At 43.2% G+C, this 71,589-nt stretch overlaps 3 protein-coding genes and 1 long non-coding RNA gene across 6 annotated transcripts in view; 3 read left to right on the top strand and 1 right to left on the bottom strand.

Annotated features, from left to right (window-relative positions):
* Positions 1-5,005, top strand: part of txnrd2.2 (thioredoxin reductase 2, tandem duplicate 2) — a 31,601-nt gene extending 26,596 nt beyond the window's left edge. Inside the window, exons 14-17 of the mRNA XM_061037327.1 lie at positions 485-577; positions 1,783-1,854; positions 2,018-2,115; positions 2,666-5,005. Of these exons, the coding sequence (XP_060893310.1) occupies positions 485-577; positions 1,783-1,854; positions 2,018-2,115; positions 2,666-2,789 (387 nt within the window). The 3' untranslated portion in view covers positions 2,790-5,005. The remainder of the gene's footprint in view (positions 1-484; positions 578-1,782; positions 1,855-2,017; positions 2,116-2,665) is intronic.
* Positions 5,006-20,112: 15,107 nt separating this feature from the next.
* Positions 20,113-51,971, top strand: gnb1l (guanine nucleotide binding protein (G protein), beta polypeptide 1-like). 2 transcript variants are annotated; one of them, XM_061037329.1, is made up of 7 exons: positions 20,113-20,239; positions 30,420-30,591; positions 30,940-31,065; positions 31,309-31,471; positions 35,807-35,899; positions 43,790-44,005; positions 50,542-51,971. In XM_061037329.1, the coding sequence occupies exons 2-7, from the start codon at positions 30,482-30,484 to the stop codon at positions 50,818-50,820; spliced, it is 987 nt and encodes a 328-aa protein (XP_060893312.1). In that variant the 5' UTR covers positions 20,113-20,239; positions 30,420-30,481; the 3' UTR covers positions 50,821-51,971. The 2 variants fall into 2 exon arrangements, with proteins under 2 accessions (XP_060893312.1, XP_060893313.1); XM_061037330.1 differs by having other exon boundaries at positions 20,173-20,326.
* Positions 40,173-42,062, top strand: LOC132973752 (uncharacterized). Its single transcript, XR_009673069.1, has 2 exons — positions 40,173-41,709; positions 41,759-42,062. It is a non-coding gene; the product is annotated as an uncharacterized LOC132973752 (long non-coding RNA).
* Positions 51,972-60,287: 8,316 nt separating the features above from the next.
* On the bottom strand, positions 60,288-70,800 carry tbx1 (T-box transcription factor 1). Of its 2 annotated transcripts, none has more exons than XM_061037285.1 (8): positions 70,193-70,800; positions 68,673-69,063; positions 66,302-66,403; positions 65,686-65,857; positions 64,686-64,841; positions 63,566-63,633; positions 62,782-62,882; positions 60,288-61,344 (listed from the first exon to the last, which is right to left on the bottom strand). In XM_061037285.1, the coding sequence occupies exons 1-8, from the start codon at positions 70,374-70,376 to the stop codon at positions 60,959-60,961; spliced, it is 1,560 nt and encodes a 519-aa protein (XP_060893268.1). In that variant the 5' UTR covers positions 70,377-70,800; the 3' UTR covers positions 60,288-60,958. The 2 variants fall into 2 exon arrangements, with proteins under 2 accessions (XP_060893268.1, XP_060893269.1); XM_061037286.1 differs by having other exon boundaries at positions 68,673-69,012.
* Between the last annotated feature and the right edge of the window lie 789 nt (positions 70,801-71,589).

Raw genomic sequence — 71,589 nt, 5'->3', positions numbered from 1 at the left:
GAGCCTGATATTTTATTCTAAATATACATTTTCTAAATATTTTGGAGTTTTATGGTCGGAGTCTCTGATACATCTTCACCATTTCCTGTTCCTCCGGCTTCTAGTCCAGATGACTCATGGCATCAAGTTTCCTCTGTATATCTAGATTAGATTTTTTCTCAGGTTTTAACAGAAGAAGGTGTGACATGTTCCACATAAATAAATCATAAATCCAGTCTATCCTGTGTAAATGTGTCTCTGAGTCATGACTGTCTACAATGAGTGAGAAGCTTGAGTCCCTCTGGCTGTGTTGTTGTCAGAGCTGTGTTTACATGGATGGGACGTCCGGCTCCTCCCCTTGTGTATAAAAGCTGTTTTAGTCAAGAACTAGAGAGAAGAAGAAGAACATACTCACTGATTATTTAGATGTCATGTAAGTGTGTTTATTGCGATTTATTGATTAACCTCTGGATATAATGTGTGTGTGTGTGTGTGTGTGTCTCAGGTTGCCACCACAGTGTTCACCCCCCTGGAGTACGGTTGTGTGGGTCTCTCTGAGGAGGAGGCGGAAATGAGGCATGGAAAAGACGGCATAGAGGTAAGACAGGAGTGTGGTGGGATTTGATGTGGAGCATTAAACAGCTCTGGTAGGTTATAAATGCTCCTCATGTCGGGTACAATCAATTCTATCTGAACCACTTCTGTTACCTGCTTCCATCGCTGCAACACCTGTTTGTTTGACCTGATAACTGCTCTCATATCTGACAAACCGAGGGGCGTCCAAAACAGCCGTGTGGGGGGTCTTAAAAGCGCCTACCTTCTCTGGTCCAAACAAATCCAGAGCATTCAGGAGCAGAATCTAAAGTTAGAAGGAGGACATACTGGCTGCTGCATTGTTGTCAGAGAAGACAGCACTTCAACATAGCATGTTTCCTTATTGTCTGGAAGCTAAACAAAGAAAGTTACCCAAACAGTGTTAGTGTCTTCACTGCTATCGACCATTATAAAGAGATACACTGTCCCATAACCCCTCAACAAACATTGACACACACGCTCTGTATTTAACCTGCTTTCATACATGAGCAGTGTGCCAGATGCTCGCCAACACCTGCACCAGGCCTTTGGATAAATGGTTAAGGGGACAAGGTGGGGCCTTCTCGGCGTGAGTGACAGGCGAGCAGGAGGCCTGATTGAGGCGTGTATGTGGTGATGACAGGCGAGCGGAGATCTGAGGACTAGCAGACGAGCAGCGGCCTCCGACAGCTGCATGGCCCCCAACAACTTGTGTCGGCACGTTGGAACCTCGCTGAATAAAACCCAGTGCACACACGCTCTCTCTGTGAGGAGGTGGAAAATCAATCACTATCATGAACAAGCATACCTCCTTTTTACACGTCCTGTTTGAATGAGTGCTTTAAAAGCAGTTTTAGTTGTTGCAATAGCATCATCAGTATCAACCTCGTGAGGTCACATTGAGACGCTAGATGTCATGTTTCACGATGTCATGTCACTTTTGTAAAGTTAATGTGCAGTTTTAACATCAATGACGTTTTTATTGGCTTGTAATGTGTTTTGTTTTTAATTGCCACGCTGCCTTTATTCTGCCGAGCCATCCTTATGTTCTTTTAGTTCTTGCAGTAAATTGTCGGCTGATTTGAACTCATCAAATGTGCACAAGACGAGATCGTGGTCCTGCATGTTAGTCAGTTCTGACGTCTCTGTGAAGTATCCTGACGGCTCAGATTAGAAAAACTCATGTCTCCTGTTCATATGATCTGTCGTCTGTTTTTACTTCCTGTGCAGGTCTACCATGCGTTCTACAAGCCTCTGGAGTTCACTGTAGCCGAGCGCGATGCCAGCCAGTGTTACTTAAAGGTTTGTTGATGTGAGATTAAACATTTGTGTGTGCATACATTAAAGAACAGGAGGGAGTGGATCCTGCAGCAGGCTGCTGCTTAAAGGACTCAAAAACAAATATGTACCCATCCTGTATATAATCCGGACCCCCACTCATGGTTCACTTTTCATCCTCCTACAGGTGGTGTGTGAGCGGGCTGGAGACCAGAAAATCCTCGGCCTGCATTTCACCGGACCTAACGCTGGAGAGGTCACTCAGGGATTTGCTCTGGGCTTCCAGTAAGTTGAATGAATCCTCAAAGATTGAAGTAGATTGTTGTTGCTTTTTTATGTACCACGGGACAATGTGGATTCTTGGTTTGGGCATGTTTCTAATAAGCTCCATGAGCAGAAACGTGCTCAAACTAGGATCAATATTGGAGATGTTTTTGAAAAATGGAGAGAGGTTAGAACACAGAAAGGTTTACAGACCCATACAGAGCTGGATAAACACTGAAGCTTCAGTGTCCACCACATGGTGACCTGTGTGAGCATCGACTCTAGAGAGGTGGGGGGGGGGGGGGGGGGGGACAGCTCTCTACAATGTTCTGAATTTAGACTGCAGTACCCATTTTAAACACTAGGGGTCAGAGTTACATATTGCTCCTTTAAAGCATTTTTACTCACTAATATGTAGTACTGCAATTATTCAAATTCTATGTAAAGTAAAAACAAAAGTACCCACAACTGACTCGACTTATTAAAGGATATTAATCCCCAGCTGTCCATCATGAGGGATTGTGTTTAAATGCATCCTGAATGACGGTTCTTTGTATTTTTGTCGTCTCAGGTGCGGAGCAACATATTCCCACCTGTTGCAGACCGTAGGCATCCACCCAACCTGTGCTGAGGAGCTTACCAAGGTCCACATCACCAAGCGCTCCGGTTTGGATGCCATGGTAACCGGCTGCTGAGGTTAAGCACCTCGGCTTCTGAACAGGAAGTGAGCACACACGGGGTCCCTCTGTGTCGGTAGAGAGATAATATAAGCGTTGGTTTGATTTGCTCTTTCTTTTTGCCCCCTCTCCATCTAATTTGCCCCAAAATGGCCGCCAGTTTCAGTCTTGTGTAACCGGGTTTCTTCCCTGGCTGCCCAGGTTGTCATTTGATAACCAGCAACGACTATGATTGTAGCATATACAAGCCTGTTGTGAGTGTATGCACTAGCAGCCCGGGCTATAGATCAGGTCGGTGAGAACGCTGGGCGCAGAGCGAGCGTCTCTAAAATAAACAGGCTCATCAATCAGGATTAAAGTCTGCGCTCAGGGTTTTGTTGGACTCGCTACGAGAACCATGGTCAGAGCCTGAGCAGTTTTCTGAATATATATTCTACAAATATTGTTGTTTCTCCGGCTGTACTTCCTGTCCATTAGTCTTGGAGGTGACACATACCATACACCCCCCCCCCCCCCCATGACACTGATGGATAGCCCCAGGGCCCGCTGCCGCAGTGACACCTCCCCATTTCCCATGGACACACACAAACAGTGTGTTGGCTTGCCTGTCAGTCAGACAGCCAGGACCTGTCCATGGGAGCCGCGGCGAGGACCCTGCAGACCCCCGTCCTCCTCCTCCCATGCCCCTTCTTCAAGACAGTGGGGTCACAAACATGTGCTTTTTAAAAAAGCTGTGTGGATGCCACAGCCCAGAACAGAACAGGACGACCTAACCCATCCATTATAGTCCTGTAAGAGCTCTGCTTGAGCTGCACTACCCAGCCTCACCCAAAGGTGGCACTGTTGCCCTCCTATTCTCCCCTGTGTCTCACTGAGCCAGAAGTGGGAGATGGGATAAGGTAGTGAGTGGATAAAAAACGTGTGCCTGAATACATTCAGGTTGCACATTTAATCCCTTTAATCCCTATAAAAGATATGCACTTTTGGATGAAGTTTGCTAAGCAGAGTGGCTTTAAAGGGTGCCAGACTGATAAGGGTTATCTGTTGTGTATTTACATGGGTGGCAGGTTTGGCCTACAAGTCATCACCCTGGAAGATAAGGCAGGTTGTTTATATCAATAAAGCAGTAATAGACCCCCGCAGTTTGCCAGAGTGCTCAACCTGCTGCGCTGGACATCTTGGGTTTATTAACAAGAGGAGGAGGAGGGCTGTCAATAAAGAGGGTTTGCTCCAGAAACCTGGGGAACCATGAGGAGGCTGCTGGGCGTCGTTTATTTTCATGTGAAGTCTAATCTGCTGCGGCTGATTAATGGTTTCGATGAGGGGAATGACAGTGTGCCAGGAGATGGAGAGAGGAAAAGGAGAAAGAGAGAGGGGTACCAGGTTTATTTGGACCCTAGCCAGGAGGAGAGAGAGAGAGAGAGAGAGAGGGAGCCGAGTTTCAGGCCTGCTTTAGGGAGGGGAAGGGGGGGGGATTCCTGTGTGCTCTGTTCAGGGCCGAGGTGCTGACTGAAGGACCCTGACCTCCGCTCAGCAGGAACAGCTTGACTCTATCACACTCGGAGCACAGAGGGCTCACATGCTGCAGCGCTGCACGGCAGGGGCCTGGAGGGGGAGGGGGGCAGGGGGGTAAGGTTGGACGGGCAAGAGACGGACAGAATCAACCAGCCAACACAACATGGAGCAGGTAGCGTTGTGTTTGCCCAGAGTAATTGAGTCTATGTTCCTGTGCTTAACGATCCACTTCAGAGACCTCAGGGTGGGCTCCGAGGCACCGAGAGGGAAGTTATCGAGACCATCAGAGTAACTGTAATGTCTGTTTTGCTTTTTACCCTCTACTTCCCTTCTCTGTTTCCTCGTCTGCTCCGTTATCTTTTTTTTTTAACACAGTATGGCCGCTCACGCACAAAATTTAAAATATTTTTATTACTGATGTGTCTTATTTTGAAAAACGTCTACTCATATCGTCGTTGTTGAGGAGTCTCTCCAGGCCCCGAGTCCTGCCGCGTCAGCAGTGCCCAAGGGGGGTCAGGGTTCATCTTTCAGGTCGGCCAGCTAATGATGACCTGCACTAAAACCCAAAACGTGGGGAGTGCAGGCCTGATGTCACCTGGCTGCCAACTTTAGAACTTGTAAATAGAGACGTTTAATTTTCCATTTAAGCTTTGTTATGCATAATTTATATGTAAAGTAATAACGCACAATGTGAGCATTAAAGTAATGATGCTCACCGACTGAGTCTCCTGTCTTCTTCATAAATGACAGAGTTCCCATGGCACCTTCAATGACTTTACTAAAATGTAGGATCATATAATGTCTCAATAAGAGAGCGGTCTTTGACTGATACATTAATAAAATCACATGTCTAGTTTAAGTGTTACACATTTTTTTTGTTTTTCTTTATCATGACAATTCACTCCAATTTCAGCAGCATACTTACATACGCCTTAAAAAACTGGCAGCAGCATAGAGAAGGCGATGAGGATGAGAAACAACAATTTACGAGCCAAATTGCAAAAAAAGCAAAGAGCTTTGAGATTTGGGACGATGAGAATCAAAGCCGTCGAGTCCCACATGAAATCCAGAAATCACTGACACTGCACTGATGTGCCAAAATGATATTTTAAAAACTGATGTGCTACCCTGAAGGATTGCAGAGAAGCAAAGATCTATCCTGTTCATGTGTTGAAAAGAGAGATCAAGATTGATACCTCTGATTTCCTGACAGTAAATAAATTAAGGATTCTGCTCAGCTGAGCTCAATAAAACTACCAACAGCTTGCATTGATGTGTGCAGAGTTAACATTAAGACAGTGGTTCCCAAAGTGGGGAAGTGAGACACTGAGAGGGGGGATGCCTTTCAAAATAAAATAAAAATATTTGAAGTTGTATATTTTCCCCATTATTGTGAAATTACAAGTTCAATATAAAATAACACCACTGTCCTTAAGTGAGAGTTTTGCTGAAATAAAAAAAAATGTGCGTAAAAGACAGACACAAAGAGAGACAAAGTTTGAATTAAAAGAGTAAAAAAAAAATCTCTGAGGCAAATGTGGGAGTCAGTAGCTGAAGCAGTCGAGCTACAAACATCAACATTGTGTACAATCTGCTTCCAGGTCTTTCACTCTGCGACAGATTCCAGGCTGAGGGTTCAGAATACCCAAAAGCTGAAGAGGTTCAGAGAAAGATATCGAGCAACTTCTCTAAAAAATACCCTGTAAAATATTAAAAAAATAAGAGGGGAAAGTTTTGACCTCTGTCAGCTGTCAGTCGGAGATAAATCACAAGGACAGGCTGTGGATTCCAATCTGCACATTGCACTTTGACACCCTGGACACTTATTATGTATATTCAAATATTTCTTTTTTAATTTTACATTATATTTCTATATCACTGTATTTATGTGTATTAGTAATTTGAGTGTTTATTGCGTGGCCTTGTGGAACAGTCGTTACTTTGTGTCTTACTATGTGACAAATACAAATCTTGAATCTTGTGTGTCCCTCAGTGTGCTCGTGTCAAGGACAAAAACTAAGCAAACCTTCTTTCTTAGTTTTGTTTCAGTGAAGGAAACTGTTTTTGATCTTTTAGTTTTCTGTAACCATAGTAACCTCGCTCTGTTCCAGTGTGTCTTCCTATACGCTCTATGGATTTGTCTTAATATGGAGCAGTGTCTCAAGAGGTGGTCACACTTTGACCTGGACTCGTTTCTGCTGACAGGCAGCTCTGCTATGCGGCGCTGTCACTCAACCCTGTAGCACCAACAATGGCAGAAATTCCAGGTTGTTTGTTTGGTTAAGGACGGAGCTCTCTGAACCTCCTCAGGATCCACAGCAGCCTCACTCACCCTGAGAAAAGAAGGCCAGTGTCAGTCCTTATAACCCAGACAGAGGGAGTAAAGTTCACCCACCGTCCGCCCCCCATTTAGCAATTGTGTCTCTCCTGTCCCTCCACAATGGAGCAAACAGGCTAAATCCACCTTGAAATGCACTTAGTAGAACATGTCAACATGTCAGGGAGCGCTCGGTTTCTTCGCCCCGTCTTAATCCAGCACCATTGATCGCTGACAAGTTGTCTGTGAGTCAGACATTCACGGGGCCTTTTGTCATTTTAGGTCTTGAGCCCCTGCAGCCTCGCCTGGAAGAGCAGAGCCCTCAGACACACGTTCAAACAACACACATGCTGGGTATACAACTTCACAGCCAGGAGGAGGAGAAACCGATACAAAACCTTGTGTAAACATTCGCAAAAAAAATGATGCGAGGAACAGAAAAGGGCTCAGCCTATAGGTGAGGATTATCCCTGAGAAATGAATAGGGGGCCAATTATGAGCGCTGTGTTGTACTGGCTCAGGAGCTGTCAGCCTGAGATGCCTGCATGCCTCGAACGGGGCGCGGTGGCTTGGGGAGGGGGAGGGGGAGGGGGAGGGGGGGGCCCTCAGACTCATAACTAAAGTGAGTCCTCTAACACTGGATTTGTTGGTTTCTCTGGCCTCCCAAGTTCAAGACAATTAGCTCAAAGAACCCGCTGAAGCTAATGGTGGGCTCAACAAAAACCAGCATGTGAACACGGGGTGATTAGAGTGAGTCAAAGGCTTCTCCTGTCTCAGATTCACACTGTTCCTCTGCGGGGGCTCCAGCTCTCCAAAGACACCATTTTTAATCTTGAACACTTCCCATCAGGAATGTCAAGGCTGTCGGGTTTGTTTCAAATGTATCTGAACACTACATAGATGAGTTTGCCACAAACTGCAGCTTCGAGGAAGATTCCCTCCACACACAAAAAAAAAGAAAAAAAGTCACCTCCCTTGACTTTTCCTTCAACCACAAACACTGAAACAGAGTCAGCGAGGTCATCTTCTGACAGAGTGGGGTCCTGTTGGTAGCCCAGTAGAGGTGAGGGCCTGTGAAATGAGCTTATCTGACCCCCCTGATAAGAACAGGATACCCTCAGGAAGGTTCTAAATTCAATACACATGGCTTCTACAGCGACCTTATCTCAGGAGATGCCGGTGTTTGAAAAAAAAAAGAAAAAAAAAAGGAGCTAGTTTTGAGTTTTGATCCGCAGACTTCTCAGAGATCGAGCAGACCTGAGGACTCTTAAATCATTTAGTCAGGTCTTTTGCCACACAGGAAGCCGCCTTATTAGCTCTGGAAAGTGCTCAGAGATTTATTGAGCTGATATACTGGAAGATGTCTCACAACAGAGGGATTCTGTTTAAGTGTGCCAAAACATGCCATTTGGAGGAATAGCCCTGAACACGCTAATGTTTGTGTTACAACACGATGACTTTGGCACTCGTTGGTATTCTGACTTTGTTGTTGCACCTCTTTATCATTGTTTTTGTGATCACTTTAATGATGAATATCAGATGATGTTAGGTTTATTGTTCAATAATACAGATCAGCGCTGCAGGGCTCTGTAGTTATTATATGATTAACAAAGTAGAAGAATGACTCATTTTCCATTTAAACCAGCATTATTTTACATCTGCAGAGGACTGATTTTGAGGTTTGGTTTCTTCAAGTGCCATAAAAGTTTCCATCGCCATTGGAGGGGGGGGGGGGGGGGGGGGGGGTTGATTAATTTGGTTCAGATCAGCTGTTTGCAAGGCCGCCCATAAGGGGGGATGAGGGGAAAAAGCTTTCTGGGGCCCAGTCACATGAGGAGGGCCCATAAAGGTAAAAAAAACAAAAAAAAAAACATGGTCCATTCTAATTTAAAGCAACAATGACCACATTTAATTTAACACCTAAATACTCACCATTACCTCTTAAAGCAACAAAATCACACTTTTTATTTCTTGTTTCAGTAAAATGTAGCCTGTTTCAAAATGTTATGAGTCTCTTCTTTTGGTAATGTTAGCGATGTCAGCGGACTCAGTGAACTGCAATAACAGTTATGTCGTCATCAGTACAGCCATTTCAGTACCTGCACGATATATGGAGCAAAATCTTTTCTTTGCCCCCCTCATTGCCATTTCTCTTTGCTTTTTCGTACACTTTCTGTGTTGTGATAATCCAAGGGAGATAGACAATTCAATCTTTGTCTGCTGTCTTCTTCTCTCTTTTGATATGTACTGTCATAAGGGATTTTGTTTTTTTTTTTCCATACTGTAAATGACAATGTTAAACATCAATAAAAAATCTATCACAAAAAAAGAAAAGAAAGAAGAAGAAGAAAAGGAGGGAGCTGGCTGGAACATTTGACCCCAACAAGAACTTCTTAACAAACGTATTTTGGTCGTCTCCAAAAGGCTGATGGGAGCTAATGTTAGCCAGGAGGCTAGCGCTAACACTGCTGATCGAATGTGCACACAATGATTTAAATCAAATCCTGGCAGCGCCCATTGGTCTCTCACTCTCTCTCACTGGAGGCATGCTGCTGCTCACAGAAGTGGAGGGACAAGAAACTAAATCTTCATTTAATCATTGTTCCAATGTAAGTTTGTTAACGACTCCGCAGACTATAGCTAATGCTGTCTCAGGTAAAAAGCTGCGACGTGCATTGAGTGATATGGCAAAGGTCCTTGAAATGTGTTTTATGTGGGAGTTGTGGGACATATCCTGATCAAATAAAACTTCCAGATTGTGGCATATTTTCCAGTAATTTAAAGTCAAAACATTTCTTATAAATCAGCTTTTTATGTCTGAGTTTAAAGACATGCACAACCCCACCATGATCAAACTGCTAATGAAGGAGATCATTCACTTAACAAGCTCCTGCAGCGAACATAACAAATGACTTCATTACACTTCCTAAAGGTTTTCCCCGACACAAACAGATAGCAGGGAGAGCATCAGTATAAACACCATCTTGACAGTTTTTCCTCTCTGACTTGTGTCTGCTCCGGGGGCTCTGGTGTTATCAGTCTGAGTCACATCACATAAATCACAGAACCTATCCAGAGCCTCGATGGCTTCCCACTCTGCAGAAAAAAAATCCAACAAACATCTGGCTGCAACGTCAAGGCACTGCCTGAGCCTGAGCTGAGCATGTCGCTGGCACAAATTGCAATTCCTGCCAATGGCCCTGCACATAAATATGCTTGCAGAAAAAAAACCAAAGTCGCAGGCCGAGCTGCAGAGACGGATGTGCTATGTGACGGGGATGGAGAGCATGCTGGGCTCGCCCTCTGGCTGCTGTCGATGCCTCCCTGATTGATTCTGTCTTTCCTGTTTAGCCAATAAAAGCTCTGTGTGTAAGGATGAGCGGCTTGTTGTAAATGAACCAAACACACACACACACACACACATTCTGCATGCAGTGTGAATCGGCTAGCTTTGCTTCTGGAGCTCGCAGTTATGCTCTGCCTGTGTTTATTTGTTGGTCACCGAACTGATGAGATATGGCTTGCATGGTATGTTGTGTGTGTGTGTGTGTGTGTGTGTGTGTGTGTGTGTGCGTGTGTGTGTGTGTGTGTGTGTGTGTGTGTGTGTGTGTGTGTGTGTGTGTGTGTGTGCGGTTGATGTGGGGGCAGGTGGGAATGTGGGTGTGTTGGCAACATGAGCTTTCTTGTGTGCTTCTTATTTGAATGTCCACACATACTACATGTTTGAATGGCATGCTGAATACACAGTAAGGCTGCTTTCACTACTCATGATCATCTCCTAAAAATAAAGCGGGGGGGGGGGCTATAGCTACCCTCTCTCTCTCTTTGGAAAACACATTTCAGACAGCTCTATTACAGGAGCATCACGGTCAGGGTCACCACACATGCACAGAGACCAAATATAACCCACATGACAAATGAAGTAGCAGCAACATGCAGAGCGCTCATTACTGTATTCAGAGGAGACATGGCATGCCTCCTCAGTCACTGATTTGAGTTCTGTTCTGTCCCCTCAGTCACATCTTTAGACCCTCGTTATCCCTGTTGATTTGCTCATGGCAAAGAAAAGTCCTAGGTTACGGAAAAATTTAATTTTCTGGCACTTCACATAGACCTCGTGTCCACCTAGTGTTTTTTCCGGGTGCTTGGAGGCTCTTGTATGAAGCGTTTGTTCGCTGGAATAAAAGTGCTGCACATCCGTATATTAACAATGGCCGCTGTATGACCGACGCTGCTCTGTTACTTTTTACTGCATGTTTTTTTTATTTAAGATCATTTTTTACCCCAGCAGATAGGAAGCGAAGACGATGTGAGTACAAGACACGATCCATAGGAGGCAAGAATGAGGGTGGTGGGGTCAACAGCGACTTTCTGTAAAGTTGACTTTAAGATTTTCACATTGAAGTGCTCAGAGCGGCCGTGTAAAAAAGATGCTGGGCGCTGCGTTTTTCCTCTCCTGCTACATCTTCAGATTCTAAATGTCGCTCCTCTCTCCATCTCCTCACTGCTGCACACTTTCAAATCAGTTCCCTCCATATCACAGTGACATACACAAGTGCTTTTCAAAACCTCCAACCAAACCACACAGTTTCATTGTTTTTGGAGGAAACTCGTCTCAGTCTCGACTTGTAGAAGTTACAGTAAGAAGAGTTGTCGACGGACTCTGCAGAGATGTTGAGCTGCTGTTGCAGACATCTGAAGGTACGCAGCTGATCTGACTTTGACATTAAGAGGATGTGCACTTCATTTTATCAAAATGTTAATGTTAATCTCTTCACCTTTTTGCCTGTGAAACAACCGATCGTGTGTCCCTCATATGTAACCATGTCTACATTTACATTTTCTGAACAGAGAAAACGTCCACAGGAGGCGGAGCTTGGAGACACAGGTGGCTCCAGCCCACAGCAGAGGACAGATAATGCATCCTAAACACATCTTCTTCCTCTTAATGCTGTCTTCATATTCTGATTATTCATGGTTATTAAGCAACACAGATAGTCACACACAGTTTCTTATGATATTTATAAATCTCTACCAGGATACTGTAACAGACACAGAGGTCAGGTCAGGGCCAGCTCTAATTTACAATCTATATTAACAATATTATTTCATCTATAGCAGACTGTAATATTCATCTTTACCAGGACAATATTGTACTTCATTGTTCTGCTGACTCTGTACAGCTTGCTGTTTAATTCTCTTCAGGATGCATTTATCACTTTAAGACTTTATGACGCCAAACACCAAGTCCATGATCTTCACCAAATCCAGAGATATTGATTTGAACAGTGTACAGTTTTCCACGCTCGATGGCAGCCGTATTGAAAGGGTCAGAGTGTGTAAATATCTTGATGTTTGGCTGGACGAAGCTTTTGCATTAAAGCATCAGGTGGGAGATCTCTCTGTCAAACTTCATCAGAAACAGAGCTGACTTCCCTCCTGACTGAAGGAAACGTATCGATGAAGCTGTCTTTAAGTCGCTGCTTTGAATTTTCAATTTGAGGGAAATTCTGGTTTAATCTGTAATTGAGAGACACTCACACACACACACACACACACACACACACACACACACACACACACACACACACACACACACACACACACACACAGGACCTGTAGACATGTCAGAGTGGAGCTGCTACATACTGTTACTCGCACCAGAGCAGTTGTAGGTTCGGTGCCTTGCTCAAGAGCACCTTGGCAGTAGCCTACTCCAGAACCAACCTCCATATTATGGTCCACATCGGGACAGTCCCAAGTCACTACAGACTGAGCCACTGACGCCCCCTTGTTAATGCTGATACCATCTACAGACATGCCTCTGCTTCCACTCTTTAAACCCTCTGCTCTCAGATTCAGAACCAGAGACCCCTTTAACCCTCATCAGTGTATTCTCTAGAACAGAGTTGGTTGGTCTTCTCTGATAATCACATGTCTGTCTTTATCTATAAATCTCTTATTGGATGTACACCATCTTATAGAACATCTCTGCTGAACTGGACCTCCAGACCCTACCTCACTCGCTCCACTGACCGTCTATAGCTTCAAGTCCTGCAGGTTTACTCTGAACTTGAAAAGAGACAGAAAAGTCAGCACACTAAAGTCTGACTTTTCAGACGGACGTGTTTCAGCACTAGGCCTTCACCAGTTGTTGTTTTGTACTCTTACCCAGATAAAGGAAACTTGAAGGACATTTAGTGTGCTGACTCTTCTGTCTCTTTTTAAGTCTTTCTGCGGTCGTGAACCTGAAACTTTATTTACCGTCGAGTTTCCTCCTTTCCTTGCTTTGGAAAATCTGCATTTAGCTTTTCTGCTCCAAAAATTTGAGGAATAATTTACAACTCTCTCAAGATGGACACTCGTGTTTCTCTATGACAAATTAAGACAATGATCTCAAACCATTTTACCACAGTGTGGGATTATTTCTACCGAGAATCATGCTGACCCGTCTTTGTTCTTGGTCAGTGTATCTTTTGGTCATTCGATTTTCCTTTCAGAGTATTAAAAAACAAAAAATGAGTGCTTATTTGATTTTCGTTGTCCTTTCCTTTCTGTTTTCTAGTGATTTCATTTTTTTCTTATATGATATAGAAAATGAAAATCAAATTATTTTTTAAATTTCCCTCATCCCTTTTTGACCATGAAAAAGAAAAACGCCTTGTATTTCAATTTTAATTTTTGTATTTTAAATGAAAAAAAAAACAAAAAAACAATTGTTTTTTCTTTTTTAATACCCGTATCTGAAATGACCAAAGGATAAACTGACCATTCTTTTATTTGTGCTCTTTTTTTGTTTTGATTTTCATCTCCACATCATTGTAAATGAGGGAAACCTCCATGATTCTGGAGGCTTAAATAAAGGTTTGAAAATGAAATGTCCATTAAATTAATTGAAGGGCATTTTGACAGCAGGTCAGAGTAACATAATAATCACTGTATGTTCTCTGTGTTACCAGTGTCACTGCTGAGGACCCTGAAAACAACATCCAGGTCCCCTACAGTCTGTCGGCCTCTGCTCCCCCTGAACCTCCAAAGGAGAAGACTAAAAAGTCATGGCGCAGGTGGTTCAAGAAGATACGTTTATAACAGCTGAAAAGTGCAAATACAAACAGGAAGTGAGCAGTGGTGAACTCAGGTGTGTTTAAATGAGTTTCTGGAAGAAGAGAAGACCTTTGTGGCGCCGTGTCTTCTCTCGTAACAAGGTATGTTCACACAGACAGATTCTGTCCACAAACACAGACTGTTTAAAACATGACTCTAGATCTACAGTTTGAGGAGGACAGGCTCTGAAAACACTCACTGAATCAGAATGTGACTTCGTGGTCTTTTGGAGCATCAAGCTGATACTCAACAAGTGTTGTTTTTTCACTTCTGCATCGGCTTCATTTTTCAACTCTGGAGGTCGCTGCTTGATTTCTCATGTTAAAGTGACTGATGTTAATGTGCCAGTTTAGCAGTCGAGCTTGAAATAATTCATCATTTCAATCCACATTCTTTTCTCACATCTGTGCAAAGCCAACTGAATCTCATGTTGAATTTGAATATTAAAAATAACACACAGAGGAAAAATTAGCTGTAACCCTTTTGCCCCCAAGTACAATTTTATGTGTTGATTTGAAGCTGATCTGAAATTCTGGGCAATGTTAGCTGTAGTGTTGCACACTAATCGAGACCCAGACATACCGAGACCAGAATGTTCCGAGACCGAGACGCAGACCAGATATTTAGGGATGGAGACTGAGACAAGACCAAGGCAAGATGAGACTGAGACAAAGACCATAAATATCACTGAAAAATCATCATCTTGTCTGCAGGGGGCGAGTCACTCACTTAGACCAGAACAACGGGAAGGTTGAAGCTGTAACCGAGGGATACAAATCTAATTGAAGAATTAATTCAAAAGATTTGTTCTTTTAGAAAGAGCCCTTTTCCTTCTAATCACAGTAATGACATGAAAAAAAAACAGGTCTGTATGTTCCTGACATTTGGAGGTTGCATTAGTAGGATGTGTATACATGGGTCGGTTCATGACACACTTACACTCAGTTCATTGGACAAACAGGGATTTGCAGCAGCATTGTCACTGTACAGTTAGATATTGTGGTGAGCTGGTATGTTCATGAACAGGTCAGAGTCAAAGATCTCTGTTGAACTCACAGCTGCTGTGCTGACTGCAACAGGAGCGCAGCTTTATTCCACACAGAATAATAACACTAGCCAGAAGTCTAAAACACTCATGGTGTAACCAACATTAACATTCCCATGAGCCTTTGCTCCACAAACTGCCTGATCTCGCAGCGACTCTCCATTTGGGGTCGCTACAAAATCAATGCATTTACTGAAATATTCATTTTTAAGTTTTGTAATCAGACTGAAGGCTAGGAGTAGTGTAGAAGTACTCAAAATCTGTCTTGGTCTCAAGATCACTTTATGAAGGTCTCTGTCTTGTGTCAGAATCCAAAAAACATTTTTACTCGGTCTTGTCTCGGTCTCAGACTGGGCAGATCTCGGATTTTAAATCAAGACCGGTCAAGACCACTGACAGGCTATATCCACGTCATTACTTTGATTAGAAGGAAAACGCCTATTTCTTAAGACCAAATAACTTCAATTCATTTGTAGTTTGATTCTTATCCCCCGGTTAGGGCCGGTCTGAGTGAGTGACAGACCTGCTGCAGGCAAGATGATGATTTTTATTGATATTTATGGTCTTGTCTCTGTCTCGATCCCTAAATGTCTTGGTCTTGTCTCGGTCTCTAAGCTCTCTGGTCTCTATGTCTCAGTCTCGGTTAGTTTGGTTTTGATAACAACACTAGCTGGGAGACTGCAAGCTCATGTTGTCCCTGCTTCCTGACAGAGGATGGACTGTTTGCTATCTCTAGATACTTTTTGTAAAGGAATGCAATAAAAATGACCATCTCCAATTAAAATATGCAACATGGAATAAGAATATTTCTGTGGTATTAGAATAAAAAAACAACCTTGGCTGGTGACTATGATCAACTTTTAAAATACTAACTCGGGAGCACACAGATGGAGGGAACATTTGAACGTTTTGCATGGTTCTCCCAGTGGACATGACCATGAGAAACAGCGTCATCATCATAGAGGAGTTTCAAAGACGACTGATAAGAATATTAACTTTGGACACCGGGTTCCTCCTCTTCCTCACTGTTCCAAGGGAGGATGATTTAGTGTCCCTGATAGCGCCTGTGCATCTGTTCCTCCTCCTTTACTGCAACACGCTGATTCATTAAAGTTGTGTTTGAGGCCGCTCACTCCTCACCCTCCCTGAAATCTCTCCATTCACACGTGCAGAGACGCCCAATGAAAACACGAGCTGGGGAGGCCCTCACCATCACGTCTTATGATACCTGCACATTCAACACTTACTCCCCATACACACTATCTTCTCCTTCTGTGCTGATAACGTAATGCATACTCATCCACTGACACGTAGAAGGTTACAAACGTTTTCTGACACATTGACGATCAGGACTGTTATTTAAGTTGACCTATGATGCTGACCCCAATTTTAAAACTCACACATAGTGTAACATAAGGTAAATGTATGTTGGAGTAATCCTAGTTCCCCGATATGAAACCATGAATTTCACAAGACGACGTCAAGACTCTACATAAGCTGTTGAATCCTCTTCCATAGACTCTTTTCTCCTAGCCCCTGGCAACCCTGCAGCGTTCTGCCTCGAGGAAGGCTTCTAGGGAGCTGGCCAATCAGAAGAAAGTGGGACCGTGGAGAGTGGGGTCTTAAAGAGACAGCACATGAAACGCAGCGTTTCAGGCTGAAATGAGGGTTTTTACTAACACCAGTATCAGATAAGTAAGGAGTTTTTTTGAGCTGCCAATCATGCAAAGCTACTCATTTGGTTTCACAGGCTGAAAGCATGAAAGGTGAACATGAGGAGAAAATGGGGAAGTTAACAGAGAAATACACGGAAGACTGCTGCAGTGAATTTGCAGGGTGTCCAAATGGATGAATTTTATCGAGGGAGTTTCTTTAAAGGGGACATATTATGAAAAATCCACTTTTACAGTGTTGTTGAACATATATTTGTGTAACCTAAGTGTCTACTGACCCACAAAATGTGAAATAAACCCATCCAGTCCTTTGTTTGTGGTCTGCATAAGTCTTACAACACAGAGAAAAATGCTCTGTTTCTAATGTGCTCTCCTTGTGATGTCACAGTGGGATTCTGGTAAAAAAAAATCCCCTCCCCTCCCCTGATATCTCCACCCATGGACTCCACCCCCAGCCTAGAACAAAACTTTTTCGCAGGTCCGCCATTTTTATTCTCTCTACAGAGGAGTGATGTCTACTGGGAAAACTCAGGGGGGGTCATTACATTTAAAGAGACACACACACCAAAACGGAGCGTTCTGAGAGAGCTGGTTTATACAGGGTCACAAACCTCCTCTGGTGCTTGATTCATGTTATATTTTGACCAAAGACCACAGGGGACTGTTTGAAAAGGTGGAGAAGGGGGATCATATGTCCTCTTCAACAGACTTTTTCTGAGATGATACAGTGAAGTGAGCGCAGCTTGTGATTGTCACTCTTGTTGATCTTTTCTGTGTATCAGGGCTGGGAGGAAGTGATGCTGGGGATAAAGCAAGCAGGCTGTTGCCTCATAATCATCCCGCCTAACCTCGCTTATGGATCTAAAGGAGTCCTAAACTGCGTCCCAGCTAAAAGCACACTTAGCACCCATTTGAAGCAGACCCTTAAAGAGACAGCGGTTAGTGCATCTAATCGAATAACATCTGTCCTTCATTTAAAAAAATATTCTCTGGGGTGCCGGATAGCCTAGCAGTTATGTTGCGCACCCCATGTACAGAGCATAGACTGTATATGGTACAGAGTCAATAATCCTCGTCACGGCCGCCGTGGGTTCAAATCCGACATCGTCCCTTTGCTGCATGACATCCTCTCCTGTCAACATTTCCTGTCTCTCTTCAGCTGTCCTAGTCAATAAAAGAATGCAAAATAAACCAAATTAAAACTGGTTCAACACATAGGTGCCAGCTGAGACTGACAACTTTTTTTGTAACGTGCAGGAAGCCTTTCTTGCTTGCCAGTTGGGCGGCCGAGGTTCTTTAAGTGTGTGACCTCACATAAAAGCTATGAATATTATAAGCTTTGTATGTTAGTAAAAACAGTCATCATACTGATGAGTGTATTGGTGCAGAAGCTCTCTGTGTCCTCTCTAAGATTCATTACTCTATGGTCAGTCTGTATGGGACTTTAAATCAGTGGCTTGTGTTCCTCTCTGGGTTTTCTGCCCTCGGGGCCGTGCAGTGTAGTTCTCCACCGCTCCATGATGAGAGAGCAGCCTCCTTAATGAGTGTCAGCAGACTGCATCGTCTATTTCCACCTCTCTGTGGTCTGGCTGCTGCTCAGGCTGACCCGCAGTCTTTCTAATTTGGTGATGAGCTGTAAAGTGACCTGCCGGGCGACAGGAGCGGGGAGTGGGATTCCAGGGATTTCCTTACCATGCTAGTCTCATGGGCTGGATGGATGATACTCTCCTCCTGGACCCATGGGGAGACCAAGGCTCCATGCAGCTCTCAAAGTGCGCCCTGTCTTTGTGCACCCTGGTTCCCTCCCTGCCCCCTGAGTAAGCCGAGATGCCAGGAATAATTGATGATGATGTCAGCCATGGTATCTGTCCAGGCAGGACAGCAGACACTTTCTCCCACCTCCTGCTGAGGGGTTAGCCTCCTGTCACCTCCATTTGCACTAATTAGAAACTCACCCTTTGCATGTATGTCATTAAGTGCTGATGCATTTCATTTAACTCACTATAGTGACTTAGATCAACTATAAAACTAAAATATTATCTCATTTAGTATAAAATGGACATGATAGTCCAGGAGGTGTAGCATGCTCATATTCGCATTAGCACTGCACACCAGATAATGTGCGTCCATGATGGAGACTGTGGCTGTAAATGTTAACATTTTTAAAAGGTATATAAGCACTATATGCTAAATCTTTCGAGGCTCTTTGTTGTCTGGTCTGACAGATTCTTTCTTTTTCTTACTCGACACGCCATGCACCTTCTCCCACTGAGCCACCTGTACTCCTTATTGTTTCATTTTGGTCTCAGACTCGGGTGGGGGGGGGGGGGGGGGGGACTGGCTGACTCTAATCCATGGCCCACAGAAGAGGTTTAAAACACTCTGGTTTCATCTAATCTTCCAGCTCAGGCCTAGCCGAGCTTGAAAACCCGCTCTCTCTATGATAGGAATGGACAAATAAAGGTCTCCCCCAGCACTCCCATGAAAGGGGTCTGTGTGCTCTGTGGATTAGGACCCTGTGTTTTCCCTCTCTGTCTTTCTCCATTAGACTGCTGAGGATGAAAAAAAAAGGCTCTCCTGTTCGGACAGTATTGTAAGGCTTTTCCAGTTCTATAGTCAAGTTATAACTCAGTTCTACTGTGGAGGTGGGTCTAGTCAGAGGGGAGGTTATATCAGACAATTATAGAAGAAATAAGAATTTCTCACAATAACTCTTTCTCATAACTTTTCTTCACCAATTAGTTGAAGTCAGGGACCACAAAATAAGGGTGCCAGAGACTTGGGACCCCCACCGTCCCTGAAGGAGGTTAAGACATATAACGTAGCCCACATCATTACTCACAAACACTAACAGGCCTATCTAAACACTGGTAACATGAAGGAACAATTACAGAAAACAACAGCCCAAAAAAATCAATAAACTTTTCTATATAGTAATCCAAAAAAATATATATATAGATGCAGAATATAAGTAATGTCAATGTTTTAACTTGAGCACTAAGTGGACAAACAAAACTAAATAGACAGATGCATTCATGTTTGTGTGTAAAGATCATCAGACACCTACATTGTTGCTGTTATGAGCAGACATACACGTTTCAGATAGAAGAAAATTTTTATGGATATGCACAACATTTGAACCACTTAATTCTTCTTTTTCATGTCCTTCATGGCGGATATTGGTATTTAATCTACTTGATGTGGAGTCGCAGGTAAATTAAACTGAGACAGAGAAGATTGTGGGTCTAAACTCAGACTGTAGGCTTTCAGTTGATGAGGAAATAGTGAAGCTACTTTTTCATTTTTAACTTTGATAACATGTTTTTCTTTCTATTATGAATTTATGGTCTCCAAATCATAATGTAAAAAAAAAAATCTTCCTCTTATTAATATTTACCTCTCATGGCTGACCTATACATTTTTCATGATATCAGAAGGATAAAGCCTAGTCGATTTAATTTAATTGTTTTAATACAGGCCTTTACTTCATCATATATATATATGTACTGTATATAAAGTAGAGATTTCTCACAAGGGCGCCGCCCGGGATTCGTAGCAGCCTGAGTATGACAGAGGAAAGCAGAGAGAGAGAGAGAGAGAGAGAGAGAGAGAGAGAGAGAGAGAGAGAGAGAGAGAGAGAGAGAGAGAGAGAGAGAGAGAGAGAGAGAGAGAGAGACTTTTAGACAGGCATTTGTAAGGGCAGCTATCCGGAAGTAAACAAAGGTCCTTCACTTGTGGCGCATGTTTTTGTATCCTCTCCCTGCAGAGCTGCCGGCTGTCTCTCACTTTGTACCCGGCTGAAACCGCTGAAATGGTATTTAGTAATGTTTTTTTTTGAGTTTTTCAACTAAAGTGACCCCATGTAACCCAGCGGTAGAGCCCGTGTTGTCATGGTAACCAGGTAAATATGTCGTTTGAAGCTGTTGTGTAGCTACCTGCTAGCGTGCTCTAACCCTGTAGACACAGGAGAGACAGTTCAAACTAAGTGCCTTTACATCCTTATTATACTTCATAGTATATTATTATTATAATACACCATGACATGCTTTCATTATTTATTGCATAACAACCATAGACTGATAACAACATGCGTAGTCATGGTAACAGAACGTAGAGCCTCATTCCAAACTCTCATCAAACTTTATTACCTGTTTTCTTCTTCTTCTTCTTCTTCATTTGAGGATATTCAGAGTACAGCAAGCGGGATGTGATCAGTAAGACAAAATTAAATGTATCGTATTTAAGGTATGATCATAATCATAATTTAGCCTTTTTAATCTCATGATGAGAGTGTTTTAATTACAAACTAGTGGAAAATTATTGAATATAATAAGATAGACACCAAACAAATAAACAGAAAAATGATACCAGTAGGCTATATCCAGTAATCTACCTGTATCGCCATCAAGGATGTGACGATTTACGATACTGGCTTCATGATATGATTCTCTCACGATTTATTTTACAAAATGAGACTGAAGAGAAATGATGACTGAAAAATATTCCTTTAAGGGCTGCAGACTCACTTGTCAGTGTGGTTTGGCCTTTTAATGTTTTTTCTCTCAACAAGGGGAGGTGATTGGAGCTTCTCATTGTGGTGTGGATTAAATGCTGCATCATGTTGGTTGTGTTATTTGTGTAGTTCTCTGTCTTCTTGTAATATCTGCACACAGTTTTTGTCTCGTCTGTTATCTTCTCACCTCTTTCATTTTCTGTCTTGGTGAATCCAAAATGCCTCCACTCCTCCGATTTAAAAGACGGTGGTGCGTCCTCAATTTCTAAATCTTGCTCTACATCTGCCGACGCTCACCATATTATTGAGATTAATTTTTCAGAGTACTGATGTGAATCTTCACACCTTTGAATCAATGTGTCACGATAATACGATTAATCTTACATCCCTAATAGCCATTTAAATTAGGGCTGTCAAACGATTAAACGTTTTAATCGCGATGAACAGCTACATTTCAATAGTTAGGCCTAATTGAGATTAACAATGTTTGAAAATCCATTTTAAAAAATTGTTAGGCTTTTATTTTTAACATTTGTACTGTCTTAAGCTGAGAGTATACCGGTACATGCTGTTTGAATTCAACCGTGCTTTTATTTTGAAATGTAGAGTGATGGTTAGGACATTAACTTGACCACAGGAACAGGAAGTGGTTAGAGATCCATACTGACGTCAAACAGCTCAAAGGAATGGTAACAAAGGTCAATGTGTGATTGTGATTAATGAGTTTGTTGAAGTGAAATGAGACATTCAAAGATGCAGCAGAGTCCTTCTTTTACATCACTGAGACTACAGGGAGACACTGAGGAGGAATATCTATGGTGCAGCTAAATGGACAAAGTATCATGCATTTAATCGTGATTAATAAATGAATGCATTAATTTCAGAGCTTAATTAATCGCAGCCCTAAATTGTGTCTTAAATGGTTTCTTTGTATCTACCATCTCTCTCGACCGCTTAAATTGGCACCTTGTCTTGCAACGTAAATGGTGACAGCATTTGTTATTTCTGTCACACGTCTTATCATGCTGTCTTTAATGGCAGCCACTTTCCGACATAGTCTGCAGGTTCCTGTCTTCTGGGGCGACATCCGTCTCTTCAACCTCCACGTGAATGAAGATGAGTCACGTCTAGATATTAGATCTAACAAGGTTGATTCAGAGACTGGTGGTGTTCGTGTCTTGTGGCCTGGGGCTGTTTGTTCACTCATTTTAACTTCAGCCATGCAGGAAGCTAGTGAATGTGTGGACTCCCAAGGCCTGTTTTGATTGTTCTTTGCAAAATGGGTGAAATACTGGATATTGTCTTATCTTAGACGCTACAGTATATTGCCTACTTCTAACTGTAGTTCCTGCTTCTGTTGCCCGATCTTTTTTTTAAGACCCTATAACTCTTAAACTTCAGCTTCTTCTAATTTTGTACTTAGACTTATATAAGTTGGGTGTGACACATCTGATTCACCAATCAATTCTGTTAAAGCAAATCCAAGTACAAATGCAGATCAATTTGAATCAGCATAATGAATTTATAATATTAATAAAGCCTATTTAAGGGATCACACTGCCTTGATGGATGTTCTTTGAGTACTCTTCACACAACTGAAAGCTCCTGTGAGAAACGTTCTGTATGCGTCTGTTTTGGTGACCCCTGTTGACAAAGCGCTACACACACATCACTCAATATCCGCTTTCAAATATGAACTTGTGAACATTTCCAGCGAATTTCAGGAGGACTGCTTCTGAAATCCTCCTGATCTTGAGACCAGAAAACATAATGCAGCAGGTTTATTACGTGCACAGAGATCATAGTGGTAGCGTGCAGACAGTCTATGGTCCTACACCAGTCACAGGGAATAAATGTCACCATCCCCTGCCACTCGTTGGAGGTGAATTCTCCTGATTATATCCTGCTGCGTTCTCACCATAGACTAAATATGAATGTTTGAAGCCTGAGTGACGTCAGCCATCTGTTCCTGCAGGGGGCTCCGGGGGATCATCAGCAGCAGTCTCCATGCTGGAAATCCTGTCTCAGTCTAACTTTCAGTCCTAACTATGGATAACACGTATCATTCATAAACTCAAAACGGAACCATTTGAAAAAAATCCACCCCCGTACAGTGTGTACCAGTGATGACAATAACTAATCAGACCTTTTTTGTTTTTTGTACCATGCTGTAAACATTGTTCATTTATGCTGTAAAAACGGCTTTTTTTGCCTGTTGTGTGTATGTGACTCCTGATGTTCCTGGAGCCATTCTGAAGTGGACAGTTGAGGATCTGCAGGATTTTGCACTTCCACATTTGCTTCATTTTTCATGATCGGAGGTTGACGCTTGGTTCTCACATCAGCTCACTCTGACTTTTTGCAGACAAAATACTGAGGGGGCTGGCAGGAGAAACTCTGGATATAGTCAGAGTGAAAAATGTGTCTCTTTGCGTTCACACACACACAACTCACCCTGAAAACTTCAGGAGTTATGTTATCAATCTCGTTGCTGATTGTTCTGTCTGCTTTTGTTGCTCATGAAGTGACATCGATATTAAATTCAAGTTTCATAATCAGCTGAAAACTCCTCACTCCTAGAGGAGCTTTAACGTTGAACCAGTGCTTTTTTTGTTGCTGTTCTGCTTAGAGTTTCTTTTTATTTCAGCAGCTGAGTCCGGCCTGCCCACATGTCCATGTAGTTGACACACTGTCAGTCTTTTCACCATCCATTACTTAGCCTTTACGCCATCACTCATCACTCAGTGTGGATGACAGAGACGTAGCACTGTGGGGGTGTGCTGTTTGACAAAGTGTTGTTGTCTGTGTTTTTTTCCTCTTGCCTGACGTTGAAATGGGATTATTGCACTTAAAAACTTTTAACATGTCTTGGCCGTAAAGACAGCCAAACCCCCCGTATAGACCCAGAGCCTGTGACCCCCCTTAACGTGTGGAGATGTATGATTGGCACTCGAGCTGTCAACCCTCTTGTGTCTCTTTATCCTCTAGTGTCCAGGTAAATGACCTCGTGGAGGAAATGGGTGATAATGCAAACAGATAAGGCTCCTGGTACCTGTTGACCACAGTCAGGACCTCCTAAAAACAGGACCCTCCATCAGTGCCTGCCTCAATGACACCCACAAGGCATTTAGCTCTTATCTGCTATGGCCCCTGCTTAGCATTCACGCTATTCACGCGAACAATGCCACCTCTTCCCACTCAGTGGATCTGTGACTGACAGTGGGTGTTGGTGCACTTGTGTCTGACTTGGGCCCTCTGTCCGCCGCTGGTCTGTTTATCCAGCCCAGATAAAAACCCACCAAGACACAATAAAAGGGCGTGTGTCTTCCTCGCCACTTCCCATGTTGTTTGTGTTACTGGACTTTTAGAATGGAGCTTGCTCTCTATTTGGCATGTTGGTTTTTCCTCCTCTGAGGGATCTGTGTTCATTGTAGGGAAGGTAACGGCAGAAAAGCTGACTAATGGTCACAGAGCCGGGATCACCACCCACTAAACCAAAGCAGTGAGCAGGAAGTGCCTCGTTGGCGAGACTGGGAAAAGCAGGGCAGTGAAGATAAGACCAGAATGAATAATAACTGAGGTATGATGCAGCAGCAGTGGACAGACTGGGTGTCTTTCTCTCATAAATTCAGATTTGTCAGGCATGCAGAGCCGGCTCACAGAAACCCCCCCACCCCCACCCCACCCCACTGGTTTGACATTTTATAAAGTCGGCTTTTCATTCGAGGGCCTATATCTAGAATGCAGCTTTTTGAGTCGTGTGTAATCTACTTCACTTTTCATCACGCAGCTCAGATCTCATATTTGATGAGGCTGATATCAGCAGAGGATCTCGGGATCCCATGCCGACCATAATGGCTCCTGTGAAGCTGGGGGCATTATAAAGCTTCTATAATAAACCCCTGTGATCAGTATATCCATCCCTCCCTCCCTCCCTGCTCTTATTTATGAATGGCAGAATTTGACAAGGCGGGTGTGGGGGGGGGGCAGCTCAGGTAGGTTGCTGCCGATCCCATGATACCAGGACTAAAAGAGCCAGGCGATGGAATGCGGAGTGGACTCCCCTCTAGCCTCTGGTAAAAAAAAACAAAAAACTTTGATGCCACATATCATGACGAATACCCTCTCCTGCCCCCCTCCCTCCTCAAGCCCTAATATGAGCGGCCAATGCCGAGAAGGGGAACGGGTGCTTCAGTCGAGGGAAAGGGGGGGGGGGGGCACAGATAGTGGCTGCGTTTGATCTGAAGGTCGCCAGCCCCTTGCTGGTGTTGAGAGATGCTTGGCGGACGAGGCTGGCTCTTATTTAATAACATGAAGGGGAAGCGGACCTTTCTCTCATAATTAGGCCTAATTACCCGGTAGGTGTGGACAGACGGCCCAAGAAGAGACAAACTGCCTTTATCCACGGACTTAGAGTCGGATTACCCCGGAGCTGTCTTATCTGTTACAGGGGCGAGCAGGAGCCCTCAGTCCTCCTCTCTCCTGCCTCTTCCCAATGGCTCAGGTTTATTAATCAGTCAGTCTGATTTATCAGGCAGGCCTGTCCACCACACACAAGTTTTAATTAGACCGACCTGGTTACCCTGCTCTGCGGTTCCTGTGGACACTTCTAATAAGAAACGTCTCCAACCTATTGGATCCATCCCTCAATCACTTTATGAAAGCTTCTTAGTTTCATTAAAACTGCCTGGGAATTGTCGAGAATTCAACATTTCTTGGTTGAACAAGCTGCTTTGCTTTGAGATTCCTGACACGTTTGCTTTTGCGCCATCTCGAGATGTTTCCTGAAACCCAACATACAAACTGGACAAGCGACCAGCGGGATTGTTTGCTTTGCCTCCTCTCCCTTGTTACAAGGAACAATAAAAAAAGGGTCCGTGTAAATAGATCCGAGTGACATCCTGCCACCATCTTGTTTGTTTACATTATCTTTCTCTCCCTTCCTGAGCTGCCTGCATGTTTGTATTTAGGTTTGTGGTTGACACACTTGCAGCCAGCCCCAACAGACCTATTGTTGGGGGCAAACCAGACCGCTGGAAATGCTGACGCCGGGAATACTCTGAGGAAGTAGTGGCAGGGGAAAGTGGCCTTTAAATACATGTTTTGGTGTACCTGTGAACATTGGTGTACCTCAAGCGACATCTCCATGAGCGTCCTCAACTGTCGTTCCTGAGTGACAGTGAACTTTGGTTGCTTAGTGGAAAGTCTGACAGCCCTTGACCTTGAGACAATGAAAACAGACAGTTTGAGGCTGCTGTGTCTGTGACTCACAGCCCCATGCAGGTCTGCTACGAGAAGACAATACAGGACTCCTAATCCACCTGTTATCAGGGGTAGCCTCACCCTGTCATACACTCACACAGGCACAGGACTCTGGCTAAGGAATGCAGCCTTACCCACCCCATTCACAGCTTAACTGAAAGACCCTCACAAAAACCCTGTTGATGCTTTTTGCCATTTTTTCCATACCACACTAAAACAAGTTTCTACAGTTGTTGGCCAGAGAGCTTCCTGTTGGTTTAGTTCAGCTGCGTGGGTGATGCCTCATAGTCCATATCTTATGCAAACAGCCATTTTCTTAAACCAATCAAATGGTTTAGGACTTGTTAAGACTTTGTTAAAATGCTCAACCGGATGCTCTCTTCCCACTGCAGGCTGCTATTGTCTCTGTGCAGGCTTCAGTGCTGATTGGCTTTTACTCGAGTGACGTCTAGCCAATCAGATTGTGATGTGGGCGGGACATTAGTGACTCGATAATAATCTGTGATTATTAGTTGCTCTGTGTTTTATGTCTGTAACTTGTTTATTGTGCTGCCGCCCCTCTTGACCAGGACTCTCTTTTAAATGAGATTCTTAATCTCAATTAGGGTCTCCTGGTTATCTAAAATAAAAAATAAAAAAAATTAGATGAGCCTGAATTGGGAGTGAAAACAGACCCAGAAGGAAAGACACACCTGCTTGGGAGCCAAAGAAGTGCAACCTTTGATTAATTAATTTCATCAGCGGTTGGTGAAATAAAAGCCTATTAGCCGATATTCAGCATGTGGCTTTAGCTAATCGGCCATATGCTGAATGTCAGCCAGGCTGGTAATATATTGGCCTCTAGTTTTTATATCACAGTCTGCTGTTCTCAGAGTTTTAAAAGCACTTTCCAAGTCAAAAGAGAGTTATGGATCATCTAACTGATCATAATTATTATTGGAAGTATATTACTGAGTATATAGGAGAAAATAGTGATGCACTATTACAATGCATTAAGATGCCTTTTTATTTGAAGTGAAAAATTGTCAAAAAATGATACCTCGTTCTTGATGTTGGGTTCACAGTTGAATTTATTGTCACACCTAGTAGTAAGAAATCATTTATTTGTGACATTTGACCTTTCTCAGCTGTGTCATTGCTTTCTTTTCTTCAACCCCCAATTCCTAAAAATGTTGAGATGTTGTAAACTGACTAAAAACAGACAGTGATGATTTGAAAAATACATTGAAAACAGCACAAAGACAACAGAACAAATGCTAGAGCTGAGTAGTCTCTTAATTTGTAAAGTTATATGCCCTATTTGAATTTGAACTGTTGAACGGAAAAGTGATGCAACAGATTGGTAACCATGACCCTGTCATGTTTTTAGAAACATGTTGTCAGCATCTAATTCAAAATTGGCAGAGACTTTTCCAAACAATGACAATTCTCAGTTTTATCAATTGATGTTTTCAATTTCAAATAATCACATTCAGGTTTTTTTTACATTTTACACAGTGTGCCAACTTTTTAGGGATCCAGGTTGTGTCATGAGGGTGCTATCTGTCTATAGGTGAACATTGATAGTGTAGCCTCCGTCTCGACTCTGTCCCTGAGACTCCCAGAATGCAGCAGTGTGTGTCTTAATTAGGCAGGCTGGTCGGTCAGGGGTCTCTGTCTCTCCGCTTCACAGATTCACATGGACAATTTAACCACTAACCTCCTGAAATGAGTCGCTCTTGAATGCCTCAGGCTCCAGTGTCGGCTTCCACTGATTGCGGGGGGGGGGGGGGGGGGGCAGTGGTTATCATAAGTAAAAGTGGAGGAGGGGTCCACGATGGTGGGGTCGTGCTCCTGAACTACAATGACCTAAAACATGTAGTTACCTACAGAAGCATATTGCATTCAAATGAGGAAATAAAATATGCTCTGTTTTTCTGAATTAACAAAATACTGTTCCTCTAAATCCCTACAGAAGCTTCATCTAGACCTTTAGAGCAGAAAACGTTCCCAATGAGACACGCTTCACTGTTACAACCTGACGCATCTTAAAATGCATTCACGTTGGCTACGTGGCCACATGGTGACTCAAGAGACAATAAATACTGGATCCCCACGTAGTGCAGCTGAGGCATTCTTGTATTGAGGCGCTTGCATTTGTCAATGCTTCATCAGCGGTGTAATGGGATAATTTACCTTTGATGGTCTCTTTACTCAGCAGCCTCTACCATCAGTGTGTGAATGTGTAGGTCTGACCTGTGGTGTAAAAGCACTTGAATAGTCAGAATACTAAAACAAGCTGAAATCCATTTAACATCTGTAAATCATAATTCTGAGATCCTTATCTCAGAGAAACAGAGCAGATTTGTATTTTCTCATGTGAATGCAATATGCCTCCAACATTGTGCCTGAGTTGTTCATAATTTTGAGAAAAAAAAACAGCTAACTTTCTTGTTAGAGTTGGCTGAGAAGATGTATAACCATTATCAGATAACCAGTCAGGAGTCAGCAGAGTTTAACATGAACTCGAGGAGAAGAGGCTGATTCTCTCAGAAGGTAAAGACAAGCAGACAAGACCAACACACCAAGAAGCAGGAAGAGCATGTTGGCTCACTTATCTATAAATCCTTCAAACAGGAGCTTCTTGGTGTGCAGATCTTGTTTGCTTTTCTTTACCTATTCATGTTTTGGTTTTTTTTAAAGATTTTTTTGGGGCTTTTTTGCCTTTATTGGAGAGATAGGACAGTGGATAGAGCCAGAAATCAGGGAGAGAGAGAGAGTGGGGAATGACATGTGGGAAAGGAGCCACAAGCTGGACCCGAACCCAGACCGCCCGCCTGGAGCACCAAAGCCCCCACACATGGGGTGCGCGCACCAGCCACTGCGCCACCAGCGCCCCCTGTTCATGTTTTTTAACCCAGCACCCACTGAAGGATGTGCTTGTCTTTTTAGATTTTTCATGAATTCTCTCAGTAGCACATAATGTCTGGATTTTTAAACTAAAAACTCAGGTGTTCCTTGCTTGGTCATTTCCTGGCGGGGGTGGGGCGGTGGGCAGTGACTTGTGACATGCAGCCTCTTCTGGTTGCCTGGCATGACTTTGTTTTCTGTACAGATCAGGAGCAAATGATTTGAAGGCAGTGGTGAAAAAAAAAGTTTCAGAAGATTTAGATTTAGGTACTGGTTGTTCGACTTTGAGACGGGGCTGTGCTAGCTGTTTCAAGTCATTATGCTAAGCTAGGATAACACCTCACCTCCTGACTGTCTTCAATTGAACACATTGAGTGGAGAGTTTCCTTATCATGTTCATGTAAAGAAGAATATTCCTCAATGTGTAGAGTGTTCCTCTTGGCCTCTGGTGTTGATGAACATGTTGTTGCAGATAACCGGGTAAACATCTATTTTCACTTTGACACGAGAACAATTCACTGAACAGCTCAAGGTGTGGCTGCCAGTTAATCGTGTGAGCATTTTTATTTGAATGATTTGGTTAAGTGCGTTACTGCTCATTGTTTTTTTGGTCAATTAAAATAATCTGAATGCTTAAATAACCAGCCTTGAGCGATCTGTTAGTCCGTACATGATGAGCAGCTCACAACTAGGATGGATACATCGATACCAGTTTTCTGAAGTCATCTCTAATAAGACATGAACCAGTGATAGCGCTGCAGGTGAATGTTGATGCATCATTTCCTAGCAGCATACCTGCGGTCGGTTTGGTTTCCTCAGCCGCCTGGCTGACAGACGACATGAAAGCCTGAGCTGTTACCTGTGCCTCTGGGACAACGGCTGTTGATCTCAGGAGCAGTGAGAAGCCAGAATCTCTGTTTACTGTAATTAAGCTGTCAGGGGCAGTGATTTATGACGTATTGAGTAAGAGAGGTGTTATCATGTCGACTAGAAGCAGGAGAGAGCGAGAGAGAGAGAGGGCCACAGGGTTTTTAGATACTAACAATAGAAAAAGTACAGACAGTGCATTTAACACAACTGTCTGCAGAGAGGGAGAGAGAGAGAAACTGGAGCTACTTTCTATGTCTGTGCTCAGTGTTTGTGTGAAAACACAACAAGATGTTTAACTTTCATCTCGCTGTCATCCTCTAAGAAGAGTCAGATTAACCCGATGTGAATGAACCTGATATCATTTCTGCAGAAAACGGCACAAAGAACGAACATTTCCCTGACATGAGCTTCAAATGCCAAAACTCCTCTCTGAGCTAACTTCAGTTTTTGTCTGTTTCAGTGGGATTCTTGACACCAGTTTACATACTCTCTGCATCTGTACACTGACTGCATGAGCCGGCGATGTCTCGTCCTGCTCCGACCCCTATCTACACCCTGAGGGGTGCTGGAGGGCCCCTCAACACCCTCCACTTTAGCTGCCATGGTGGGGACACTCCCCTTCTTTATTCTGCGTGAGTCATTAATCACAACTTTAATGTTTTGTCTCTTTTTCTTCAACAAACAAAAACAAACTTTTTTTTAATTAATTAATTTATTTATTTTCTTGAGTATGTTTTGAAGTTTCTGTGCTGCGGTGAGACAGTCACAAAACACCTGCTACGTAGATATATAGCCAGCCAATCAGAACACTCTGATTGGCACTCACAGGAGGAGGCGGAGCTCTGTGGTCAGAGGGCTAATTCCAACCCCGCTGACAGATTTGTACTTTTATATTTTTTTACTACAAGTGAGGGTTAAAGCAGAGTCATGTTTGATTGACTGTTTGCATGTTTCATAAAGCATCCTGTTGGGGTTTGTAGGTCGGGGAAAGGTGCCATCCATATCTGGAACCTGAATACCAGGAGGGCTGAGAGGATTGTCGAAGGTCATTCTGGTAACTCCATCATCTGGGTGAGCACGCTGCAGGCGGCACATACACTTATCAGGTGAGGATGACGGCCTAATATCAGCCTTTTTGAATATTATGACTTAGTAGGAAACATTCAGTGTCATGCATTGTTAGAGGTGAAAGTCAGGCGGCTGTGGCTCAGTGGTAGAGTCTGTCTTCTCTCAACCGTTTGGTCAGGGGTTCAATCCTTAGCTCCTGAAGCAACATGCCAGATGTAACCTTAGGAAAGACCCTCAAAATGTACAAACAAGTTTTTTTTATCTTTGTCTCTGTGGAGCAGTCAGGGCCGTGACATGCAGGTGTGTCTGTGGGATCTGAGTGAAGGTCGCAGTGAGGTGGTGGACTCGGTGTGGACCGGCAGCGTCGGATTCTGTCAGTGCTCCGTGTTGGAAACGAGCCCCGGAAACCAGCTGCTGGCCTTTGCGGGGCAACAGACAGAGGAGGTGAGACGTCACAAATGGAAACTCTAAGTTGTGCAATTTTTTTTTAGATGCCCCTTGAGGAGAAATCAATTTTCACTCTGCAAAATGAGATGACACCTTGAGGAGCAAATAAGAATAAAAGGATCTTAATGACATACATTGCATTTTCATCCTTCTTTGTTTAATTGAATCAAAATGTTTTCATGTGAACTTCTATCAGGAGGCATCACTTTTGATTTCAGGAGCAGAACGTACAAATAAAAGCAACTATTCGTCTACAAAGATTTATCAAAATGATCAAATCATATTTTTTTAGGTTAACACTGAAGGGTTGTTCTCAAATGTAATTATCAGAAAGGAACCAGCGCCCCCCCCTCAGATCGACAGATAGTCTTCTTGCTCGTGCTTCTCTGTGTTCAGGAGGAGGAGATATCGTGGAGTTTCTTGGTGGGAGGTGGGATGGTTAATTGGTTAAACTGTCGATTTGAGAATAAAAACACCAGCCTGTACAAACCTGACCAGACTTGCTGTTGAACATTTCGCTCAAAGACTCGAAGTGCTCAAACATATTTGTGGCTTTCAGTTCTGTCAGAACATTAGAGGTGGCACAGCGAGGTTTGTTCTCTTACATCAGACCGCTGTCATCTTTATCTCACTGGGATCTCTCGCACTGAGGTCGATCCAGAAATAGAAAAAGAGTCTTTTAAGTGGACAATGTAATGTTGTGAGCAGTCCACCAATGTGTCATTAGACCATTTGAAGTGTGAGCACTCTTGTTTGCAGAGGTCAGAAAGCTCCAGCTACACCTGAAGTATGAAGAACACATTTATAAACTTTATTAGACCGATGCTGTTTGGCGTCAGTGACTCCTAACGGTGGCCCTTTTGACATGAAAGAGATTAGAGGTGGCAACAAATTGACCCTTTGTCAAGCTCTACCCTCACCATGACGTCAACCTTTGTCAAGCCCCGCCCTCCTTAGTTACTGTTACTAGGTTAGACACAATCTCTTGTTGCCGGGCTCCTTCCCATTTGCCACCATTCAAAATGCTGCTTGGTTAGAGGGACTTTTATTTATACTTAAGTGATGTGATTTTTCTAAGCTTGTCCTCGGGAAAAGAATCAGGGCAGGGATACAGCAGGGTGTATGAGGAGGACTCTAAATATGTAAAAAAACGATGTCTGATGCTAGTGATGTCGGCTAACGTTAGCGTTCCTCTTGTAGTTGCTCCCCGTCTCTCCTTTACTCTTTATCTCTGGAGCTGGGGGTCTGAAACATCCTCTAAATGTCGCCGACAGGGCATTCAATACACAGTTATGAGAGTTATGTGCACGATCTGATAATCACAGCAACATCACTCAGAGCTAAATGCTACAGATCCATGCGACAAAAAAAAAAAACTCCTGGATTACGAGGCGGATATCTTCAGTCACTCTTGCAGACATCCCGAGCCACTTTTAACCACGTTGTAGTAACTAAATCAAGGTCACAATTTAACCACCATGCACTGAAAAGACTTGCCCCAGACAAACGTTTGTCAAAACAGGAAGTAGCCCAGCAACGGTTGCTAGGAGAGGGGGCTCATAGATTGGTGGACCAATCACCGAGCCAACAAACGGTGAATTACCGGGAATAAGTACAAGAATCCTGCTGTGTACCTTTTTATGTGCATTTTGTTTTCTTCAGTTAATCAGATATCCTGATGAAAAACTGTGTGATCATCGTGAATCGCTGTACCGTGATCGTATCGTATGTTATCATAGGGATCAAGCTGGTATCAAGGCATACAAAGTAATACTTCTTAATTTGGCTTCTCCTTGGATGATGAAAAAGTCAAAGTGACTGTTTACATTTTGAATCTATGACCAGGGTTAAGAAGAGAATTCCCAGGACAGACAGATCGCGCACTTAAAATGAGATAATGGATCTGTCTAAACATTATATCTCGTAGTTAATGCTCAACATCCACAAGCCTGTGGAGTTGTGGAGCGATTCAGCCACCTTTTTATTGCCTCCAGATTCATGTTACTCGCTCTGCTGCGGAGGAGGAGGAGCCACACTTGAAAGGGACAGAGCGGTCATCTGATCCTGCCAAACGTGCCTCTGTTAACCCCAATCCAGCAGGCCAGGCAGCGGGGCGCCTATGACTCCCAGCACCTCAATAATTCCATTGTCCCAAAAGACACGGGCAGACAGAAAATCACACACACACACACCCATTCAAGTCAGACCAAAACAGGCCATGGCCCATTTTATTCATCGGTCTCCCCGCTTCATTCCACAGACATAACCGACCGGCCAAGACTGATGCTCATCATGTGTCTGAAAAATAAAACACCCACATGAATGAATTCCCTCAAACCAACAATACATTTGCACAATGTCATGATTAGAGCAGGTAGGTCAATATTTAGTTGTGTAACCCCAGACCACAGAATCACAGTTTCCTTCATCGCTAATCCAGGTGGTTTTACTGTTTACTGCTGACAGTGAGATCCCCGCCAGCAGAAACATTAATTAGTTGTGTGGGTGTTTTATTTATGGACAAGCATGATGCCACAAGAACGCCGATCACCTGAGGCACAGGGAAGTCCTTAAAGGCCCTCTTTGTCAGGTACTGCAGAAGTAAACCTGCAGGACAGATGTGGCCTCGTGCTAAAATACAGATCGCTAAAAAACGGACGCCTAATGAGGATGAATATGCAGATCATCAGCGCTGAGGAAGTGGAAGGAATGAGGTTTGGTGGTGATGCGGGTGCACACTTTATCACCGGCTCCATTAGGGCTGTGTATTCTATCAGAATCAGTGCCAATGTGTGCAGGAAACACCACTCCATGTCCCGGGGTCGGTCTTTAGCAGGATTTATTATAGACAGTTGGGGCGGCTGCTCCGCTCTGATGGATGGTACTGTAGTGCCGGTTGGAGGTTCTCTGATCTGCGGAGGTCCTGAACCACAATGACAGATTCAGGTTGCTGCTTTGTTATTTGAATTCAGAGGGGAAAAACAAACCGTGACAGAGCAGACAGCTTGTAACTAGATAAATGCACAACAGCATGGAGCTGTATGTGGGTCACGATGTTTAAAAGAATGATCTGAATGAAACTCTGAATTAAAACTAAAATACTTTGGATGTATTGGATAAAATAGAATACAACAGGTTTCATGTTGAAGGCGGTCAGCCAGCTGAGGCCTTTAGGTCGTGACCTCAGAGCCTGGGTGGGCTAAAGTCTGAGCACAGTTTGGACGAGCCTAAAAACAAAACCTCCGGAGTGAATGAACATGATCCAGGTTACCTGATTTGAAGCTTTACTTGGACGTTTAACAAGCTAACACCCAAAGGTGCATCCAAAGTCATGAAGTGCATCTATAGCAGGCTGCATACTTCAAGAGACTAGACGTCTGTTAGTCTGTCCAACACTTTTTTGTAACAACGTCTGGACGGATTGACATGAAATCTGGGGCAGATGTTATGGTTCCCAGTTGGAGAAGCCCACTCACTTGAGGGTCACCAGACTTTCTCTCCAAAGGTGCCATGAGGTTACATTTTGTGGATCTCTCCTCATAACTAATGGACTGATTACCAGTCCATTTGGTAGAGACTTTTATGTTCCCATCAGGGTGAATTGCAATGACTTTGGTTGATCCCTGAACTTTTTATCAAATTTCTTTATCAGTACAAAAGTGTGCAATACTTTGAAAATGAGTAATTACTCTACCTTCAAAACTTGCACTTTATTATTTATAACTCAGTGCATCCTTTCTCTGACAACCTGGTGTGAACATTACCCACAATGAAACACCAGCCTAGTGCAGATCTAGATCATAGACTGTGTATAAATGTGGACAGTGCATCTCAATGTACTTCTATCAGAATAGGAATCGTTTTTTATTTTGTTTATTGCCAAGTTCATTTACACATACGAGGAATTTGACTTGGTGTTCAGATGCGAAACAAAACGCGCACCAACACACCGAGGCAACCCTCCGCGGCGCCATCTTGGTGTTTACGAGATACACCCCCCCGCAATGGGTGGGTGTATGGAATTGACCCCATACCCCTTCAGCTAGCCAGAGCAGACATTAAACTTTACGATTAACCAGAAGAGATCACTCAGGTCCGTGCGGCCCACTGCAGAACAGATTCTCACAGTTTTCAAAAAGGTGAATGACTCTCATATTCTGCTGTAAAAACGTAATGGGATAAGATGCAAACATGGTGAACTTAGATGCTAACATTTTTAGCACGTTAGCATTTTGTGAGCACTGGCCCACATAGTTGCTAGCATGGATGTAGAATGTGGAGATAAACATGTCAGTAAATGGTTTTAAGATCTTTTGTCATGTGTGTCTGCAGATCAAGATCATCGAGCTGCCCAGTAAGACCCCGGTCTGCACCCTGGTACCAGACGCGAAGGTGGGGATGGTCATGTGTATCAAGCTGTGGCAGGTAAGCAGACCACAACACACTCTGATGTTAACAGAACATGTCGTGATATAACTTCACCCAAAATGAAGATTTGTGTCCCTTTTGTATAACGAGTTCACCCGGTTCACTTTGGCACCTATAATTAAGCAGATTCTCCCCCCTTCTTTTCTTTCCTTTCTTTTGTCAATTCTTACCTGCTTGACTCTGATTGGCCAGAAGCCCTTAACAAAACGCAATGATAGAAAAGTCAACAAAAATGCACACGAGAGTCGTGGCGCATGATTTACAGCCCAACAAGTCGTCCCGGGCCTTTTTTTTTTCCGGCACGTCTTCTCAGCTGGCAGCGAGTTCCGACACTGTAATTAGAGCGTTTGGAAGGGCCGGGGGTTCACAGCCATATATCAGCCTGCAGCTGTACATCCAATCTGATCCCAGCGAGAGAGAGAAAGAGATTGCTCTCTGTTTTGTAAATGCTGTCGAAAGTTTTATTTTTTTCCCCCAGCCATTAACGAGACCCTGTAATTATTTTTATGGCTAATTATTAACTCTTTGGGTTTGGGGCTCCTCGGGGGGAGTGAGGTTTCAGACTAATGCATGACTGAGAGCAGTTTGAATAAATATTATGTCCTGTGTAGTTTAGTGGTAACAGAAAGAAAAACAAAGCTTTAATTTAACAGCCAGAGTGAGGCAGATCCGTGCTTTGTGTGCATTCAGTCCTCTAATCTCTAGGGCCTGACCGATACGGTTTTTTTTGGGGCCAATACAGATATTGGAGATTGGGGAGAGAGAAAAATCTGATACAGATATATCGGCTGATATCTTATCTGCAGAGATAAATTTAGATACACATTTATTACGCTGATCCCTCAAATGCAGTTTATCAAACACTTGTGGAAAAGAATAACACAGACAAGATGGCTGCTCAACTGGAAAAGTAATTTTGCATGTACCGCTTAGCACTCTGGAAGGTGATGATGTTTGTTGTAATCCATATAGCACTCCATAGTGTAATTCAATAAAACTTAAATGAAATGCTTTTTGACTGGTGAATAGATCTAGTGATATCGGTGCATATCTGCGATAAAATTAGCCGATACCGATAGTCACTGGATATGCTAATATCAGCTGGTATAATCGTCCGGCCGATTAATCGGTCGGCTCTAGAAATCTTGTAACACTAAGATAACTTGATAACTTGTCATCATACCTTTTTCACACTTGCACTCCTGAAAGTTTCTAGAGAATGCCAGTTGAACCCTGAAATCATCCTGAGTTGTCTGTTCACATATGCACCTCTCAGTGGGAGACTTTCCCTGTTGGATTGGAGGAGGGAGAGGAGGGAGGTCACAGGAAGCAGAACGACACGGAAATAGCGGATTAAACAACAGAGTCTGATCCTATATCCCTTTTAGTCTTTTGTATTTTGCAAAATGGCCGTAAGTAAGCTCAGCCGTCATCACATCTTTGTACAATCATTTTGTTTCTGAGATAGTGTAATATCGATGTCCCAGTCTGTGAATTCACATGTAATTTCGGCATTGAGGAAGTATAGCACAGCGGGAACTCCACATAGACACACATTCAGAAATGCACAAACACAGAGAGTGCTGCGCTCCCCTTGCTGACTCCGCTGATATCATCTCGTCTCTGTATATGCCTCTGAAGGCGGTACGGGGGGGGGGGGGGGAATCACTTCGCCTCACTGTTACTGCTCTGCAACATTCAGATTGAAGTTGAAACATCACAGGGGGCGTCAATATCGTGGCTAGAAAAGGGCAGTCTCAAAAGGGCTTAAGATGACAGTTTCTTGCCTTTGTATCAAGGATTTTTTTGTTATTGGACTTTTTCACAATGTCCTCGAAGATACTGGCGAGCTCCATCTTGGATTGAAGATCTGAGCGGTTGCGTTGCGGTCATGTGATTTTATCAACATCACCACTTCCCGCTCGCTCTTGTGACTTTCCTGAATAATTCCTGCTGCGTTCACACGTCTGCTCAACGCATCTTCAAGCAGATATTCATGTGGAGGCTGACAGATAAAAGTCCGGGTGAAGACTGAGTGAAAAATTCATCCAAAATATTTTAATGGACTCCTTCACACGGAACAATTGTGCAAAGGAAGTACTGGAGCACAATGGCAAACCTTTTGAAGTGCAAAGGATGGACGTTTCCAAACAGTACAGACTCCGATTTAAAAAACCTAAATACCCTCTTACTCACAAATTAAAAATGTATCTGTTTGTGAGCACATATGCAGCTGGACCTGGAAATGTCAGGATGTTTTCAAGACGTTTGTGCATGTGTGAAAACACCATCAGGACGCCTTGTATTCTTTTACACTAACTAGAGACAGCTGAAGGACTTTCCTATGATGGACATGAAGCTGCTTGTGTAATTAACATGGAGACATGGAGAGAGACTCAGCGCATGCTCACGCTCTCTGTTTTCCCTTCCCCTCTCTTTGAATCCACTGTTGCACCCACCTTTCATCATCTGATTTATGAGGCAGCGCTGCGTCAGTGTTGAGTGCCAGGAAACATAATGATCAATTATATCATTATAAATTATTTAATATCATTGTAATGCGGTGCAGGCAGCTGTTGGACTTCAAAGCCGACAGGGCCCAGGTGATTCTTAAATCATTTCAGGCCCCTTCCTTTCAAGGCTGAGGCGTGTTCATCTGTTACACTGACTGAGCGACTCAAGGGGGAATAAGACTCAGAGCCCCCGGTCTGTGTGTGAGTGTGTGAACGCTCTTTCTACACACAGTTTGAAAACTCTCCCCACACATTCTGTACGTCAGGAAACAAGAAAAAGAAATAAGCTCACGCTGCCTTTCACATCAGACGCTCATCAGGTACCTGCTGTTTTTTTAACCTCACACAGCAGGAGACAACAGCTGACACCATCCTCCTCTTTCTCCACCCCGTCACACACACACACACACACACACACACACACACACACACACACACACACACCTCGCTGAAGAAGAAAAAGGAGGAGACACTGACAACACTCTTCTTCTCCGTCTTCTCCGTCACCTTGACTCCCTCTCTTACACTGCTACAGCTGAGAAGTGATTATCCTCCATTATTCCTCCATCAGACTCACCAACAGATTTATTATGGGCCTCTCCGACCTCTCTCTCTGCTGGAGTTTATGGAACAGATTAAAGACAAAAGCTAAACTGCGCTTTCTTCTCAATCCTGTTGAGAATCCCACCCAGCCCCTCAGATCATGTGCTTGACTCTGTCTGAAAGGCGACACAGCCACTCCATCTGATTGGCTGTGAAGAAGCAGTGAACAATGGAGCGGACATGGAGGGAGAAAGTTCCTCCACATGTGTGTGTGAGGATGCTGGGTTAGGCCGGTTGTGGGGGTGGGGGGCCGTGGTGATGTATGATGTGAAAGGCATTTAATGTGAACAGAGGCTGGTCGAGGAAAAGGAAATGTTCCTATACAGATATCCATCACTCTCAGCTCATCACCTCGCTCTGCCTCGTGGCCATCATGACATCATGGCCGAGCGGGGACAAAAAAAGCGGAGAGGAAAGCGATTGGTTCCTGATGTTGAGGCAGTGCGTGCCTGAAGCCTGCGGCAGCCACATCAGCAAACAAGCGGGAGGGCCTCTGGTTTGTTCATGAGTTTTTTAAATGTCTGCCTAAACGAGGAACTGACAGAGATGTGTTTGCAAAGAAAACATTAAATCCAGGACGTCCCCAACATACTCAATTCTTATTATACTTCAATTTTTATTATATTAGATTATGTGACGGGGAGACTTTCAAAATATGCAAATGAGCTGAAAATGATTGAAATATAATGACCCTGTAAAACACATGCAATCCTCAGTTGGTAGAGTCGGTTGTCTCTCAACTATAAGGTCAGGGGTTCGATCCCCAGCTCCTGCAGCCACATGTCCGATGTGACCTTGAGCAGGACACTTAACCCCAAGTTGCTCCCTCTGCTTCACCAGTGGCGTATGAATGGATGAGTTGATACTTGGGATCACAAGTTCCTCGGGATCGTTGGTGGACGACCTGCCTGAACGACCAACCCGCCTTGTTCCCTATCCCTCTTCCTGCTTCTTATCCCATCTCCCCCTATCCCATTTCCGGCGCAGTTTTGGTAGATGGCTGTTCGTCATGAGTCTGGATTTGCCCAAAATGTCTGCCTCTTAAAAGAACGTTTTTTTCTTGCTGCTGTAACTTTTGCTAAAACTGATTGTCTGGTAGCTAAGTGGTTAGTGAGCTCGCCCCATGTACGGAGGCTGTAGTCCTCCAAGCGGGCAACTCAGGTTCAAATCCGAAAAAAAACCTGTTGCTCCTTTCCGGCATGTCATTCCCCACTCTCTCTCTCTCATGTCCGACTCTATCCCCTGTCCTGTCTCTACCATAAAGAGACACCTTTTGACTTTTTTGTGGATATTCTGTCCCTAATGAAGAATTGAAAATGACTCAATTTAAACATGTTTGTTGGCCCACATGTTCAGTTACAATCTTTTATAGCCAGCAAAATAGACTGTACTCACTACAAGACTTCAGCCATTCACCAAATTACCTACCACCTCAGAGTGTCACAATGTGAGGAGAAATAAATGACCTTAAACTGATGTGTTTGGAGAGGCTGCAGCCACACTTCTTCTGATCCTCTACAGGCCTTTTACTAACTCGCCCTCCTGAACAGTTTTACTTTGAGCACTTTTTAAAACCATTTCCTCATGATTAAAAAACTGATCCAGGTCGTTGTTTATCAGACGTGTAATACTGGAACAAGTGTTTGGTGAGACGGAGGCTCACATAACGATGAACAGGTTGAGGCCAAACTCGTTGCCATCTCAAAGACGGTGAAGCTTGCTGTGGTCCTCCACCAGCTCCCATCCATCTGTCTTTCCAGCTGTTCTCCTGGTGATGAATCTGCTCCCCGGGCCCCCAGCCCCACTCCAGCAGAGAGCCCTCTTGTAGAAAGGCCTGTGGAGGATATAATGAATTAGGTGTCTACCCAGGGTTCCCCGACCTCTGACCCATGACATCATCAATCAAGGAGGTCCTACACTCAAGTGAAGCGGTGGGCCCCATAGCCTGGAACGCTTTGCCGGGCCCCTGCCGGCGAGCAGAGGCCACTGATTTTCACTTGTTTTTATTTGTTTTCATAATCCCGCGGTGTTCGTCCAGGCTGATGTGTTTGGAAGGAATACACGGCTCTGTCTATAATTTGTTTAAACCTGGGAGAAGAGAAACATGGAGCGCTAAGTGAGAAGACGACTTGAAGATGGATGGAAGAAGTCACAGACGAGGCCTCTCTTGCAACATATGGAAAACATTTATTTCCCTCCTTCTTTTCTGACGGGGCATCGAGCTCTCGCTGACGGCCTGCTGGTATTTTAAAGAAACCAGTCAGCGCTGAGTGTGCACACAGATCTCCTGAAGTCTTCTTCCAGTGGAAACGTTTAAAATGGCACATGTGGATGTGAAGGAGAAAATCACTTTGTTTACTTCAGTCTCTATGAAATGACATACCTTCATTTTGGACCGGCGTCTTTAGGAGACGGGCCTTTTATTATTTCAAACAAAACTTGTGCACAACAACGACTGGAAAGAATTTAAAAGTTTTAATTTACACCTGAAAGAATATTCATCTTGAACCTTTTTTCTCACACTGGTCTGCATACTGGCATTATTTTTATTTTAGGACAGATGTTAAAGTTCATCTTAATGTTTTTAGTCTTTTGCTGCTTTCCCTCCATATTCTTGAAAAATAAAATAATCTCGATATTTTTGGGGGTTTTGCAGATATTTTACACCCCTAAAAAAAAAACCTCCAAAATGTTGTTAGTAAAAGTCTTGCATTGAACTTGCACATGTTAATAGTATAAGACATGTCAAAGGCAGGGCTGTTTATTTTCTCCAGATTAATTTTTTAAGATTTTGGTTTTAAATTGTCTTTAGGTCCTGACAGAAATGAATAACTCATGTTCTCTGAACAAGGAACAAAGAGAATCCATCATCTGTAGCAGCTGTAAGCCTGTAAAAACTTTCCTCTTTTTATTTATGTTGAAAGAGATTGTGCTCTGTACGGGTCGTTCGTTGTGTTTTACAGACAAACTGTTGAGTGTGTTTTTGGTTTGTGCACCGGGTTTGAATTCATTTGATTTGGAAGATTTCCTCTGATGATCTTTTTTATAAACATGGAGACTGAATCTGTGACATCGCTTGATAGAAAGGCAGAGAAAGATAACGTGTGGTGTGTTTCAGTTTAAGTATGTGAGGGTCCATCAGGTGGGAGAGCTGAAACAGTTAGCTGATTACTTTTTTTGACTTAATGATTATTATGACTTCTCTTGTGTTATGTTCTTTAACGTGAACAATTATCCTTTCTGTAATTCTAACTGCATTTTGGGGAAGAAGACAGAGAAATTGTGATTAGCACTTTATGTTTGTATGAAAATCATTCTCTTCACATTAATAATTTCACATAAAGCAAGACTCTTCTCTAAACTTTGCAAACATTGGAACATTTTTTTTAGCAGAAAGAGGAGGATATGAGGCTTGCAGTGTCTTTAGTGTCTTTAACAATTTAGCTCTTCTAAATATTTCAAGTAACATGACATGAAACTATTTACAAAAGAACACAGGAAGCCTTCATCTAGGAGGGGTAGAGAAAGAAAATGTAATACAGAGCAGGTTAGCGGATGAAAGACAATCACAAAAATATGGAAATATCACCCATGTAGTCTAATAACTCAATTAAAACCTGCTCTTAAAGGTTTGACTTTTCAGTCCATTTGGTCCGTATTCTGTAGAATCTTTCCTTTTGGACTTTTAGGGTAAAAGACAGCCTTTCCATAACATATATTTCATATGTTTTGTTTTTTTGATATTTTTGGGACATTTTTGCCTCTTTCAGATAGTAAAGCTGAAGAGAGAAAGGAAACGCTGGGAGGAGAGTGTGAGGGACGACATGCAGCAAAGGGTCGAGGGTAGTCACTGCTACGAGCACCATAGCCTCCGTACATGGGGCATGCAACATAACCGCTAGGCTATCTGTGGCCCCTTATGTTTAAAAAAGATATCTATTTGTTGGCTTCTCCCTTAATCTGGATAGAAAGCTTTAAATTAACAGGACTATCAGGAGAGAGAGAGTGGGGGATGGTTTTATTTAAATATAAAAAAAGTAGGGACGCAGATGGCCTAACTGCAAGGTCGCGCCCCATGTACAGAGACAAAGACCTCTAAGCGGGCGTCCCAGGTTCAAGTCCGCCCTGTGTCTCCTTCCTCCACATGTCGTTCCCCACTCTCTCTCTCTCTCTCTCTCTCTGGTTTCCTGCTCTATCCACTGTCCTGTCAATAGAGGTAGAAAGCCCAAAAATAAAGATTAAAACAATAGAAAATGATATAAAATGTAAAAGGTGATAGATGTGGTTATTTAAAATCTAATACATTTAAATGAGCTTACTACCCTTTAAAACACAGCTAAATAAACCTTACATGATGCATGTTGTAATTATTATAATTTTTTTTAAACATTTTAAGAGATCCAGGCGGTGAGATGAGCAGCAGGTTCCTTCATGTTCGGTCAGAGCGCCTGCAGCGAGCTCTGTAGTGAGCTCTGTGCATGCTCAGTAATACAGATGAGGAGTAAAGTGAGGAGTGGTGTAATGGCGTGCTGTAAAGAGAGAGAGAGAGAGAGAGAGAGAGAGAGAGAGAGCAGCAGGCTGACGAGTGGAGCCCACAGCATCTCTCCGAGTGTCAGCGGGAGCTTCCAGGATGATAACCTCTGCTCCACTCGGCTTCCAGCAGCGTGCGGCGGTTTTCTTCTGTGGGTTTTAAACTACACAGCTCTCCTCTAACCTCCTCCTCCTCTCTCTCTCTCTCTTATCGTCTCTCTCTCCCCCCCCTCACTTCCAGCCAGACTCCGGGCCCGGACCTCTCCTGCTGGCTGGATACGAGGATGGGTCCCTGTTGCTGTGGGACGTTACCCAGAGGTCCGAGTTGAGCCGAGCCAAAGCCCACCCTGAGCCTGTCATGTGCCTGACCTTTGACCCCGAGCGTCTGAGGGGCATATCAGGCTCCTCTGAGAAGACCCTCTCCTCCTGGATTCTGGACAGACAGAACAACCTGCAGGTCAGCAGAGCACATGCAGACTCTCAGAGGGGGGGCGGGGGTGTGTTTGTGTTCGTGTGGTTCAGTAGTTTCCAGACTTCTCAGTCTGATAAAACATTCTCAGCTCGCACAGTCTCACTTTGAAGACGTTTAGACCGAACTGTAAGAAGTGTCCACAAATCGTCTCCATGACGACGTTCAGACGAGATGGAACAGCTCCTTCTGTGGCTCCTTCTTCAGTTTAAAAGATTTATTTTGAAAAACCTGACAGCTGTTGCTGCTTCCTGTTTTTTTATGTGAAGCCAGCACAATGCAATGCCAGTTTTAGTAAAGTTTTGTGTCCTCACACATAAAACCAGCAACAACAATAACACTGTTAATTATGATAATACAAATATCAGAATCAGTATCGGTACAAATGTATCAGACTCGGATCAGAACTGAAAAAAAGTGAATCAGTGCATCTCTATTAGAAGCTTGTTAACAGTTTATATATACACTTGATGTCTATTATAAGTTCCTATAGGTGGGAGCGTCTGTGGCCTAGTGGTTAGTGCTCCTGGTCAGGGTCCTGAATCTCCTTCTGTTTATTCATTGTTGCAAAGAGAGAGAGAGAGAGAGAGAGTGTAATGAAAAGGTAGTGGTGGAGCTGTAAGGGGAGAAGTGTTGCCTTTCTCCAGACTCTCTCAGAAAACACGAGGGGCCAAAGAGGAAGAGGCTCAGCAGGGCTCCAGGGGCCATAAATCAGCTGCTGGTTACACAGCGTTGGCAGGGCCAGGGGCCAAGGGCTGGACCGGAGCTGTCACTCCAGACTTAAAGCCACCCACAGACAAACACTGACTCAGAGTCACACGTTAGTCACAATCCACTGGGATGTCATTTCTCTTTTGACTGTGTACTAGAAAAGAGCGGGATGATTGAATACCGATTATAGAAGTTTAGAAAACTACAAATATAACTGCTCCAACGACCAGGACACTAATGAGACGAATGAGAGATGAAAACAGAGAAACTTAGACATGTTGTAGTTGATCCAAACTCTGCATTAAAAGTGACATCAGAGCATCTTCTACCACCAAAGAGAGAGATCAGCTGATCTGCAGCACGGCTGGTTTTTAGTTCTGCAGCACATTTCAGCAACGAGGTCATTCAAAGGGCTTCACACAAGGCATCAAAAGATACATTAGTTACAGGAAGACGTGTAAAACAACCACATAAATGCACCTTCTATATATCACCCTAAAGTCCCCGACTAGAAGTCTTAGCTTCCCGTCAGACACAGACTCACCTTCTGGTCTTACCTAATCCAAATGGGTCGGACAATCTCCTCCCCCACACCCACCCCAGCATAATTCATTTAACATAACAGCCAAAGCATCAGAGACTTAGCGCCTCATTTAAAGCTCTATTTTCTCCAGGTTTCATGAGCGAAAGGGAAAAGCTCCCATACATGCAGCGAGCACCCCTGGTGAACCGGAGCAGAAAGGAACGTGAGGCTGATACAGCACACTGCTGGCTCGTTGGAGGGGTATTATTCTTTCCAGGGCTCTTTTACAAATGAATGCTTGAATTAGAAATATTTGCAAAAGCCGTTTTTTTTTCTCCCTTAAAAAATGCGTCAAAACAGGAACGAGTGAATATTTGGTTTATTTTTCTCAACGCGACACAATATTGATTCAGCGTGTAATCCAGGATGAGGAAGACAGGGAAAAAAGCACAGGGAGAGAGGGAAAGGATCCAACAGGGGCTTTTAAATTATCCCGGAGTGCAGCTCAGTGTGACGTCCAGACAGCTATCCTCAGTTCTTTTCCCACAAAAGTATTTTTGTGTGGCAGCAGCAGTGAGGAGGCGGGAGGAGCTGCCCGGGTGGCAGACCCTGGCAGCCCCGGGTCCTGACGGACGACCCCGTGAGAGGTAATAAAAATATCAAAAACCTTTGAGGCCCCTTAACTAAACAAAAAACACATCTGCAGTAAAGGGAACAGTAGTTCACAGTGGGAGGCTGAAATAAAGGCTGTTAAGTGCCCTCGGCATCCCGCTGCCCACAGAGCGGTACACTGCAGCGTCGGAGGGAACCGGCTGGCAGCGAAGATAGAGGGGGAAACTGAATGTGACACAACACAGCGCAGTTATGATTTAGTGAAGCTGAAGGGCTGTGAAGTGAGCTTATCAAGGTATCCAGATAAAGACAGAGGAGGAATGGAGGTTAATGTCTTACACATGAGGACTTTATCTGCTGTTTGACCTGGCTGCCCCTGATACATTTTCATAGTAATGAGGCCCCCCCCCCCCCCGCTCTTCCTTTCCTTCGAGCGCACATTTTCAGGAATGTGTCCGGGTGAGGGCGTGGGTGTTGGGGGTTTGCAAGCTGTTAAGCCAGATGGACATATATCTAAGATGGGACGCTCAAACCTTTTGACAAGTGCAGTGACAGGTTCATCCAGGACAAAGATTGGAGAAGGAGTAAACACCTATAGACGGAGGAAAGATTAGAAGTGTAAATCAAGCATGGCTGACAGCAAGCTATTCCTGAGGCTGCTGACAGGTGTCTACAGGTGGAACCCCCCCCCCCCCCCCCCCCCCCCCCCCAGTCACCTGTGTGCACGCTGTTCTGACCCGACCTATGGGTTAGGACAGCTAATGTCTGCTTTGCGGCTGATGAGCTTTTCCGTCATAAAAAATTATAGCTCTCTTTTCTGAGCAGCCCCCGCCCCACCCCCTCCTCCTCTTCTTCTTCTTCTCACTTTTTTCTGAATGGGACTGCTCACCTGTTTGACACATCCATCTCCTGTCAGCCGCAGCGAGGTGACAAAAGGCTGTAATCTCCCCCGCCGCTGAGTGTGATTCAGGGACAGGGTGTGTCAAAAATACCTGCGAAAAAAAAAGAAGCCTCCCAGCCGCTCGGCCCCGAGTGAGTGAGCGATGATGGGAAGTTTCAGTAGGCTAGCGTGAACGCTGACATCCGTGCCAAGAGTGAGAGAGAGGGGAGGAAAGGGGAGCGAGGCTCGAGTGAGATCTGCCAAGGTGATGCTCCTCTTGTAGGTGAGATGATACAAAGAAGGATCCTGAAGTGTGAGTTTGTGTTGGCTGAGCAGAGCCGATCAGCCCAGAGAGAGAGAGGCCTGCTGTGTGTGTGTGTGTGTGTGTGTGTGTGTGTGTGTGTGTGTGTGTGTGTGTGTGTGTGTGTGTGTGTAACTGTGTGTGTGTGTGTGTGTGTGTGTGTGTGTGTGTGTGTGTGTGTGTGTGTGTGTGTGTGTGTGTGTGTGTGTGTGTGTGTGTGTGTGTGTGTGTGTGTGTGTGTGTGTGTGTGTGTGTGTGTGTGTGTGTGTGTGTGTGTGTACGTGTGTGTACGTGTGTGTGTGTGTGTACACAGGCTGAAACAGGCAGGGTGAGATGTTTTCAGACAAAAGAAACGATGATCCTAAAGATGAATTCTTTCTGTGATCAGATAGTAAGGAAGCAGGAGGAAGAGAGTAAGACGAATGGGGTGTCAGCTGAAAGAGGCCACGACTCCCCCTGTTAGAGCTAATGGATCTCACTACAGATGGAGAGATCTGCTTAATGGCCGCGTCAGGAGCCGGCAGAGTTTTTTTCCATCTGAGAACACAGAGTTAAGATTTCCTTTTTTTATTGTAAGAACAAAGACTTCACAGGCTGGACTCTATTATTCATTGGTCTGCTTATTATTGGATACGGAATCATTATGATTTCCCCTTTTCATGGGATACTCTCACCAAGAGTCTCAAATCCAAATAAATCATTTTACTATCACTGAACACACATTTTTAAAAATCACATTTTAAAGCTGTAACTAATATATTCCTGTCTAAAAACAATAGAACAAAGTAGACATTCAGGTTAGCTTAACTTTGCTTAGCTTAGCACAAACACTGAAAACTGTGGAACAGCAGACTGTGTAGCCACAAAAGCGCCCTAACTAAGCCAAGAGGTCATCACGCCTGTGAACATTCATATTGATTCAGCGACAGTGTAATATTAATGTCTCAGTTTGTCAATCAACATGACGTTTCAGCGTTGTGTCACAGCTGGAGCGTCACATACACACACAGTCAGACGTGCACACACACACAGTGCTGCGCTCCCCTTTGCTGGCTCTTCTGACTCCGCCACTACCTCCAAACACAGTAGAGGGGGGGTTCACTTTGTCCCCCTGTTACACCTCTGCAACATTCAGATTGAAGGTGAAACATCACAGGGTGTAAATATGGAACGGCAGTCTGAATAAGGCTAAGATCTCAAACTATGACTTCTGTAAAATGACCTGACGTGACTCTAATTATTCATCAGTTATTGAACTTGTTCATCTTTATTTTTCATTCGTCAGCTCAATAATAATCACATCGTTTTAACTCTGATATTTAAGTACTTTTCCAAAAAATTTATTTATTTTCACAATCAAAACACACAAGATACAGTACAATCACTGACTGATGAAGAACTTGTTTTTAGATTTGAATCAATGACAAATTGATTTTTTAGAATATTAATGAACTGTTTAAGTTTTTATATTTTTTATTGAACCAGGTAATGAACCCATTGAGATCAAGATCTCTTTCACCAAGAGGCAGCAGCACACGTCATAATAAATATTACATGATTAAAAAAAACAATAAGTTAATAAGTTAAGAGAAAACAACAACTACAATGTGCAAATTGGTTCACATTCATAAAGTGCAGAGCCAATTGTCTCTCGTTTTTTTGTGTTAAGACAAATTATTTTTCTATTCTAGCTGATCATAATCCAAACTCCAAAAACATTCAGTGTACAATCAAACATTAGTATTCATATCAAACATTAATGCAGCAGAGCTAGCATGATGTTATTTCCTGGAATTGGTGATGGTGCTGGAGCATTTTTTACTGCTAATCCGTCATCATTTGTTTTTTTACACAGCTGGAGTTGCTAACGGATAAATAAAGTTATTTGAATTTAATTTGTCTTAAAGATGAATCACTAAAATAGTTTGCAGTAACTCATACTTTTCATTGTGATGAGTTAATAAGCCTTTATTCTCAGCGTCACTATCATAAAGAACCATGGCAGACATCTCTGTTTACTCAGGAAGCAGCAGTGCTTAACGTTAGATTCACGATTCATTCACGTCATGGAGCGGGACGAGCACTTTCTCTGCACAAAGTAAAAACAATTAGTCGGGCCGGGCCGGGGGTTGAATGACCATTACTTCATCATTAGCCGCTTACTGCTCACAATTGACCCTTTAATGTAACAAATACCTTTTCCTGACACACACTATGGGAAGCAAAACAAACAAAAACAGACACTTAAACCCATCATTATCAGGCTGCTAATGCACACCAGATGTGGTGAGGAAGGGGGGCATACCAACTTCTTGAGGTAATAACAAAAGCTCCAAACAAGCTTTTGTTGTTTGGTCTAAATGGCTTCACACCATCAGCGATGAAGGTTTGATGCAGAAATAATGACATCACTGCGTTTGCTGCGTGTTTCTGACCACAGCTTCGTCTCTCTGTTTTGATCGGGGGGGACATTCCTCCCAGCTCCCCTCTCTGCCGTACATTCCACTTCCTCCACTCGGCCCTCGGCCTGGGGAGTACCTGGCTTATATCTTCCACATGCAGCCTGTGGACTGTTCCTGTCCTGGAACAGGAGCATGCAGATAAATTCTCTCCTCCCGTCCAAGACCATTAGTCTCTCTGGACACGACTTATGAAGTCAATTTTCCGCTGTCCAGTTTGATTTCTGCCCCCATATCCAGATGTTTTTATCCCGTCCTGCAGAGATCCCTACCCCGCATGGAAGAGCACGTTCGCTCCCCAGGAATGCCCTCGGCAGCCCCCCCCTTAGATAGCCATCTGAGTGGCCATTCATTATAATATGTCAGAATGTTGCCCCTTTAGAGAGATTGATACCGTCCTTGGGACACTGTAGATCACAGGGAGAGGGAGCTGTGGCTAATCTTTAGCAGGCAGACGCTACAACAGCATATTTATTGGGGTCTCTTCTCCCGCTGACCGGACCTTTCAGTCTTGAGTGTAATTCATCAGAAGGTGCTTAAAGCAACAAGGCCTCTGCAAACACGTATTTCAGCGAGATGGTCTCGCAAACTGTGACAAAGGTAACTCAAGTCAGTGGGGCTTGCAGAATAGCCACCCTCCCCTCCCCCTCCCCTAACTCCAAACCAAATAGTGGGATGCAGAGAGATGTGCTAGCAGCCCGCGTGCCGTAATGTTTTATGGCCGATGATTGAGTCCCAGGAGTCTCCAGCCAGGTTCAACAGACATCCAGCTTACACCTCAGTCATCAGATCAGCTGATCGTCTGACTGTCTGTGTTTGTTTTGGACTCACGTTCCTGGACAGCTTTGATTCATCGACTAATTGACCTCATTGTTTTGTCTCGGTTATTTTTGTCTCCTTATTTACATGCACAACACGCTCACTGGGTTATAAATTCCACTGACAGTCACCACAGTGACAGAAGTAGTGCTCGGCCTCTTGTGATACATGTTGAGGTGATAAATGGCTCAGATCCTCTTCCTCTTTGTGTTTTCACAGCTCCAGGATGATGTGACGCTGGTGAACGCCGGGGTTTCCCAGCTCTGTATCAGGGGGGATGGGAAACTCCTGGCGTCAGCAGGCTGGGACCATCGCGTGCGGGTGTTCGGGTGGAAGAAGCTGAAACCGCTGGCCGTGCTTCAGTACCACACCGACATGATGCTAAGTGTGGCCTTCTCTGACCACCAGGACCCCAGGCAAAGACTGCTGGCTGCCGGATCCAAGGACCAGCGGGTCAGCCTGTGGTCCATCTACAACGAGGGAGCTGACACTGGCTGAGCCTCGGAGCGCCGCGAGGGTTTAGAAACTCGTAATCAATACTTCCTGAACCCTCGTCTGTTCCAATTTTGGTCTGAGCTGACCAACGATTTAGTATTTGTGCAAAGCAACAGTTTAATATCTGCACCGCTCTCAAGTGAAAGACATTCACAGTACTGTCATTTTGTTTATGTTCCTAAAAAACTGTACAGTTAGCTCAGAGAGGGAGCTCAAGTTTCCTGACATGTGGATCTACAGACATTGTGAGAACTGACTGCTGACGAGATTTTAAAACTAAATCAAGACTATAGCTGAAGGTTCCTGTTTAATTAAAAATAACAAAGGAAGAAACAGAAACACACCTACATATTCATACATATTCACACGCCATTGATGGTTAAGTTTCTTGCCCGAGGAATGATCTTCATGTGGCTGCAGGAGCTGGGGATCAAACCCCCAGACCTAGACCGAGATGCCGGACTCTACCAACTGAGTCACAGATATTCCTCTGAGAGCTTATTTGAAGCTTCCACCTCAGTAATCTTAAAGCATAAGAAAATTACAAATACAAATACACAGCGTCAAAAACACTCTCTCTCTTTCTCTCTCTCTCTCTCTCTCTGTCACTCTCTCTCGCGCTCTCTCTCTCTCTCTGTCTCTCTCTCTCTCTCTCTCTCTCTCGCTCTCTCTGTCACTCACTCGACATCACTGATAAACACAAGCTAACTTGCAGCTTAATCATAACTAACTTCCCTGTCAACTTGAGGTCTGCAGATATTTCCTGCCGACGTTTCTTTCATCAGAGGGGGGAGACAGATTCAACAGAACATACCCGCTGTTGCCACGGTGATTGTTAACGTTATCTGTCATTATGTACAGGGACAATAAGTGAAAAAAAGTCTGGGAATATGTGTGTGCAGTCGTATGACCAAAATATCCAACATGTCCAAAAAAATCATCTGACTGGTCGTCGGGAGCAGTGTTTCTCAACTGGGGGGTCGGGACCAAAAAGTGGGTCACAAAGCCATTTCCAGTGGGTCCTTTTGGGGGGAATGGTCTATGATGTGTTTATTAAAAATGTTTGTTTTCTGTCACATGTTCTTCCATCTGAGGTCCAAACTGTTTGATTTTACATGAAGTAAAACTGAGCGGTTGAGAACGTTTCAAGAAGATTAGGGTCTTGATTTCTTATTCAGGAGTTCTTGGCGGGTCCTGAAGCTCGACCAGTCTAGAAGCTAACTCTAACTAAACCCTAATTGGTCTAGAGCAGCTCATCGGGCTGTGATGTGAAGCCATACCACTAGTTAATGAGGCCCGTGTTGATCTTTTCAGCCAGCTGTTTGCTGAGGTCTTTTGTGATCGCTCCACGCAGCGATGTGATTGTGTTGACTCGTCCCATAGGAGATTTGCTCCAGTGCATTTGAATTTGAGGCATATACGATGCACCTGAGCAACTATGTAATCTTGTGTTGTTATTTTAGCGGCTCTAAGCTCAACACACACGCTGATCTGTGAGCTGTATTTGTCAAACAAGGTCAATCACAGCGGGGGAATAAAGAGCAGAGAGAGAGAGAGAGAGAGAGATGTTGGTTTAGTGGAGGTGCTGAGCGGTAGATGCTCACCTTCATCAGCAGCATTGTTTCTCTTAGTCTTACCTCTTTATTAATGAATAAGATCAGCACTATTTAAAATAAGAAAATGGTAAAGGGACTTTCTTTTCTAGTCTTCTGACTACTCAAAGTGCTTTTACACCTCAGGTCACACCTACACATTCACACACTGGTGAAAAAGTAAAGGCAAAAAAAGTAAAGGTAGAAGCTGCTGTGTGAAGAGTCCATCAGTATTAACTCATCCATTCATACACATTCACACACTAATGGTAGAGGCTGCTGTGTGAAGAGTCCATCAGTATTAACTCATCCATTCATACACATTCACACACTAATGGTAGAGGCTGCTGAGTAAAGAGTCCATCAGTATTAACTCATCCATTCATACACATTCACACACTGATGGTAGAGGCTGCTGAGTAAAGAGTCCATCAGTATTAACTCATCCATTCATACACTGCTGACGACGCAGTGGGAGCATCTTGGGGTTAAGTGTTTTGCCCAAGGACACATTGGACATGTTGCTGCAGGAGTTGGGTATTGAACCCCCGACCTTCCAGAGAGGACAGACTACCAAGTGAGCCACAGCCACCCCAAAATCTGAAATAAAATGTTTTCATGTCCTTGGTCAGATGATTGTTACCGTCTACATTTCCCTCACATGCATCCCAAATACAGACGGGATCTTGTTTGTGAGCGTCCCAGAGAGAATCCAGAGGTGTTGTTTTTCTCTCCACTGTCTCTATTAATATCTGTGTGAGGCAGCGAGCAGCATGGCAGCCCGTTTGTTCCAGGAGCACGGTGCAGAGGGGGGGCCAAAGGCTTCAAACGCTCCATGTTCTGCTTCATAAAAAAACTGTGTCTCCTGGGATGACCCCGAATGGAGGCGCTCATCACGCTGTACAGGAAAGGCCTGAGAAATCAAAGAGCCAGACTCGCACAGCGGCCACCAGTCATTAGTGAGCAGAGGAAAGACGAGGTCATTTGCACGACAAGCTTCCGTGTGGTGGAAACAAAAAAGTGTGTCACTGCTGGGTTGGTTGTTTTTCTTGCTTTTTTATGTTATTGAGTCTTGTTCTTCAAACTTCCATAAATCATGTGTCATCATTTAAAGAAACATGGAATACTATTTTTTTAAATAATATTTTTAGTCTGTGCCTTTAATTTGTTTCACTTGTTCCCCGCAGAGCGCCCTCCATCCCTTTTGTCCCTGACCCCACTGCATTCACAAACAGCTTCCGAACTCCGCTGTTGACTTTGAACAAACACGGGAGGCGGCGTGGGCCTGCAGCTTCCGTCCGTCCTCTGATAAATCAAACGCCGCCAGCTCCCATCGGTGCAGATGTGTGCCGAGCCGAGCGGACGGCAACCCCCCCGCCGGCCTTTAGAAGTGCGAGGTGGGGAGGACCTCGTAAATCACTTCATAATGGATCATTTAGGAAGTCAATAAATGGACGGGCACAATAGAGCCTGTGCTTCACTTATCGCCTAACGTGTGTCTTCCTCGGCTCCGGGGGGTCAGAGGTCAGCCTGGCTTAGGGAGAGGACGTAATGCATTTGTTTTGTTGTTGATGCTGACACTTGCTAAGCCTTTGAGTTTTAGTCTCCAAACTGAACCTGATTATTTAGATAATATATATTTAATATGAAGAAAATTATCCTATTTTACAAGATCTCACCTCAGGCTTTGTGAATTAACACAAAGTACAAAGTTTCTTGTCATCGATGATGAATTTTTATGTCCCACATAAAATGCACCTCCACTTGTCTCTAAGTTTGAGAGGCTAAAGGGGGGGGGGGTATGAAACAGGTGTTCAGCTGTTTAAGTGGAGGCCTGTGGTTGGTTTACCTGAAATGTATTTTTAATAACTTCCCTCAGATCCTGCAAACAGCTGAGGCCTCTAAATCCAAACGTCCGCAGAGGTGGAGGGAGACAACGGAGATGCTGATCGACCGCTCACAACATATTTTCCAGATGCAGCTGAGTGCCAAATGATGCCTCTAGGTTGTACTCTCATCCGTCCTCTACCTCTTCATACTTCAATGCCGCAAAGTCCTGAGCACCATGTCTCCAGAAGCCTGAGACATCTGGGCACATGACGGCTCTTTAACCTGATTGGACGTGATCAGACGGATGCAGGTTGCTCTTTTTTACCTCTATGTGTTCTATCTTTGTGCATGTGTACCCAGGTTATTATCATGAACCAATACTTACAAAATAAGAAAAACTGAAATGTAAATACGTTTTTGTTTATTGAAACTCAAATAAGAAACTAGGCTTTATCAGATACATAACTAACTGAAACTCAGATCAAAGTAAAGCCATATTGTCCTTAGTTTTTGTCTTTTTTCAAAGGTTTATTTTGGGACTTTTTATTCCTTTAACGTAGAGACAGGACAGTGGATCGAGTCAGAAGAGAAAGAGCGAGAGAGAGAGAGAGAGAGAGAGGGGACAGACATGCAGGAAGGGAGCCACAGGTCGGATTTGAACATGCCCCCCCAGTGTTTTTAAAGATACACACTCAGTGATATCTTTTCCTGAACCATTAACAATTCAGAGACAACACAAATCAAATAAAACTGAACTAAAACAAAGCATTTTCAAAAACTAAAAACATTAAAATCAAATAAAAATGAAAGAGTCAAAACCAAATCAGAACTTATTGATACAGATTTGTTTATTAGGATAAACAGCTTGGGATGAACCATCTCGTTTCTGAGGGGGTCCTAGACACACAATACAGACAAGACAAAACAAAACAAAGACATTAAAATAACAGGAGAGACAAAAACAGGAGGACAAACAACACACAGACATCAGAGAGATGAACCTGATGACCACAAGGAGGCCTGGAACTAAGATTTGACGAGCAAAAGAAAATACAAATACAATCAAATATCTACACACACATACATATGGAGAATACACTGGATATGTAGTGCAATGTCTAAGGGTATTTAATAAAGAAGCGGTTATAATCTTGATGTGTTCAGATGTGACATGAGAAAGGCCACATGCTGATTCACTGAGTTTTGAGGTGTAATTCATTTTACTTCCTCCAGTAGGCGCAGTTTCTCTGGCTATAAAATCACGTCTTTTTTAAGTTTGCAAAGAGTTTAAAATATCTACATACCCTGGATAGTCTTCTGAGAATATATAAACAAGAGGAATATAATATAGCTCAAATCTGCAATGAACACAGGTGTGAAAACCTCGTAAGTGGGAGGCAGAACAACCTTGTAAGGAGCGGTGATGATGACTTCCTGTGCAGTCGGTTAACGTGATCTGTGACCTCTGGCTAAATGTCTTCATGTGGTCGACCTGTAGAGATGTGTGCAGTACGTGTGTGTAGTCTTTGTCTTTGTAGAGCCATTAAAAAATCTCCTCTCTGCCTGTTAAACTTTGTCCTTTCATGAGTTGAATTCAGAAAATCTGTTTTTAAGAGGACGTTCAACATGTGACATTTGTGATTATTCATACAAACAGCTCTGATCCCCTCTCAGCAGGACCCGATAAGACCTGGATGTCATGTCTATGAGGACCGAGTCATTCTGCACAGGTGTGATATACGACAGGAGAACATTTCATTTATAGATATTATTTGATGCAAAGTTAAACAACTTCAATACTAAAGATGGAGACAATAACAAACCTGAGGTTACTTCAGTATTAAAAGTTATTCTGTAATTAATCACAGCACAATTCATCAGCATATAAAGTAATTTAAAGTATGCAGTATACCTGTAACTTAATAATACAAATAAATTCCACTTTGAACAAATACTGAAGCCATGTTTTTGATCTAGGGGAGATTTTTCTCTGATTATTTAATTTGTTTGATTTTGTTCTTTTGAAGAAGTTCAATGTAGAGGAATACTTTGTTTTCTTTTTTTACTTTTACAAAGAACGAGGAAGGAAAACAAAAACCTGCCCTTTGTACAATTTTACGATGACTAATACATAAGTAGAAATGTTCTTTTTTGTCTTTATTTTACAATACAGTAATTTACTATAAAAACACACACATTCACATAATCCTCGTGTGAGTACAATCCACCCCACGTTTAACAACGGACAGAGAAACCAATCATTCAGGTCAACTTTAAGAGTCGAGGATCAACTCCAACATGATTCTTCAGACTCATACTGAGCGATAAAGACTTTAAAGTGGTCGAGTGTTCATGCATGAATGTACAGTTCTCTCTCTGGACTATTCCATAATTTTACTACATAAATTGAAACACGTCTTTGTTTGAATGTTGGTCTAAAATAATTCACCTTAAAATGATATTTTCTCCTGTATGTTCTATTAAACTATCTCCAGAGGTGCTGCTTGTCAACAGGCAACTGCTTGGGGGGCCCCAGGCCAGTAAGGGGGCCCCCCGAGGGCTGACAATCTTTAAACCACAGGCGTAGTTCAAACAGTGCAACTTTTGCAATGACAGTAGGAAACCTCCCTCTCGTTGCCCTGCTTTATCTCGTGCATTATTCCTGTTAAAAACACAGAAGGAACCTTTAGAGGAATTTTCTGTCTGGGAGTGAAAACAGCACAATGCTGGTTGGAGGGGCCCACAATATATTTTTGCCTATAGGGCCCCAACAGACTGTAGAATCACCACTGACTATCTCGTATTGTTTTTAACTCTTTCAGTGACACATATGAGCTCACTCTGCTCAGTAGAGTTTCACTAAAGTGTCTCGTTCACAGCTGAGCTCGACTTTAAAGAAGCGTTTGATATTACAGGCAGCATCGATATACTCCCTCCTCCTCTGATTCATCACGACCTCACTGTGCTGACTCAGCTTCATTTATAGATTATATTCAGAGGTGTAGTGGTGCCTGAAGAAGTAGGTATACTCTTCATTTTTCCCCAAAAGTGTCCGGTCCAGCAGAGGATAAACGGCCTCTGTTATAAACAGTGACATGTAAGACTCCTCAACGGGAGTAGGGATTGTTATGAAATGAACATTTACCACAAAAGAAGAGCAGGTTTTATCATTTTAACTGGCAAACAGACGACAGGATGAGACTACTACAAAGTCCCTTCACCGTCCAAGGGAAAACAAATTGCAGCATATACTACTGAATATGGTGAATCAGAGGGGATTTAGAAGTATACCCTGTAGACTGAAAAACAAATGTGTATACCCTTCACTACACCACTGAACATATAGAAATATAGGGTTTCTTGTTTTTGTTTTTAAATTGGCCTCCCTTAAAGTGTCTCCTCTGGCTGAAATGGAGGCAATAAACTCACTTTTTTTATAGGATATGCTTCCTTTATTTTACCTAAGTGTGCACAGATAGCCTACATTGTGATTGTTTTTTTTTCCACTGCGGTCAGTGAGGTCAAATGATCCTTCATAATACAGATAACAGCCTTTTACACGCGCATGGGCAGTCTAATTGATGTTTCTTCTGTGTTAGAAGAAACCTATAATTAGTCTCAATTTCACCTTTCGACCCCTCTCTCTCTCTCTCTCTCTCTCTCTCTGTCTCTCTCCCTCTCTCTCTCCTCTCGCGTGCGATACTCTTGCCAAAGTCCCCACGAGCCTCAGCGTGAAGTGGAGAAGATTAACGTCACAAACCATAAACCCGGTGTTATGTCGAGAACTGCATGCACCTCACAGGACAATCTAAACTATGGCAGACACATTTTCTACACTGCAGTATTTTTAATCCACAATTACATTTCCTCTGCAGACACTTCAGAGTGAAACACAGTTTGCAACTCATATTTACGCAGGATAATGAAAACGCTTTACAGACACTTCACGTTTATTACACACACTCTGACATCACAGCTTTGACCCCAGGAATGGGATGTAGACTATACCACCGCTCGGTGCCTGTGGAATTGGCAGGTATGCGTTTCTCCTCATAACACCGGCGCTGTCTCGTGGTCCTCCCCGGGATCTCAGCACCTGCAGCCCGGCGTCGGTCCACACCAGGCGGCCCCCTGACCGGACAACACAGGAACACGGAAACAGGTTGTATTAGATATTTGAGGGGGATACCCGGATGAAAAACAAAAAGAAAAACTCTTATAATTCCTAATTTAGCTGAATTAAAAAACCGAGGTAGGAAAACACTTAATTAATAAAAAAAAAGACACAAGTTATTCCTTTCTTAAAATAAATTGAGGCAGAGTGGAGTATTAATGAAGTAATTAGCTGCAGCATAGTATATAAATTAGCCCCAATCGAAACGGATAATTTTAACCTTTAAAGCCAGGTTTACTCAGGATATTTAATTCTAAATTTTGACCTAGGTCAGTAAACTATTTTTTTTTGAGACGTCATTATTGTCCTAATTGGCTTTGAAATAATTCCCATATAGCTTCAATGCTTTAGTGAGCGCGCACACAAACACAACACAATGATACACCCAATTAGTCGCGGCGTTTAAATGAGTGGAAACATTATTTAACCTTTGACACCTTTACAAGCCATTAAACAGTCAGGGGTCAGGCGCCCTCGGGCATCCTCTTCCCCTCCTCTCGGCTCCATGGCAAGGAAAAAAAACATACATTATTGAAAATGAATCATTAGGCTCTGTTTCCCGTGGTGAGGTGACACGCACAAATCCAAAAGCAGAGGTTTTTTTTTTTCTTTCCAGCGAGATTAACCTTGACAACAAAGCATTCCTCATAGGACTTCAAATAGGAGGGGGGTGGGGGGGGGGATAGCTGCAGATAGGAGCGCGTGACATCCTTAAAATATCATCACACTGTCCCATTAAATATGAGCGATGATTTCCTTTAGGAAAGAAGGGAAATGTAACTGATGTGGTGTTTTTTTCTTTCAGTTTGTATGAAGTGTTTTCACACACGTGTTTAGTAAATGCCAGTTAATTTGTGTGGCATTTTAAATACTAAGTTAAATACTGTGTTTGACGACCCCTAACCATTTCCTGTTTATGTGCTTTTATAGTTCATGTCTTAACCTTCCAGCTACCAGCAGCTCCTTACTTAATTTTCAAAATAAAAGCACACAGCAAGTAAAGTACTCTCAGCTTAAGAACAAATCAAAATAAAAGCCTCACAATTTGTCATTTTAAATGCAAAATAATCCAATTTTCAACACGTGATTAATCATGATTAACTATTTAAATTCAGCAATTTATAGGTGTGTAAAACTTGATCTGTCATGCAATTCAAAGTATGTGATCTGGAAACTGACTGTTAGCTGAACTTGCATTTAGATATCTGTTCATAGAGAGAGATTCAGAAGAAATACACCAACGTGTGCTGATTTGTGATTGGCCAATTTGAGCCAACAAACGTACTACAGAAACCAGGTCACCAAAATAAAGACCCCTGAGTACAAGTTTGAATGTTACATCTGTGAATAGAGATTCATATTAATTGCTACATTTACTACCACTTCCATAAATCTCACACCCTTATGTTTATTTTTTATTTTTTCATTTTAATCTTTGCCTTCAAAAATATGTTTTTGTACTCTTTTGTTCTGGATTTTATTTATCATCCACTGAAGTCTCTCCGTCTGAAATGTGTCCTAAAGTGTGTGAAGAAGTCGGGAGTTTGGCTGTTAAGAGACAGTGTGTGTGTGTGTGTGTGTGTGTGTGTGTGTGTTTTCTTTTACAGAACCAGGTGCAGACCTCAACGTTTGAACTTCAGTGTGTTCTAATGTTTAGACAGCCTCCAAGTCCTGATCACCAGTGAGAGCTGGAGCAGCCGACACCGCATCCCGACTCAACCGGGCAAATCCGGCCGGAGAAACCTGAACAATGCTATCAGTGAGGTACGCTTTCTTTACCCCCCCCCCCAGCAGCAGCAGCAGCACACACACAGCTTAGGAACTGAAGATCTGCTCATAGACTGCTTTTTTTTTCTTTTTATGAATTACACCAATTTAATGTTTATTTTACAGATACAGAACAGTCAGTCTGCTTCATTTATTTACTTTGAATTGCTGCAAGTCAGTGCCATGGTACAAACTTCTCAGAGCGGCCCGGGATGTTCACAACGTTTCAAAATCAAATCTAGTATTTTTTTTTCTTCTTCTCTCAAACAAAAACATTTCGATTGTGTTTCGACAGCCTCTCTCCTCTTCTCTCCGATGAGCTCAACATGCAAACATCTCGTCTACCTAGAAGGTCGATGGAGGACTATAATAACATATGGCTTTTTTTTTGAAAGCATTAAAAACAAGGCAAATCAAAAAAGTGCATTCAACACAAATAAAAGAATTCAATTCCAGTCTGTGATCAAAAAAAGTCAGAGTTAAGGAGAGGTCCCTCCTGTCTCCTGATCGACCGGCTCAATGTCCTGCACCGCTCAGTTAAGGAAGACCTGGCGTGGAGCTTTTAGCCTTTTTGGGGTTCAAAGGTCAAACAGTCCTCAGAGCAGGTGGCCGTAAAGGTTTCCTTTAAATAAATATGGCGGGGTTTATCCAGCCTGATGGACGCTCCCTGCGGGTTGTGTGAGCCGCCGACAGACAGACAGGACAGTGTTGCTTTTCCTGCCTCGCTCCCATTTCCCAGAGTGCTGTGTGCCGTTCTCCCCCCGGTGGAGAGCCGCCATTATCTGGGCCCGTAGTCATAGTTAGAGGGGCCGCTGGTGGCTGAGTACATGTTCGCTGTGGCGGGGTTCATGTGGTGATGGTACGTGTGTCCTCTGATACCGGGTAACGGGTAGGGCGACGGCCGGGTCTTGGCGCCCAGGTAGTGTTCGTAGGTGGTGGGGTACTTGTACGGGTGGTGATGGAGGGTGTCCGGTGGGAGGGCGTGGTGGTCTGATCGAAGGTCGTGGGGAGGGCTGGGTCTGCCGCCACTGGTGAGCGGGACGGCGTGGAGGCCTCCTGGGACGGGCAAGGCGGGGCTGAGGACCCGGGACATGAGCTGGTGAGCCGGGTCGGCGTGTATAGGCGTGCCGCTCGGGTCTCGCTCGTACTCCCGCCTGCTGTCCTCTGCACAGAAAGAGACAGGAGGAGAGTCAGACGACATGGAGGGCACAGTCTGAGTCTGAGTTTAACTGGTTAGAGCTGGGACATGCATCCAGTTTCACTTATAGAATAGAATTACTTTATTGATCCCAAACTGGGAAATTGTGGTGTTACAGCAGCATGTCATGAAAACAAATAAAACAATATAAGAATAGATACATAAATAAACACTTAGAATATAAAAAAAATAAGAATAGGAAGAGATTTATACATCAAGGATTTAACTTAACATTCCTACTGGTTAAAAAAATGAAAAATGAAATACAACATTTATTCAGGCTTGTCAACTCAATGTAAAAATATTTGCTGGAGGTAAGAAGTTGGGATATTTGTTGTCCCACGATCATGAAAACAAGAGAATTAAACGATGACCTTGGCTACGTTTAGGTCGAAGGTTTTGTCCTGTTTGGTAAATGTTTCAAAATGTTTGTTGTTAGATTTTTAGCCACAAGAGTTCCTTACCACCACCTCAAAAAACAGACTTAATCAGTTTATTATTATTTTAGATTTTTAAATTGTATGTAATAATTGCATAATGTTAATTTGTATTTGCTTGTTTTTCAAAGTGTTCAGAGTGTTTAGTTCGCTAAATTCACGAGATGCAGATGTGATAAAATCCACAATCTTGTTTCATTTAAAAATAGTCATGATTATGATTCTTGCCCTACTTCTGACCTGTGACAGATTCCAATGATACACGTTTTGTTTGTTTTTACAAGTAGCACATTCTGCACTTTGTCCTGAAGTATAATAATACAACTGACTGACGGTGTTATCGCCATGGAGATGGTATTTATTACTAGTCATGTTATTAAAGCTGTGTTTAGATCTTTTGAGAGATTTAAAGGCTGCAATATAATCATCAGATAAAAACATGATGTGAATTTATGTTTATGTGAAATAAATTGTCGAATAAAAATAAAAAATGAAAAAACTTAAATTGTAAAAAACACAAATATTTATATTTAAAAAACTGATTTAGAAATTTTAATATTAGAAAACAGATACACAGTGAGTAGAAAACCTATTTATAAAATCTTCTCTCTGAAGCTTTTTGAAGGTGAAACTTGCAGAAACTTTAATAATTATTTCTATTTTTTTTTTTAAATGTTGTTACTGAAAGGATGAATTAAATCTTTATAAATGAATTATTGCAGGTAACATGACCTCCATCATGTCGGGCAGTGGGTGACTCTGACTGGCTGATATTTGATGTTTAATTAAAAGCCGGGTCTCGCTGTTTAATGCATCATAAATGAAGGACACAACATGAGCTGAAGTTTGAATTCTACTGAAAGAATAAATCCTGACTGAAACGCTGAGAGGTTAAACGCGGCTGAGTCGTGTTTTTTTAAATAACAGGCACGAGTTGTGAGATGAAACAAAGGGCGTGCTGCAGACCTTTCTCGGAGCCGTTCTGCTGCGGAGGGGACGACATCGGGTTTCTTGTTCTGGCAAAGGCACTCATTATTGGCAGAGAGCCGGGCCTGTGATTCCTGGGCCTGCAACAGAAATGAAGGGTTAGGTTACAGTCGCGTTTAATGGAAAAGTCAATGGTTTCTTTCTTAAATATATAAAAATGATGAATGCACATTTAAGAGTTTACTCTCATGCATGTAATGAGCATTTACACATCGACAGCCCCCCCCCCCCCCCCCCCCCCCCCCGGTTTACAAAGGATGAATGTGCAGCTGCTGATTACATGACTCAGATTGTCCTGTGCTATAAAAGCATCCAAAGTTTTCATTAACTTCGACATAATCGCTGCATGTAATGCTTTTAAAGAAAGTTTGCAGAGCAGGACAAACAGCATGTGGAGTAAGTCTCGTCATGGCTGCACGCCGCCTGAGTACACCAGATGGGTGGCTTTTTACAACATTGTGACACACACAGGAGAGTCCGGTCATTTGTCAGTGACAGAAAATCACAGTCGATTGACTCTCACACAATACCCAGTGATTTCTAAACTTCATGCCGCTCATTGTTTTCTTTCATGTTGCAAACTCCACCCATCTGAGAGATAAGTGAGATAAAACAAACTGCAAATCTATTTTTGCAAAATGCTTCTTCACATTTTGTTTTTACACCGTGTGGGAAACCTGCCAGTAAAGAGTGTGTGTGAGTGTGTGTGTGTGTGTGTGTGTGTGTGTGTGTGTGTGTGTTTAGTCTGAGTGTGAGCACTCACCAGTCCTCCGGGTCACAGTCCCTGAAGCCCTTTGCAAACGGGTTGCTGGCTATCTTCAGCTGTGTGATCTGAAATCCAGAGCAGAGCAGAAAATAAACCACACTGTACGTTTAATAAATGTACTCATTGCATTCAAAATCTATTGTTAATTCAAATGTTAAAATCGTCTGCTCTTCCTTTAAATAAATAAAATATATGTCAGCAGCACAAAGCTGTTTTTAATTCAAAATCATATTTAAAAAATATTCACACATTTTATTACTGATGTTGTGTACATCTGTGGCATCATATCTAATATTAAAAACAAATATTATATAACATCAAGATGATGCACAGCTTTAAATCATAAGTTCACCTCTGACCTCTTCTGTAACACTTCACACTGTATGTAGGTCACCATTTGTAGGTTTCCTTAAAGGAACAACTCAGTCTCAGTTTTATTCATAACCACCTCTTCACTAACTCTCTCAACATCATTATTACTTTACTGCGTTTTAAATTCGAAGATCATTGTTTTCACGTTGTCTCTATTTTTCCACACTTTAAACAGCAGCCCCCTTGTGTGTTTTTTCTGCAGCCATCCGGACATCAAAGAATAATAACCTCTAACGGAATCAAATGATATAATCCTCCACAGCCTGATCACCATGCGGAATTACTAAAAATAACAATTACGCAGCGACAAACTTTACTGAGATATCGCAGATAGGAACAGAGTTGTATCTGATGTTTCACTCGCTACGACTAAACGGATCTGATGTGTAAATCTAAGCAGACGCCGAAGCTGATGGAGGACAGAGCAGAGGCAAAGCATGTAAGGAGCACGGCTGTGCGTAAACAGCAGAGGCAACATTTACGCACAAAAAAAAGCGCGCTAAGACTTTTATACTCAAAAACAATTACTGTCCCACAGTGAAAAAAGCAGAAATCCACTTCACTAAAATTTAGTGAATCTTAATTTTTTGATCAGATGTGTGTTCCGATCATTTTCTCTCCCTGTACGCATGACGTTTGAACATATTTAAAGGCCTTTAGAATCAGGTCACATGAACCTGCTGTTTGTCTCTGCACACTAAACACACGGTGTTAGTTTGCCACACTTTAAAGACAGACTTCTTACCCGGTGGTTCTGGTACGCTGTGACCGCCGTGAAGCGGGTCTCCTCAAAAACAAAGGTTTTGTAATTCTCCTCGGCGTACTTCTCGCTGTCTTTGCGGGGGTCCACATACACCACGTGGAACCGGGGCTGGTAGCGGTGCATGGAGTTCAGGATGATCTATAAAAGAAAAAAAAAACAGAGGACTCATCAGAACTCAGACATTATTTTGTTAACAAGCCGACAAGCAGATCCTCTGGTGTGGTCACAAGATTGTGATAAATAAGAGCTATAGAATTAAAAAACGGCGATTACGCACAAAATAATAATAAAAAAATAAAAAATCATAAAGTCTTAATGAAGCTGTTAATTAATATGAAAAGCATGCACAGTCAAGATGCATGACTATGTGTGGATGTTTTTGCAGGTTTGGTCAGTACTACTTATTTAAAAAAAAAACCTGACGATGTTTAGTGTCGAAATATGAACATCTAAATCTTTAAAGAACAGTAAGGAAGATTTTATCAGGATATCCATTAACTCAGATGGAAAAAAATAAACTGATTCATCCTCATTTTCATCCTGCAGCCCTGAGAATAATTCGATAGATTCTCTAATATTAAAATAAATCTCGTTTTCTTTGCGCTTTGAAAGTGACGCACAGAGAGACGCAGGAGGATCAAGAGGTCGGGATGAAATTGTTTCCAGTTCCGGAGTTAAACCTGCTGTGTAGCGCAGTTTTGTGGATTGAAAGCAGCCTTTGAGGAACAGCTGCCTTCTAATTAAAATATCTGACTTCTAATTAAAAATGTAATTATTTTCAATCAATCAATTTACTAAAGAATAAAATGTTCAGCCTCCGTGTAAGGTAATGTTTAAAAGATGTGTTTAAAGTTGTTTTGCATATTAATGACTCCTTTAAGCGTCGATAACATCTTAAGCTGTGACTAAATAATGCACCTCGTTACGGTGAATTAAATGATGCAGCCTCGCTGAATCCTTGACTGACTTATTGCGCACTCACATGGCCGTTGTCATCCAGCAGGTTGTTGGTGAGTTTCAGTTTATCGAAAGAGACGATCTGCTTCATCCACTGTGCGCCTTTCGCCGGAGAGTCCGGGTGGTAGTGCACCCTGCCCGGTGTGGCGGGGTCCGCCTTACCGGCAACGAGCCACGAGGAGCTGTGGAAAGCATACCTGCAAGAGCGAAACAAAAAAACCCAGTTAGACTTAAAATGTCGACTTAATTTCCGACATGATTCACGTCACTAAAACCCGGACGCTCACAAAAAAATCAATTAAAAGTCGACAACACAGTGGGGCTTTTCCAAAACAATAACCCTGATAATGTAGGAAATATTTCACATATTGCATTATGTCAAATATAACATAATTTCGGGCACCAATCGATTAATTGTAAATATATTCCTAAAGGTTTCATTTAGAAAAACGCTGCGTAAAAACACAATACTGTATTTTTTTTTATTTTGCTGTGGGATTAATTTCTGCAGAGTGCATACTGTTTGTTCAGCTCAATAAAAAAAACACATAACATATTTAATGTTCCTCACTGTTTTCTTGGCAGATCACGTGTGTGTTTCTGTTTAAGGTGCCATACAGCCCACGTGTCCAAAAAGTTACCTGTAACGTTTGTCGTCCACGGGCAGGAAGTCCATCAGGAGCATGTAGTCGGACATGGGATCCATCCCAAATATTTTGACTTGGAAAGTTGGAAACATTCTCCTGGAAAAGGGGAAATAAAAACAAGAGAGGAGCTATTAAATATAACTTTTTGCATTTGTAGCTGCAGCTGCATGAAGGGTGCACATTTACTTTGTTTGTCCCACTTTTTTACAACGGGCTCATTTGTGTGTTTTCATTGCTTTTTGTAAGTGTTTCTAATGAGTCAGAGGAGCCGAAATATTTTACACAGAAATAGCCGCGTATTAGCAGAGCGACCGGCATGTAGCTCCCGGCCCACAGAGCCTCCCCCTCGGCCCGAGCTGGAGGCTACAAGGAGACTGAAGCCTGCAGCGATTAGAAACGACCTGAGGCAGTCAGTGCGTAAAAAAATCTACTTAATCTGAATGCAGCTTCGGGTCTGTTGTTCTTTTCTCTCTATAGATCTTTTCTGCTGTTTTGATGAGTTCCAGACACTTAAAGACACACACACACACACACACACACACACACACACACACACACACACACACACACACACACACACACACACACACACACACACACACACACACACACTTCAATCTGCCTTATGTCGAGGTGATTTTTAGAGAGTGCTTGTTTTTAAGTTTACATTTTTTTTAAATCAGGAGAAATTTACACTTCAATCCTTCCTTTAAAAGATTTGTTTTCTGAATGCAAATGCAATGGAATTTAATTAATTTATAATAAATATATTCTCTGATTTGGGCCTAGAAATGAGAATAGTGATTTTAGGGACGTTTTACTTTTAGTGCTGGTGTTATATGTGCAACAGGTTCGTCAGCGCCATTTCTTCTCCCCCCTCCATTTCACGCGGGTCACTATTCAGACTAGATCCATATCCCCCAAAGAACTTCAGCCGAAAGTTGAGTAATCCAGCGAGTCAGTGAAAGGGAGCCCAAAATCAACGCCCAATTAACGTCAGTGTTGTGGCTAGGTGAGGCTGAAGGAGCTCTTAAAGTGCTCTGCTTGCTGATCTCCTTTCTCCTGACAGACAGCAGCGCGGGGAAACTCAATCCTTCACTTTCAGGATTAAATCAATTATCTCATGCCTCTTTGTATTACTGCTCCGAAAACATGACAAACACCTTTAGATAAAAGTAAACGGAATATTTTAGAGCTGCATTTTATTGGCTCTCAGCGCGGGTCAGAGGTGAACGCTGTGAGAATTCAGTCCAGCGCGAAGACACAAAGTATTATTCTACGCTATAAATGACCCTCTAATTATTCTAATAATTAGAATAAATAAAGTCGAGGTCATATATCCCTTTAACTGACCCTTAAAAAAATCAGAACCAGATTTCGGTGTATTCACGCAGCTTATGTAACCACAGATGATTTTTATAGACTAAAGAGGAAAAGGGAGGGGGGCAGACAGACACTCCTATAATGAGGAAATAAGAAAGAGTAAACACGTGTCAAGGCTGGAATAAAAACAAAACTGCAGAGCTGTAATCGTCTCTTGTGGGGTCTGATCTTTAATTTGAATCAAATAAAGGTTAAAAAAAAACACCCTGTTCCGTGTGAGAGCGCTGCGTAAAAGTTAAAGACTGACGGCGGAGGAACCAGCCGAGGGCCAGAGTAGTTCTTATTAAATCCATAAAAAGCAGGCAGGATCAGACCGTCACGGTGTTTTAGCACGCACACACACACACACACACACACACACACACACACACACACACACACACACACTGACACATCCATATTTGTGCTGATGCGTTTGGTTTAGACTTTAAATCATCTCCTGGTCAGAAGGCCTGCTCTCGCCTGCACAGCTTTTTATTAAATATATCTCATAAAGTCCAACATAATGACGCAAAGGTGACGTTTAATTCATCTGGATATAAACAAACATTTGAGGGAATGTTTGTGTTATTGTGCAATAGAGTTTTACCAGTTTGATCCCTCGTGTGTTATCTTAGTGTAAAAAACAACAACAACAACAACTTCAAGCATAAGAAATAATAGTGTAAAAACAAGTTCTTAAATAAAATCTATGGATTTGTGTGTATAAAACACGTTTGTCTTTGATTTGATGACTCTGCAATAACAAATGTTCAGTTAAACTGAATCTATATTGAGAAACATGTTCCGTAAATGTCCTCGCTCTTGATTGCTGATAAAATAAATTTAATTTAGCACATAAAAGCTGCAGTTTAGTTTTTTTGTGGCATGATTTTTCCTTAATCGAACAGTCCTAATGTTGCGTGTTTAAAGAGTGTGCTCTCTTCTGCAGTATTTGTCCGGTCTACTTTCGGTGTGTGTCCCGTGTGGACTATGTGCTCACCTGCCAGCCTTAGTAACGATCATCTCCGTCCCCAGCTGATTAAACTCGTCCCATAAAGCTTTCATCTCCAGCTGCACGTTAATGTTGGCCACTTTGGGGTTCTTCTTCACCAGACTTTTGCTGTTCGGCGTGGAGTTGGAGGACGACGACGAGCAGTTGGGAGTCCCGTTGTCGCTCGGCGGGGCCTGGCCCGGGTTAGACCCCGGGTAGTTGTAGTTGTGCTGGGCGGCCGGGCACGGCTCGAAGTGGGACTCATGTTGGCTGTAGGGGTCCCCGGGGGACGGAGAGAGGTGATAGCCCCCCGGCGTGTTGAGGCTGCTCAGGCTGCTCGTCGTGAAGGCTGCAACATCGCAAAAATGGGACAGCTGCGTCAGCCACGGGCTGGATATGGCTGAAATCATCCCAAAAGACTGGATTTACTAAATATGCCGTGCACAGAAGTCGGTAATAACACAGAGGGTAAAAACAGAAGCAGAATTCAGCGATCTCCAGACGAAGAAGTCACACACGAGAGCAACCCTTTCGCTTTAAAAGTTTCCGTCTCGACAGCGTTTTAATTCCTGAGATTGCATCCGCTGCCGGCATAATACAGCCTACCGAATGTAAAACAGATAATCGTCAGAATAGAGACGTAAATGTTCCCAAAAAAGTGCGCTGCTCGCGGAGAAAGCCTGCTTCACGCAGAAAGGAGCTGTGAGCGTTTCTCCTGTGGATCGATCACGCTCTGCGCGGCCTCTGCTGTGCACTGCTGCAGTGTGTTACACTGCAACCCTGCCTCTTCTCTTATCTGACGCAGAGGGCCTCCCCTTTGCGATAAAACCGGTTCTTATTTCTATTTAGATAAGGAACTTCAGGTAATGTGCCTTTTCCTCGCCTTGGGACGAGACTGATTGACAGTGAAGTGCGCCCCCTTTTAATGGCCTTTCCGGCACCCATTTAACTTCTGGATAAGGGTATCGCCCACATCACCCCCGTCAGCAAACAATAGAGGATCTGCTCGTCCGATCGGAGGGTAAACGGTCTACAAGGTAAACACACATTGATTTGCATGAACAAACAAACAGGTGACTTTTGGACAAATAGACCCCTGGTATGGATATACACCTCCCTCCGAGCTGGAAATGCGCATTATGGTCTGTTTTCACCATTACGCACAGGGCACCAGTGTAAACCCTCCTCCTACTTCGTTTTCAATCTTTGTGACTCTGTTCGAATTAAAGCTGACGCTTTGTGCAACGCTTTGGGCTTTAGGAATGGGAAACTTTTTTTTTTTACTCTCTGGCTGCTATGTGTGCATACTTCTACTTGACAGGACTAAATTAATATTATTTTAGGGTTGTTTATTTAACCACAGTTTGATTTGTGCACACATAACAACACTGATATGTTGTTTTGCGCTCTGATAATGATTGTGCGTTTTGGTGAAGTCGATTAACCGAACAGACGCAGGAGTGTTACGTAATCTTGGGTGAGATGTAAAGAGGCCATGGCAGCTCTATGGGCATCAAAAACAGATTTACCTTCCATTTCCCGGGTGACAGTGCTGTAGTGCATTTTAAAGGAGCTGTGGCTGTGCGGGTCTGGCTTGTCCAGGCCGGCGCTCTGTTTCTGAAACGCTGCGTTTCCTGCTTGCTCTGCAGCCGAAATCAGAGAGGCAATACTGAAAGCATTCGCCTTTGGAGAGAGGGGACCTCCGTCGTCCATAGGCAAGGGCTCGGGTCGGGAAAAGCCGTCCCTCCTCCTCCTCCTCCGCTTTCCAACCGCACAGAAAGCAGGAGAAGGCAGCTCACCACGGAGAAGATCATGCGCCAAAAATGGGGTTTTTCACATTCCGCCCCCGGAGCTCCGAGTGTGCGAGACTCTGAGCTGGACTGTTCTCAGATTATTCTCCCCGCTGCTATTGTGAAGACGTCAAATGCTCCACGGTGCTCCGATTCATCTGATGAACTTTTAAACGCGTCCCGGTGTCAAAACAAAGTTCATCCGCAGAGAAGAGAAGAGAGAGAGAGCGCTTCCCTTGTTGCTCCTCCGGTCGATGTCGGGGTGGTGTCATCTGAGTCCTGCCTTGAGGAGAAGCTACTACTGCAACGAGAATGTCAAAAGTGAGCAAGATCCACGCCTCCCCTCCCCTGCACCGCCAGGGAAAAAAAAGGTGTCTGCAGCTCCGCACTGGATGTTTTATTTCAATAAGACCGTGTCAGTCATTTTACTTCGACTCCAACGTCATTGCAAAAGTCCGGCGTCAAAGTGCGCCACTTTTCCAGTAAATTATGGGCTTATATGTACGTTTGCATATTTTAACAGCCTGAGCCCGGATAGAGCTGCCTGCTGCTCGAACATCAGGGGCTTGTACGGGAACATTCACTCTGAATGTGCAGAACTTAAAAAAGCAGAATTTAAACACAAAGACATAATAAAACTTCACGTTGTGTCCTCAAATTTCATCTGTTGGAGTGTTTCATGATTTCAAGAAACAAAATAAGGATTGAGTCGGAAAGTAAATGTGGATGAAAGAAAATCAGCAATGAAACAAAAGAGAAGTTTTTTAATGATTCACAGGACTTAGCGACACTTTCACATCTGAGATAAATATTTTTTATTCAAACAATCCACCCCACTTATATCTGCCAACTGAATACACATTCTTCCAGTATCATTAACTGCGTAATTTCACCAGATCACATCTCAGTGTATGCAGCATTGTTGCAGTTAGAATAAACACTCATGTGGCGCTTCAGGCCCCGGGCTGGACTTGACCCCTCGTTGATTCTTAGCTTATCGAGGTTCAGCTTTTTATACTGTGCGCGGGAATCAAAAGACGTGTGTGTGTGTGTGTGTGTGTGTGTGTGTGTGTGTGTGTGTGTGTGTGTGTGTGTGTGTGTGTGTGTGTGTGTGTGTGTTTGGTCGGATCTGCAGC

Source organism: Labrus mixtus, chromosome 5 (genome assembly GCF_963584025.1).
Source record: "Labrus mixtus chromosome 5, fLabMix1.1, whole genome shotgun sequence".
Lineage (NCBI taxonomy): Eukaryota > Metazoa > Chordata > Actinopteri > Labriformes > Labridae > Labrus > Labrus mixtus.
The sequence above is the reverse complement of the archived record's forward strand: the minus strand, read 5'-3'. Positions and strand labels throughout refer to the sequence as shown.

Coding starts and splice junctions, on each gene's coding strand:
- gnb1l (XM_061037329.1), top strand. CDS start 30,482: ATGTCTCGTCCTGCTCCGACCCCTATCTACACCCTGAGGGGTGCTGGA. Junction 30,592..30,939: donor ACTCCCCTTCTTTATTCTGC/GTGAGTCATTAA, acceptor TGGGGTTTGTAG/GTCGGGGAAAGGTGCCATCC. Junction 35,900..43,789: donor TGTGTATCAAGCTGTGGCAG/GTAAGCAGACCA, acceptor CCTCACTTCCAG/CCAGACTCCGGGCCCGGACC.
- tbx1 (XM_061037285.1), bottom strand. CDS start 70,376: ATGGACGACGGAGGTCCCCTCTCTCCAAAGGCGAATGCTTTCAGTATT. Junction 66,404..68,672: donor ATCGTTACTAAGGCTGGCAG/GTGAGCACATAG, acceptor CCCCTTTTCCAG/GAGAATGTTTCCAACTTTCC. Junction 63,634..64,685: donor CAGCGTACCAGAACCACCGG/GTAAGAAGTCTG, acceptor TCTGGATTTCAG/ATCACACAGCTGAAGATAGC.